Genomic DNA, 72,089 nt, shown 5'->3' with positions numbered 1-72,089 from the left:
GGGCTTCCTGACCCCCATGTGCACGTGGTCTCTGACCCCCGTGCCCATCCCCGTGCACACGGGGCCTAGGGTTTGACTATCGGGGTCTCATGCCCAGTGATGACACTAGTTGGTCTTTGGATGTATCTAATGAAGCCATCAAGATTAATTATAATATCTAACCAAACATGTTCAAGGTGGAGTTCACTCGAGGATCTCAAAGGTTAACATATTTGGGCTTATAAGGATCAAGGTCTTGAGAGTATAATTAAAGAGAAGAATTAAAGCTATGGTATCCAGAGAAGATCGTGATGAGCTCATGTGTTGGGTTTTGGTTGATCATGTCTTGAAACAAACAACCAAAGTTAAGAATTGATTGTTCCTTCCAAGAGTTTGTGATGGGGCATTTGGAATAGCAAGTGATGACCAATATGATTTCATGGTGAAACTTGATATGGTCGTGAAAGAGTCCTTGGTGAAAGAGTCTTCAAGACATACAACTATAAGCAATGAAGTAAAATAAAGAGTTAATTATGGCTTTCAAGAACCCAATATAGATTTTGAAGCAAAATGTTGGTTGACCAAGATGAAGCTCGAAGATGGTATCTAGATAGTCCAACACACAAGCATAAACAATGTACCGCATGGGATCAAGTGATCTAGTGGTATGGTAAGTAAATTGTGAATTGTGTTTTGTGCACTAACCCATCCTATGTATTTGCTACGTCTATGTGGGTTAGGTGTTTCTCATGGGCTTGCATCAAAAGAAAGATTTTGAGTGGCCTATGTGAGGATGACATCAACTGGTTTGGTCATTGATTTTGGGGAGTCCAAGTGCAAGATGAGAACTCGGAGGTTATATGCTTTCAACCTTGTGGTCCACATTGTGATTATGTACATGTGAATATGTTCTTAAGAGAAGACTTCCCTCGTTGCAATATGGGAAGCAATTTGAATATGTTCACCAAGTGATTGTGGTCAAGAAAAGGATTCCAACTTGACGCAAGCATTAACGTCATCAACAAGCTCAAGTGGAATGTGCGAGGCGAAGATATACCTTAGCTATGTTTTCCTTGTTTCTTCGCTCTCATGGTGCTTGGTGGGATACCAGCTTATAGGTTTGATAGTCGTACTGTCAAGAGGGACTTTCGCGTGAGTAGCTTGATCGCGTCGCATATAGAGAGCTCAGACCTTTGTATGTTTTTCATCACTATTTATTATTGTTCTTGGGTGGTTATCTATGTGAGAACCATATGCTTTTACATAGCTTGAAACGCAACCCAAGATCATCAAATTCGGAGTTCGTATGCCAAAGTTATGATTGTTTTAGTGGATTGATGCTCGTTGTTTATGGGTACCCCATGTGCATGGGGTTTGAGGCTGTGAGCATTGGACCCCATGCGCATGGGGCTGGTACCATGCACACGGGACCCTGTGCGCACGAGGTATTGACCTTCATGGGCATGGGGTGTCTAGGAAGTGCCTATTGGTAGCCTAATGACTAGTTTTGGGGTTCGGCTATTTAAGGGCTCCGCTTTCCCATCGGTTGGGGGTTTGTTTTTACATATTGTAACCATCATTTTGAGTCACAAACCACCTCCCCGAACCCCCTATCTCCTCTCTATGTGAAGGAGGGAATTTGTGGATGGATCTTGGAGTCATTTGTTGATTTCCTCCACTGTATCCCATCTCTTCAATCTCCTACTTTCTTGAGTTGCATCTTGTGAGATTGAGTGAGAGTTAGTTAAGCATTTGTTGTCTGACCTTTTCATTTGTTGCATTGGTTTGATATCCCCGCATCGATTTGTTTGAGTGAGTGCTTGTGAGCTTATTACTCTTGGAGGCTTTTACCTTCTAGACGGTTTGATGATATCTTTGAGAAGTTTGTGAAGAGGACTAGATGGTCGAGGTTCCCACATAAGATTTCTTTTGTGGTGTGATGAGGGGAAGGGTGTGAAGTGGCCTATGTGGTCAAGGTTCCTCTAGAAGCTTCCTTGCTTGTGGTGTGCTTCGAGGAAGTTTGTAAAGGGGTGGTGGTCGGCTTGAAGACCAACCTGGAGTGAATCGAGGCTCATCCGGTGGGATGACTTGAAAGGGAGAATACATCGAGCCACTTTGTGGCATTCCGGAGCTTTGGCTTTAGCATTCCTCTAAAATAGATTAGCACTTTCACAAGTGTGAACTTCGGGGTAAATCCACGTCACCGACTCACTTATGGTTATCTCATTCCCACACCATTACTTTTCGTAATTTATACTTTCTCATATTGATATATCGTGTGCTACTTACAATTGCTTAGCTGCTCCTACATTTCCATATCTTGTGATATAGTTTGTGATTGCTAGTTTTTTAAGTGCATATCTTGTTTAGCATAGGTTGTTGGTGCACTTAGTTGATCCTAACATATTTAGGATTTGTGTTTGAAAATAGCCCTTTAGTCTAATTCCACATTAGATAAATCCAAATTCGCAAAAGTTTCAAAACACCTATTCACCCCTCTAGTCATCATCTTGGTCCTTTCATGGTGCATATGTATCAGCAAAGTCAATAGCTTCGACCTGAGTGTATCCTTGTGCTAAGAGTCGAGATTTATTTCTCACAAGTTTACCATCCCCATCTTTTTAGTTGCAGAAGATCCTCTTGGTACCGATGATATTTTGAGTAGCCAGATCTGGTTTGTCAAACATAGGCTCCAGCACTCCATTTTGTTGTTGAGTGTATGCGACAGAGATGTCATGCATGATGTTGTATTCATCATGGAATTCATATATATATATATATATGTGTGTGTGTGTGTGTGTGTGTGTGTGTGTGTGTTCTTGAATTCCAAACCATTGTCACTTCTCACATGCTTCATGATAACTTCAAAGTCATCAAGAGCATTACGACGAATCTCTTGAAGAATTTGTTGGTCTTTTCTTTATCTTAAAAACACAAACCTAGGTAAATTTAGAAAAAATCATCGACAACGAAGAGACCATATGAATTACCCCAAATCTCTTGTATTGCTATGACCTGAACAAGTCCATATGAGGTAGTTGAATTGGATGACTTGTAGTCATCATGGTCTCGATGATGTATAGACTTCACTGGGTTGCCAGCTTTGCAAGGTTTTTTTGTTGAATCTAGCATCATGTATGCCTTAAATACTTGTGTTTGACAAGCTTTTGCAAATTCCTCATACCTGCATGACAAAGTCTTCGATGCCACAACCAACCCTTTGTTGTTTTCATAATCAAACAAGTTGCAATTGTTGGGCCTTTAGAAAAATCAATAAGATGTAGAACGTATGTCTTAATGCCTCAAAAGACTAAGGAATATGACCATAAAGACTTTATAGCTAGTCTTAAAGAATAGCACAAGAAAATCCATGTCGCTTAGATTAGAAACAAACATGAGGTTATATCCAAAGGATTAAACAAGCATCATAGTTTCAATATGTGTGTCCATTGAGATAGAGATTTTTACCTTGGCCAATTAACTTTCCTTTTTGTGATCACCAAATGTAATGTTTCGCTGAGTTGAAGCATAAAGTGGAATCAGTAAACCTGTAACTCTCCCCGGTCATGTGATTGGTGCAACCACTATCCATCACCCATTGGCTTCCCTCGGAGACATAATCCTACAGAAGAATTAGTTATTCATAGGCACCCACATCTTGATGGGTTCCTTCGTAGCATTTGAAGTGCACTTAATATTGATGACTTAGCATAGAAGTATAAGAATACTTTGAAGCAGTGTTAGCATAATTGCAAGAATACAGAATATAATTCTTATGAAAAAAAAATTGAAACATAAAAATGATAGTCATGATAGGCTTGGACACCATCCTTTGAAACTCATGCGAGTGAGAAACTGAAACATCAAAATGATAGTCGGGGTACAGTGAATCTAGTCAAATGCAAAGGTTAAAGTAAACATACCCGAGGAGGGGAACAGAAATGTAGCGCCACTATCCCGAGTTGACAGAGATTGCTGCACACTTGAATTAAGAGCATCTCCAACAGGCGCGCTTCGCGCCGCGCCTAAAAAACGAGTTTACCGCGCGCTGGTCGCCTGGTTTTGCGCGTCGCGCAGCGCTGGCTCCAACAGCCGCGCCATAATGCAGCGCGCGCGCCGCTCCAGCAGTGCCCAAAAATGCAGCGCGCACAATTTTTTTTAATAAATAGATTGCATTTAAATAAAAAAGATACAAAGTTATTTTACATAGATAGCAACTAGATAGGTAGTTCGAAAACATAGATAGATAGTTCGGTGCTAGATAGTTCAATAAAAAAAATACTAATCCTAGTCGCTCCAGTCATCTGCACCACCATCGTCGTCGGTGTCGTCGGAGGTTGACAGCCAAATGTCAAACCATCGTTCATATTCTTCAGTGAAGAAGGAACTCCCGCCTGCATTCACGAGGTCGGCCTGCGCACACGCCAAAGCCTTCCGACGACGTCTATCCAACCGCTCCTCGTGGCGCCGGCGCGTGTCCTCCTCGCGACGCCGTTCCCAGTACTCCTGCTCGTAGGCGACGTCTTCCGGGTGGCGCCGGCGCCACTCCGCCATGACCCGCTCGTCCTCCTGGGCGACGAGGAGGCGGCGCTGCATCGCAGTGTGCTCCACACGGTCTTGTGCGGAGTTAAGACGAGGCGGCGGGGCCAGGTCTAATGCCTGCTGGAGCGTGCGGACATCGGGGAAGTTCATCTGTAGTCACGGCCTGCCTAGGCGCCACGCCGCCGCGTCGAACGCGCGGGCGGCCTCGTGCGCCGTGTCGTACATGCCGAGGCTCAGCCGGAGATCGCCGGAGCGTATCTCGGCGTAGAACCCGCCGTTGGGGCGCTGGCGAACGCCGCGGTAGCCCAACGCAGACCGGCGGCGCGGTGGCATGGTGGCTCGTCGGCGGCGGCGGCAGCGCGAGAAGGGAGAGAGAGCGCGGCGCGAGAGGCAGGGAGAACGCGGCGGCGGCGCGAGCGGAAGAGGAAGAGAGAATGCGGCGCGAGAGGCAGGGCAGCGCGCTGCCTTTTGTGGCGCGCGCGGGACCGGAAAACCAATCTCCTGTGGATTGGTGCGGTATGGTGCACGGTTGGGTAGCGATGCACCGGGAATTAAGTCAATCTGATGCTCAATCCCTCTAATAGGTAGTAATTCGGGTGGCACGTCTTGTGGAAAGACGTCAGTGAACTCCTGCAAAATGTTAATGACAGCAGGAGGCAAAGAGGGAGACATGTCCTCGAATGAAAATAATACCTCTATGCATATGAAATCATAGCAAACAGATGTAGTAACATCCAAATCAGTAATATCAGATTTACTGGCAAGTAAATAACCACTCTTCCGTTTTATTTGAGATACAACACTAGATGATGGTTTATTAGGCTTATTGTGTTGCTCAAATTCCTTTGCTACAATCTAATTTTCACTCTTATGTAGGTCCTCTTTTGCTTTACTAGCTCTAGCAATGTCATCTTTCATAATATGTTCAGGAGATATAGGAAGCAAAGTTATATTTTGATCCTTATGAACAAGAGTATACTGATTTTCCTACCATGGTGTACAATTTTTTTATCAAACTGCCATGGTCTACCAAGTAAAACAGAGCATGCTTGCATGGGTACCACATCATAATCAACAAAATCAGAATATGTAGCAATGCTAAAATGCACATGAACAGTACATGTTACCTTAACCTTGGAACTATTGTTGAACCACTCGATGTGATAACAATGAGGATGTGGTATGATGGTGAGAGACAACTTATCCACCATCTCCATGCTAGCTAAGTTGTTGCAACTCCCTCCATCGATGATTACCCGAACAAAACGTTCCTTCACAACTCCCTTTGTGTGGAACAAGTTGTGTCTCTGATTTTGCTCAGTCTGTGTTACCTGCACACTTAAAACACGTTGACCAACTAAGCTTTCATACCCGTCAGCATAGTCAGCAGCCATGTATTGTGTCTCTTGTTCATTATCATCTACACCCTCTTCTTCACTTGCAATAAGATCCAGAGTCTTCTCGTCATAATCACTAACGGAGTCATATCCACCATCCTTAGTAACAATCATCACACGCTTGGATGGGCACTCTCTCGCATAATGACCTCCACCCTTCCAACGACGACATATAACCTCATGTGTTTGCCCTGTGGATGCCATGGATGAAGAAGAGATTTGTGCTGGTCCAGAAGGTGTGCTCTTGACGGAGGGTGGGGCAGGGGCCTATTTCCTTGTATCTCTGTTGGAGTTGGTGGCTGAAGTAGGCGATGCTGATGCAAGAGGACATGTGGAGATAGATGAGGTCCGTGGTGTCCATGAGGAAGTGCGACCTGCAAAAAAGTTAGTTCTTGCCAATACTTGTCGATCTTGCACTTCACGTTCAACTTTGCAAGCAAGATGGAATAAACGAGTGATAGTGTTATAATCATTATATTCTAGAATAGTCTGAATATCTATATTTAATCCACCCATAAAATGTGCAAGCATAGCTTCATTATCCTCAACAATACCACATCTAATCATGCCAGTTTGTAATTCCTGAAAATATTCTTCTACATAACTTTTTCCTTGTCTTAAACGCTGCAATTTTTGAAGTAATTCATGTTGATAATATGGTGGAACCCAATGAGTACGCATAGAAGTTTTCAAAGCAGCCCAAGTAGTTGGAATATTAGCATGATGTATTCGACAATGTTCAGACCATTAAACACAAGCAAAACTAGTGAATGAACAAACAGCAGCAACAACACGTCTATCCTGAGGAAATTGTAAGCATGTAAAACATTGCTCTGTTTCTAACTCCTCTCCCTCATCATCGTCATCACCATCATAATCCTCATTCTGGTCAGCCATAGAAACCTCAGTAGTAGTAGCAGGAGCAACAACACCAGAATTCTGTACTTGGCTGCAAGGCACACGTCGTGCTCGTCCCACAAAATCCAGGCCTCGTTGTTATCGTTGTTGTTGTTGTTGGAGAGGGACGAAAGCTGCACCTGGTGGGGGTAGATGGGCAAGCACCTCACTGAACTTGGCGTCCATCTTGGTGTGGAATGTCTTCTCCAAACCGTCTAGCTTCTCCATGGCCTCTCCAAGGATGGTCACGAAGTCTTGTACCTGGTCAGCCAATCATTTGCTGAAATTTATCATGGAGCTCCCGGTTGGTCAGGTTCTCCCAGTCGATCTCGTCGGCTTGTGATCCTGGCATGGTTAGCAGCAATAGGACCACAGAAGAATATGAATCTACAGACTACTAGGATGTGGTGGTGGTGGTGTGTCAGAAATCCGTCAAACAAATCTCAAATTCTTACGAGTTCTTACCCAGCAGCAGGTGGTGATCGACAACCGTTGTAGTCAAAACTCTCAAAGCTTGGATAGAGCGATTGCGAGGTAGTGTCAAACACACGACGTAGATGTATGTGGAGCTGGGAAGGCTTACAATATAGTAGCAAAAGGGGTCAGCAATAATCAGTTCAAAGATGTAAAGTTGAAAGGACGCTCAACGACGGTATGTGCTGGTCCTAGGCTAGACCGTACTAGAGACACGATCCTAGAACACCAACAAAATCACAATGCTACACCTAATCAAGGGAAGAGCCATTCTGATTTTCTTTCTTTTTTTGCGCTCTTTTTTCTAAGAAAATCACTGTAATGGCGAGTGTCTCAAAACTCTTCCGAAGGACTAAAAATAGCATAGGCACGAAAAAAAATTGATTATTTTTTTTCTAGAGCAATTCGAGGGTGTGGCGACCAAAAATTGCGATAAAAATCACTATGGTGGCGAGTGTCCCAAAACTCTCGAAAAGTCGTAACAACACGATAAGGAAAAAAATCACCATCCAAAATTTTGACCTAAAAAGTGCTTTGAAAAGCATGCGAGACTCATTGGCTTCCTTCGGAGACATAATCCTACATAAGAATTAGTTATTCGTAGCCACCCACATCTTGATGTGTTCCTTCATAGCATTTGAAGTGCACTTATTATTTGATGACTTAGCATAGAAGTATAAGAATACTTTGGAGTAGGGTTAGCATAATTGCAAGAATACACAACATAATTTTTATGAGAAAAAATTGAAACTTCAAAATGATAGTTATGATAGGCTTGGACACTATCCTCTCGAACTCATATGAGTCAGAAACTGAAACATCAAAATGATAGTCGGTATAGAGTGAATCTAGTCAAATGCAAAGGTTAAAGTAAACATATCTGAGGAGAAGGACAAGCAGCGTAGTAAGGCGACACTATCCCGAGTTGACAGAGATTGCTGCACGCTTGAATCAAGGGACTCATCTTGAACTCGAACACAGAGTTCTCAAGCTCGTCAGTTAATGTCCTCGTCAGTTTATCCAACCTTGAGTACCACCACATGAGGGACCACCTGGTCTGGAGGGGTTGGATCCTCCAATTGACACAAGTGGTGGCGAGGCCGGTGCTAGTGGGCCCTATGGATTGGAGGTCGTCGATTTACCTCATTAGGAGGGGACCACCTTAGTATAAGTCAGCTTCGAGTTCTAGCTAGTGTGGTAGTCGACGGGATAGGGGTGGTATGTAGGCAATGGACAGTAGGGGTGCGCTCATCGAGGGCAGTAGGGCCAATTCTCCTACCATCTCTTCATCGTATCCGACATGTTCATCTTGAAATAGTTGGCGCCCACTTTGTTTGGATCCCGACTCCGCCAAACACTTGCAGAAGAGCGTCCTTCACTATCTGGGGCTTGGCAGTGAAGATGAATTTCCACAACCCCCAATGGAGCTCATAGCCCAAGAAACACTCGCATAACATGATGAAACACATTGTGTGTGATGCCATTGGGGGTAAGGTGATAAAGTTGTGCGTGGTAATGATGGAATAGGCCTCACAGAAAGGGGTGCACTGCCACCGAGAATCCCCACTTGATAAAGGAGGTGAGGAGCACCAGCTCATGGTCGTTTGGCCAAGGCATCGACCTCGTCTTCGGATGTCAGAGCCTCCACACTAAGAACCTGGGGTGGGAACAAACCTTGGGCCGTGAAAACCATCAACATTCACGCCCTTACCGTCGAGGAAGACAACCCCCTCCCCCCTCGATCATTCCTCGTCGATGACAGAGATGGACACGACATCATCAACTTAGGTCGGGCAGGACCAACATTTCACCATGTCGTCTACATGAATATATTTTGAGTAGCACCAACTGCCCAAATCGGAGTAGACTATCCCTATGCTTTGTGTGTTAATGGTCGACAACGAGGTTATCAGACTACTCAGTGACACCTAGAACAAGTAGCGAACTTAGTATCCTTCATGGCACAGGTTGGCTTCTTGCATAAGAGCCAAGGACCAAAGTTTGTAAGCTCGGTTCTGAGTCAGAAGCTAGAAAGATGTTCCTCCCAAGGACAGAGGTTGCTGCCATTCGACTTAGATAGGCACATGCACCGCCAATCTTCACTCGGAATTCTTGATATGCCTGCAATCAGGCCATTAACAAGCCTCTTCCGAAGAGATTGTTGGATCTCATCGAGTATTTTCATTCCTTGTTTATACTAACCTTTTCAGGTATGCTGGTTGGAGTCCACCAAGAGCAATCTAATGGCACACTCATCCGGTTGTCAGTCAAAATCATTTCCAAGCAGGACACATGCAATTTCCATAATGAGAACCTGACGGACTCAGGGGCTACTAAGGAGGGAATCCCCATCGTGGTAGGCTCATGGTGACAATCTACCCACCTAAAGGCCCATACCAAACAACACTAGGGCCAAACTTATGAGCGCTATTGGATTAGTAGTGAAGTTACAAAGCCCATCAACCCCCATGCCACGAGCCTCAGTCAGACTAGACTAGGACATAATGATCCAAGGATGTCTTGAATACAATAGCTATTGCAAAGGTCCACTGTGCTTTAAAGCTAATCATTAAGGACATCTCCAAGGAAAACCCTCAAACCACATGCATACGTCCGGGCTGTTGGAAATATGCCCTAGAGGCAATAATAAATTAGTTATTATTATATTTTCTTCGTTCATGATAATCGTTTATTATCCATGCTATAATTGTATTGATTGGAAACTCAAATACATGTGTGGATACATAGACAAAACACTGTCCCTAGTGAGCCTCTAGTTGACTAGCTCGTTGATCAAAGATGGTCAAGGTTTCCTAGCCATATACAAGTGTTGTCACTTGATAACGGGATCACAACATTAGAAGAATGATGTAATAGACAAGACCCAAACTATGAACATAGCATATGATCGTGTCAGTTTATTGCTATTGTTTTCTGCATGTCAATGTATCTATTCCTATGACCATGAGATCATGCAACTACCGGACACCGGAGGAATACCTTGTGTGTTATCAAACATCACAACATAACTGGGTGACTGATACGTCTCAAACGTATCTATAATTTTTGATGGTTCCATGCTATTATCTTGTCAACTTTGGATGTTTTATATGCATGAATATGCTATTTTATATCTTTTTTGGGACTAACCTATTAACTCAGTGCCAAGTGCCAGTTTCTGTTTTTTCCGTGTTTTTGGCCCATTTTCAGACGGAGTCCAAATGGAATGAAACTTTACGATGATTTTTTTGGACCCAAAGAGACCCCCGAAGCTTTGGAAGAAGGCCAGATGGGCCACGAGGGAGTCACAAGCCCTGACGCCGCCACCACCCCCCTAGGTGGCGCAGGGCAGGCTTGTGACCTCCTCGTGGGCCCAACCGACGTAATTCCACCGCCATAAATTCCTATAAATTCAGAAACCCCCAAAAAGAAACCTAGATCGGGAGTTCCGCCGCCGCAAGCCTCTGTAGCCACCAAAAGCCAATCTGGAGCCCGTTCCAGCACCCTGCTGGAGGGGGAATCCATATCCAGTGGCCATCTTCATCATCCCGACGATCTCCATGACGAGGAGGGAGTAGTTCTCCCTCGGGGTTGAGGGTATGTACCAGTAGCTATGTGTTTGATCTCTCTCTCTCGTGTTCTTGAGATGTCTTGATCTCGATGTACCATGGGCTTTGCTACTATAGTTGGATCTTATGATGTTCTTCCCCCTCTCCTTCTTGTAATGAATTGAGTTTCCCCTTTGGAGTTATCTTATCGGATTGAGTCTTTGAGAACACTTGATGTATGTCTTGCACGTGTCTACCTGATGTGATCAACTTGCGGGTTTGTGACAATTGGGAACCTATGCATATGGGTTGGCACACGTGGATTCATGTGAGTACTTGATGTATGTTTTGGTGATCAACTTGCGGGTTCGTGACATTAGGAACCTATGCACAGGGGTTGGCACACGTTTTGACTCTCTGGTAGAAACTTTGGGGCACTCTTTGAAGTTCTATGTGTTGGTTGAGTAGATGATTCTGAGATTGTGTGATGCATATCGTATAATCATACCCACGGATACTTGAGGTGACAATGGAGTATCTAGGTGACATTAGGGTCTTGGTTGATATGTATCTTAAGGTGTTATTCTAGCACGAACTCTATGATAGATCGATCAGAAAGAATAACTTTGTGGTGGTTTCGTACCCGACAATAATCTCTTCGTTTGTTCTCCGCTATTAGTGACTTTGGAGTGACTCTTTGTTGCATGTTGAGGGCTAGTTATATGATCCAATTATGTTATCATTGTTGAGAGAACTTCACTAGTGAAAGTATGAACCCTAGGCCTTGTTTCCACGCATTGCAATACCGTTCGTGCTCACTTTTACCATTTGTTACCTTGCTGTTTTTGTAATTTCAGATTACAAAAACCTATATCTACCATCCATATTGCACTTGTATCACCATATCTTCGCCGAACAAGTGCACCTATACAACTTACCATTGTATTAGGTGTGTTGGGGACACAAGAGACTCTTTGTTATTTGGTTGCAGGGTTGCTTGAGAGAGACCATCTTCATCCTACGCCTCTCGCGGATTGATAAACCTTAGGTTACCCACTTGAGGGAAAATTGCTACTGTCCTACAACCCTCTGCACTTGGCGGCCCAACAACGTCTACAAGGAGAAGGTTGCGTAGTAGACATCAGTGACTATAAAGGTGCTCTACAGGTATCTCCAAAGGTGTTTGTTGGGTTGGCATGGAAAAAGATTGGGATTTGTCACTCCGTGTGACGGAGAGGTATCTCGGGGCCCACTCGGTAATACAACATCACAATAAGCCTTGCAAGAAATGTGCCTAAGAAGTTAGTCACGGGATTTGTATTACGGAACGAGTAAAGAGACTTGCCGGTAATGAGATTGAACTAGGTATAGAGATACCGACGATCGAATCTCGGGCAACTAACATACTGAAGGACAAAGGGAACTGCATACGGGATTATCTGAATCCTTGATATAGAGGTTCAACCGATAAGATCTTCGTATAATATGTAGGATCGAATATGGATGTCTAGGTTCCGCTATTGGATATTAACCGGGAGTGTCTCGTTCATGTCTACATAGTTCTCGAACCCGCAGGGTCTGCACACTTAAGGTTCGGTGACATTTTCGGTATAGTTGAATTATTGATGTTGGTAACCTAATGTTGTTAGGAGTCCTGGATGAGATCCAATATGTCATGAGGAGTTCCAAAATGGTCTGGAAACGAAGATTGATATATAGGAAGTTGGTATTTGGATTTCGGAAAGATTTCGGGCATTACGGGCAGAGTGTGGGGAGTGACGAATGGGTTCCGGGGGTCCACCTAGTGGGCCCACCACTCCCTGAGAGGGCCACATGGACTTTGGGGTGGCGCAATAGACCCTGGTGGGCTGTCCAATCAACCAAAGAAGGCCCATGAGGAAAAAGGTGGAAAATCCAAAAGAGATGGACAAGTGGGAGAGGAGTCATCCTCCAAGTGGAATTGGAGGAGGGCTCTTCCCTCCTTCCTTAGGCCGAGCCAAGGGAGGCTTCCCTTGGTGGGCAAGCCTCCTCCCTCATTCCTCCTATATATACTATAGGTTTTGAGGGTTTTTGCACAGAATTTTCAGCCACGTGCTACCCTCTCCTCTAGATCGTAGTTCTTCCTCTAGATCGGTTTTCAGCAGCGCTTAGGCAATGCCCTGCTGGAATAGATCCACCACCATCGCCGGCATGCCGGCACGCTGCCGGAGAATTCATCTACTTCCCCGTCTCTCTTGCTGGATCAAGAAGGCGGATATCGTCATCGAGTTGTACATGTGGCATTGCGTGTGTGTAGGAAATTTTTTGTTTCCCATGCAACGTTCCCCAACAGTGGCATCATGAGCTAGGTTCATGCGTAGATGATATCTCGAGAAGAACACAAAAGAGTTTGTGGGCATTGATGTTCAATTTGCTACCCTCCTTAGTCTTTTCTTGATTCAACGACATTTTTGGATTGAAGCGGCCCGGACCAACTTTACCCGTACGCTTACGAGAGACCGGTTTCATCGACTCACATGCAACTTGTTGCATAAAGATGACCGGCGGGTGTTTGTTTCTTCAACTTTAGTTGAATCTGATTTGACCGAGGAGGTCCTTGGAGAAGGTTAAATATCAATTTGCATATCACAGTTGTGGCTTCGCGTAAGCAAGATGCGGTCATACTAGATACCCATAGCAACCACGTAAAACATGCAACAACAAATTAGAGGACGTCTAACTTGTAATGATCATGTAGTAATAGTTCAATATCGACTTGCACGTCGATGCTACGACAAACGGCAGGAGCCATAGGGTTGTCTTTAAACTAACGTTTGTGCTTGCAGATGCTTTTACTATATCGCTAGGTTGTAGCTCTAGTAGTAATAGTGAAAAGGACGTGAATGTCGCCTAGAGGGGGGGTGAATAGGCGCTTTAAAATAGTTAAGGTTTAGGCTAGAACAAATGCGGAATAAAACTAACGTTTAATATGTCAAGCACAAAACCTACAAACAACTAGGCTCACCTATGTGCACCAACAACTTATGCTAAGCAAGATAAACAACTAAGTGATAGCAAGATATATTACAATAAACAATATGTCTATCACAAAGTAAAGTGCATAAGTAAAGGGTTCGGGTAAGAGATAACCGAGGCACGGGGAGACGATGATGTATCCCGAAGTTCACACCCTTGCGGATGCTAATCTCCGTTAGAGCGGTGTGGAGGCACAATGCTCCCCAAGATGCCACTAAGGCCACCGTAATCTCCTCACGCCCTCGCACAATGCAAGATGCCGTGATTCCACTAAGGGACCCTTGAGGGCGGTCACCGAACCCGTACAAATGGCAACCCTTGGGGGCGGTCACCGAACCCGTACACGTGGCAACCCTTGGGGGCGGTTACCGGTACCCGTACAAATTGCTCGGTTATGAAAATGCCAATGATATAAAGATGTGAGATCTCTATGAAAGAAGAACCGGCAAAAACTCCAACATCGAAAACATCATAGTAGATGCATATGGACTCCGTTTTCGATGAACTCGAGCTTGTCACGAAGATGACCATAAGCTCTAAAACTCACAAAGAGAAACACCAAACAGGAACCAAGAAGTATGATGCAAGGATGCAAATGGTTTGAGCTCTCAACGAACGATACGATCCAGCTACTCACTTGAGAGCCCCCCTTGATAGAACAGCAATCTATCCTAACTAGAAAACCTATCAAGGGCAAACCTATACCTTGCACCTCATCCTCTTGAGCTAGATGATGATGATCTTGGCTTCCTCAAGATGGACCACCTTTCTTGATTGTGTTGGCTTGATGAAGACTAGTTGATTGCTCCCCCATACTCACTATGGGTAAGCCACTCTTCAGCATATCTTCAAGAGTCCATTGCCACCATAATGGACGGCAAGCTTCAAGCATGTTATCTTCATGCTGATCCACTTGAACTTGCACATTGCAATCTTGATGACGATCACAACTTGACGTCATACTCCATGGGTTGTATGAGATCTTCCCTTTGACGCAAGCCCATGGAAAGACACCTAACCCCCACATAGAACTCTCACGAAGACCATGGGTTAGTACACAAACACGTAATGGACAATGCTTACCATACCATGGGATCACTTGATCCCTCTCGGTACATCTTGTATGCTTTGTGTGTTGATCATCTTGATTTACTCTTTGTCTGAGATCTTGATCAACCATTGATGATGATCACAACTTGACGTCATACTCCATGGGTTGTATGAGATCTTCCCTTTGACGCAAGCCCATGTAAACACACCTAACCCCCACATAGAACTCTCACGAAGACCATGGGTTAGTACACAAACACCTAATGGACAATGCTTACCATACCATGGGATCACTTGATCCCTCTCGGTACATCTTGTACGCTTTGTGTGTTGATCATCTTGATTTACTCTTTGTCTGAGATCTTGATCAACCATGTGTCTCTATGACCATTCTTTGGATAATACCTTGAATACCATCTTGGTCATCATATAAACTCCTTGAACCCAACAGATGGACTTCAAGAAGTGCCTATGGACAAATCCATACCATGGGATCACTTGATCCCTCTCGGTACATCTTGTACGCTTTGTGTGTTGATCATCTTGATTTACTATTTGTCTGAGATCTTGATCAACCATGTGTCTCTATGACCATTCTTTGGATAATACCTTGAATACCATCTTGGTCATCATATAAACTCCTTGAACGCAACAGATGGACTTCAAGAAGTGCCTATGGACAAATCCTATAAATGTAACTTAAGGCAACCATTAGTCCATAGGAATTGTCATCAAGTACCAAAACCACATATGGAGATATATGCTCCAACAAATAGCATAGATAGCGCGACAACCTCGCTAGCAGCACTGAAAGGACGTGGATGTCGCCTAGAGGGGGGGGTGAATAGGCGCTTTAAAATAATTAAGGTTTAGGATTGAACAAATGCGGAATAAAACTAACGTTTAATATGTCAAGCACAAAACCTACAAACAACTAGGCTCACCTATGTGCACCAACAACTTATGCTAAGCAAGATAAACAACTAAGTGATAGCAAGATATATTACAAAAAACAATATGTCTATCACAAAGTAAAGTGCATAAGTAAAGGGTTCGGGTAAGAGATAACCGAGGCACGGGGAGACGATGATGTATCCCGAAGTTCACACCCTTGCGGATGCTAATCTTCATTGGAGTGGTGTGGAGGCACAATGCTCCCCAAGATGCCACTAAGGCCACCGTAATCTCCTCACGCCCTCGCACAATGCAAGATGCCGTGATTCCACTAAGGGACCCTTGAGGGCGGTCACCGAACCCGTACAAATGGCAAACCTTGGGGGCGGTCACCGAACCCGTACACGTGGCAAACCTTGGGGGTGGTCACCGAACCTGTACACGTGGCAACCCTTGGGGCGGTTACCGGTACCCGTACAAATTGCTCGGGGCAATCTCCACAACCTAATTGGAGACCTCGACGCTTGCCCGGAGCTTCACACCACAATGATTGAGCTCCGAGACACCACCAAGCTTCTAGGACACCAAAGCATCCACGAAGAACAATATCTAGGGTACTAAGTACCAAAGGTAGTAAGATTCTCAACTTCTCACTTCCACGAATCACCGTGGAGAACTCAAACCGATGCAACTCATGCAATGGCAAGAACACACGAAGTGGTCAAGTCCCTCACACTCAAATCCCTCCACAACAACGAAAGCTATGGAGAAATATGAGAGGAAGAACAAGGAGCTCAAAAAAAACTCCAAGATCTAGATCCAAGGGGTTCCCCTCACATAGAGGAGAAAGTGATTGGTGGAGATGTGGATCTAGATCTCCTCTCTCTTTTCCCTCAAGAACAAGCAAGAATCATTGGAGGGATTGAGAGTTAGCAAGCTCTAAGAATGTCAACAATGGAGGTAGAACAAGAGCTCAATGGATGGATAAGACCAAGGGGGAAGAAGACCCCCTTTATATAGTGGGGGAAGGAATCAGACCGTTACCCCCACTTACAGCCCGAGCCCAGCGGTACTACCGCTGGCTCCAGCGGTACTACCGCTCGCTGCAGCGGTACTGCCGCTGAGCCCATGGTAGCGCAAAGATACTACCGGGCCAACCACCGCCAAGAAAGTCTTCGCAAAAATGTCCGACGCAGTACAACCGCAAAGATGACGGTACTAAAATCTTGGAGCGGTACTACCGCTGACCAGGGGCGGTACTACCGCTGGGACAGCGGTACTACTGCCAGCTCTAGTGGTACTACCGCCAACTCTAGCGGTACTACCGCTAGGTCCAGGGATACTACCGCTCGCCACTGAAACAGCCATAACTTTCGCATACGAGCTCCGAATCGAGCAAACCCAAGCTTGTTGGATTCAGGAAATCTTAAGACCATGCAGATATGAAAATGCCAATGATATAGAGATGTGAGTCCTCTATGAATGAAGAACCGGCAAAAACTCCAACATCGAAAACATCATAGTAGATGCATATGGACTCCGTTTTCGATGAACTCGAGCTTGTCACGAAGATGACCGTAAGCTCTAAAACTCACAAAGAGAAACACCAAACAAGAACCAAGAAGTATGATGCAAGGATGCAAATGGTTTGAGCTCTCAACGAACGATACGATCAAGCTACTCACTGGAGAGCCCCCCTTGATAGTACATCAATCTATCCTAAACAGAAAACCTATCAAGGGCAAACCTATGCCTTGCACCTCTTCCTCTTGAGCTAGATGATGATGATCTTGGCTTCCTCAAGATGGACCACCTTTCTTGATTGCGTTGGCTTGATGAAGACTAGTTGATTGCTCCCCCATACTTACTATGGGTGAGCCACTCTTCAGCATATCTTCACAAGTCCATTGCCACCACAATGAACGGCAAGCTTCAAGCACGATATATTCGTGCTGATCCTCTTGAAGTTGCACACCGCAATCTTGATGACAATCACCACTTGACGTCAGCCTTCATGGGTTGTATGAGATCTTCCTCTAGACGCAAGCCCATGGAAACACACCTAACCCCCACATAGTGCTCTCACAAAGACCATGGGTTAGTACACAAATACGTACTGGACACTGCTTACCATACCATGGGATCACTTGATCCCTCTCGGTACATCTTGTACGCTTTGTGTGTTGATCATCTTGATTTACTCTTTGTCTGACGATCTTGATCAACCTTGTGTCTCTATGACCATTCTTTGGATAATACCTTGAATACCACCTTGGTCATCATATAAACTCCTTGAACCCAGCAGATGGACTTCAAGAAGTGCCTATGGACAAATCCTATAAATATAACTTAAGACAACCATTAGTCCATAGGAATTGTCATCAATTACCAAAACCACATATGGAGATATATGCTCTAACATGCACGATGACGATGGAGATCATGACAGTGCTTTGGTGATGGAGATCAAGAAGCACAAGTTCATGGCCATATCATGTCACTTATGATTTGCATGTGATGTTAATCCTTTTATGCACCTTGTTTTGCTTAGGACGACGGTATCATTATAAGGTGATCCCTCACTAAAACTTCAAGATAAAATCGTGTTCTCCCCGACTATGCACCATTGCAACAGTTCGTCATTTTGAGACACCATGTGATGATCGGGTGTGATAGACTCAACGTTCACATACAACGGGTAAAAAAACAGTTGCACACGCGGAACACTCGGGTTAAACTTGACGAGCCTAGCATCTACAGACATGGCCTCAGAACACAAGAGACCGAAAGGTCGAGTATGAATCATATAGTTGATATGATCAACATGGATATGTTCACCATTGAAGCTAAGCTCAACTCACGTGATGATCGGACTTGAGTTAGTGGATTTGGATCATGCGCCACTTGAATGACTAGAGGGATGTCTATTTGAGTGGGAGTTCTTAACTAATATGATTAATTGAACTCATTATCATGAACATAGTCAAAAGATCTTTGCAAATTATGTTGTAGCTTGCGTTGTAGCTCTAATATTTTCCTAGAAAATTTTTAGTTGAAAGTTGATAGTAGCAATTATGCGGCCTGGGTCCGTAAACTGAGGATTGTCCTCATTGCTGCGCAGAAGGCTTATGTCCTTAATGCACCGCTCGATGTGTTGAACCTTGAGTGTCGTCTGTGGATGTTGCGAACATGTGACATACACGTTTTTTATGACTACGTGATAGTTCAATGTGTAATGCTTAATGGCTTAGAATTAAAGCGCCAAAGACGTTTTGAACGTCACGGAACATATGAGATGTTCCAAGAGATGAAATTGGGATTTCATGCTCGTGCCCTTGTTGAGAGGTATGAGACCTCCGACAAGATTCTTTGTCTACAAAGTTAAGGGAGAAAATCTCAATTGTTGAGCATGTGCTCAGATTGTTTGAGTGCTATGATCGCTTGAATCGAGTGGGAGTTGATCTTCTAGATGAGATAGTGTTGGTTCTCCAAAGTCACTGCCACCAAACTACTAGAGATTCGTGATGAACTATAACATATCAAGGACAAATATTATGATCCTTGAGATATCCACGATGTTTGACACCGCGAAAGTAGAAATCAAGTAGGAGCATCAATTGTTGATGGCTAGTAAAACCACTGGTTTCAAGAAGGGCAAGGGCAAGAAGGGATACTTCATAAAACGACAAACCAGTTGCTGCTCTAATGAAGAGACCCAAGGTTGAACCCAAACCCGAGACTAAGTGCTTCTGTAATGAGGGGAACAGTCACTGAAGAGGAACTACCCTAGATACGTGGTAGATGAGAAGGCTGTCAAAGTCGACAAATGTGTATTGGATATACATGATATTGATGTGTACTTTACTAATACTCCTAGTAGCATCAGGGTATTAGATACCGGTTCGGTTGCTAAGTGTTAGTAACTCGAAATAAAAGCTACGGAATAAACGGAGACTAGCTAAAGGCGAGGTGACGATATGTGTTGGAAGTGTTTCCAAGGTTGATGTGATCAAACATCGCACACTCCCTCTACCATCGGGATTAGTGTTGAACCTAAATAAATGTTATTTGGTGTTTGCATTGAGCAAGAACATGATTAGATCATGTTTATTGCAATATGGTTATTCATTTAAAGAGAATAATGGTTATTCTATTTGCTTGAATAAATACCTTTAATGGTTTATTGAATCTCGATCGTAGTGATACACATGTTCATGATATTGTTGCCAAAAGATACAAAAGTAGTAATGATAGTACCACTTACTTGTGGCACTGCCGCTTGAGTCATATTGGTGTAAAACGCATGAAGAAGCTCCATACTGATGGATCTTTGGACTCATCCGTTTTTGAATCGTTTGAGACATGCGAACCATGCCTATTGGTGTAAACGCATGAAGAAACTCCATGCAGATGGATTTTTTAGACTCACTTGATTTTGAATCACTTGACACATGCAAATCATACCACATGGGCAAGATGACTGAAGGCCTCGTTTTCCAAGTGAGATGGAACAAGAAAGTTACTTATCGAAAGTAATACATTTTGATGTATGCAGTCCAATGAGTGCTGAGGCACGCAGTGGATATCGTTATGTTCTTACTTCACAGATAATTTGAGTAGATACTAGTGTATTTGCTTGATGAAACACAAGTCTGAATTATTGAAAGGTTCAAGTAATTTCAAGGTGAAGTTGAAAATCGTCGTGACAAGAGGATAAAATGTCTACTACGATATGATCATAGAGATGAATATTTGAGTTGCGAGTTTGGTACACAATTAAGACAATGTGAAAATTGTTTCATATTTGATGCCACATGGAACACCATAGTGTGATGGTGTGTCCGAACGTCATAGCCGCGCCCTATTTGATATGGTGCATACTATGATGTCTCTTATCGAATCGTTTATGGGTTATGCATTAGAGACAACCGCATTCACTTTAAATAGGGCACCACGTAATTCCGTTGAGATGACACCGTATGAACCATGGTTTGAAGAAACCTAAGCTGACGTTTCTTAAAAGTTTGGGGCTGTGATGCTTATGTGAAAAAGTTTCAACATGATAAGCTCGAACCGAAAGTGGATAAATGCATCTTCATAGGACACCCAAAACAGTTGGGTATACCTCCTATCTCAGATCCGGAAGCAAAGTGTTTGTTTCTAGAAACGGGTCCTTTCTCGAGGAAAATTTTCTCTCGAAAGAATCGAGTGGGAGGATGGTGGAACTTGATGAGGTTATTGAACCGTCACTTCAACAAGTGTGTAGCAGGGTGCGGGAAGTTGTTCCTGTGGCGCCAACACCAATTGAAGTGGAAGCTGATGATAGTGATCATGAAACTCCGGATCAAGTTACTACAAACCTCGTAGGTCGACAAGGTCATGCACTGCTCCAGAGTGGTACGATAACCCTGTCTTGGAGGTCATGTTGTTGGACAACAATGAACCTACGAGTTGTGCAGAAGCGATGGTGGGCCTGGATTCGGACAAATGGCTGGAGGCCATGAAACCCGAGAGAGGATTCATGTATGAAGACAAAGTGTAGACTTTGGTAGAACTATTTGGTGGTCGTAAGACTGTTAAGTACAGATGGATCTTTAAAAGGAAGACATATGATGATGGTGAAAAGTCACCATTAAGAAAGCTCGACTTGTCGCAAAGATGTTTACGACAAGTTCAAAGAGTTGACTATGATGAGACTTTCTCACTCGTAGCGATGCTAAAAGTCTGTTGGAATTATGTTAGCAGCTACTGCATTATTTATGAAATATTGTAGATAGGATGTCAAAACATTGTTTCCTCGACAGTTTCCTTGAGGAAAGGTTGTATGTGATACAACCAGAAGGTTTTGTCGATCCTAAAGATGCTAATAAGTATGCAAGCTCCAACGATCCTTCTATGGACTGGTGCAAGCATCTCGGAGTTGGAATATACGCCTTGATGAGATGATCAAAGCTTTTGGATTTATACAAAGTTTATGAGAAACTTGTATTTCCAAGTAAGTGAGTGGGAGCACTATAGAATTTTCTGAAGAGTATATGTGGTTGACATATTGCTGATCAGAAATAATGTAGAATTTCTGGAAAGCATAAAGGGTTGTTTGAAAGGAGTTTTTCAAAGGAAAACCTAGATTAAGCTACTTGAACATTGAGCATCAAGATCTATAGAGATAGATTAAGATGCTTAATGAAACTTTCAATGAAATGCATGCCTTGACAAGTTTTTGAAGGAGTTCAAAATAGATCGGCAAAGAAGGAGTTGTTGGTTGTGTTGTAAGGTGTGAATTTGAGTAAGACTCAAAAGCTCGACCACGACAGAAGAAAGAGAAAGGACGAAGGTCGTCCCCTATGCTTTAGCCATAGGTTCTATAGTATGCTATGCTGTGTACCGCACCTTATGTGTGCCTTGCCATGAATCTGTCAAGGGGTACAAAAGTGATCCAGAAATGGATTACTGGAAAGCGGTCAAAAGTTATCCTTAGTAACTAGTGGACTAAGGAATTTTTCTCGATTATGGAGGTGATAAAAGAGTTCGTCGTAAAGGGTTACGTCGATGCAAGCTCTGACACTAATCCGGATGACTCTGAGTAGTAAACCGGATTCGTATAGTGGAGCAATCATTTGGAATAGTTTCAAATGGCGCGTGGTAGAAGCATCTATAGGATGAAATAGAGATTTGTACAGCACACACGCATCTGAAAGGTTCAGACCTGTTGACTAAAAACCTCTCTCACAAGAAAGACATGATCGAACCCCAAAACTGTATGGGTGTTAGATTCATTGCAATCACATAGTGATGTGAACTAGATTATTGACTCTAGTGCAAGTGGGAGATTGTTGGAAATATGCCCTAGAGGCAATAATAAATTAGTTATTATTATATTTATTTGTTCAAGATAATCATTTATTATCCATGCTATAATTGTATTGATTGGAAACTCAAATACACGTGTGGATACATAGACAAAACACTGTCCCTAATGAGCCTCTAGTTGACTAGCTCGTTGATCAAAGATGGTCAAGGTTTCCTGGCCATAGACAAGTGTTGTCACTTGATAACGGGATCGCATCATTAGGAGAATGATGTGATGGACAAGACCCAAACTATGAATGTAGCATATGATCGTGTCAGTTTATTGCTATTGTTTTATGCATGTCAATGTATCTATTCCTATGACCATGAGATCATGCAACTACCGGACACCGGAGGAATACCTTGTGCGTTATCAAATGTCGAAACATAACTGAGTGACTATAAAAGTGCTCTACAGGTATCTCCAAAGGTGTCTGTTGGGTTGGAATGGATCAAGACTAGGATTTGTCACTCCATGTGACGGAGAGGTATCTCGGGGCCCACTCGGTAATACAACATCACAATAAGCCTTGCAAGCAATGTGACTAAGAAGTTAGTCACGGGATCTTGTATTACGAAACGAGTAAAGAGACTTGCCGGTAACGGGATTGAACTAGGTATAGAGATACCAACGATCGAATCCCGGGCAAGTAACATACCGAAGGACAAAGGGAACTGCATACGGGATTATCTGAATCCTTGACATAGAGGTTCAACCGATAAGATCTTCGTAGAATATGTAGGATCCAATATGGACGTCCAGGTCCCACTATCGGATATTGACCAGAGAGTGTCTCGGTCATGCCTACATAGTTCTCGAACCCGCAGGGTCTGCACACTTAAGGTTCGGTGACGTTTTCGGTATAGTTGAATTATTGATGTTGGTAACCGAATGTTGTTCGGAGTCCCGGATGAGATCCAGGACGTCACGAGGAGTTCCGGAATGGTCCGAAAACGAAGATTGATATATAGGAAGTTGTATTTGGATTCCGGAAAGATTTCGGGCATTACCAGGAGTGTGTTTGGAGTGACGAATTGGTTCCGGGGTCCACCTAGTGGGCCCACCACTCCCTGAGAGGGCCACATGGACTTTGGGGTGGCGCAATATCCCCTGGTGGGCTGGCCAATCAACCAAAGAAGGGCCCTGAGGTAAAAGGTGGAAAATCCAAAAGAGGTGGACAAGTGGGAGAGGAGTCCTCCTCCAAGTGGAATTGGAGGAGGACTCTTCCCTCCTTGCTTCGGCCGAGCCAAGGGAGGCTTCCCTTGGTGGGCAAGCCTCCTACCTCCTTCCTCCTATATATACTAGAGGTTTTGAGGGTTTTTGCACAGATTTTTCAGCCACGTGCTACCCTCTCCTCTAGATCGTAGTTCTTCCTCTAGATCGGTTTTCAGCAACGCTTAGCCGAAGCCGTGCTGGAATAGATCCACCACCATCACCGGCACGCCGGCACGCTGCCGAAAAATTCATCTACTTCCCCGTCTCTCTTGCTGGATCAAGAAGGCCGAGATCGTCATCGAGTTGTACGTGTGCTGAACACGACGGCGCCGTCCGTTCGACACTAGATCAGGATGGATCGTGATGGGATCGCGGGACGGATCGTGATGAGATCGCGGGACGGGCTGTGATTTGAATCGTGAAGATGTTCCACTACATCAACCGTGTTATATACGCTTCCGCTTAGCGATCTACAAGGGTATGTAGATTCACTCTCCCCTCTCATAGATGATCATCACCATGGATAGGTATTGCGTGTGCGTTGGAAATTTTTTGTTTCCCATGCAACGTTCCCCAACACGGACAACACGGTCCGAACATGTTTTGCCAGCCAACGCTTCCCTCCCTTGCCGGCGTGTGCTTTCTGCTCAAAACCGCCAACGCCTCTCAAGAGCGTTGGTGACGCATTAATGCCCGACCAGCGCGAATACGATCTCCCACTCGTGGTGGCGTTGAAACAATGCGCCAACCGGAAGAGCACCATGGCGGAACTGGAGAAGGCGAAAGAAAGAACTCGAGCTTTAGTTCTCGAGGCTCACGACCTCACATGGGAAACGGGCGTCGGTGATTATTTAGATTATGTTTAGTTAAAAATTATCGAAATATAATGAATTTCATATGGTTTAGTGAAAAATGTCAGAAGTGTAATGAATTTCTTTATATGAAAATCTATCCGTCTTGTTTGCATTAATTTCGTACGATTAAGTTTAACCATTTTTAAAATATATACGGGTAGCTTGGATGGTCGGTTCCCGCATCCATGTTTGCAGACTGGCTCTCTCGTGTTCATGGATGGATACGGGAGAGAAATTAGGAGTCAATGTTGGAGATGCCCTAACATATATAATAAGAGCATCTCCAACACGCACGGTAAATATGGTGCACATGGGAGAAAACACACTTTTCGCGCGTGCGGGGACGTTTGGCGCGCTCCAGCAGGCGTGGGAAAAATGTACGCGCTAAATAACATGGCGCACGCATGGTAGTTTTTGCACGTGGCATACAGGGCGCCGGCGCGTGCAAACCACCACCTCTGTCGCCTTCTTTCTCGCCTCCACTGCACCATCGCCCCCCCCCCCCCGCGCCCTTCTTCCTCGTCGTCGGCGCCCTCCTCCCTCACCCCGCCTCTCCTTTCCTAGCCGCACGATGATGTCGCGCCCCTAGAGCAGTTCCGGCTTCCGCAACGAGGATGCGCGGGCCCGCGCGCCTCCCCACGGGTAATCTCTACGGAGGATCGCCGCATCCAGGCGAGGCAGGATCGTCGCCTCCTCATCATCGAGATGACGAGAAGGCCATGGAGGCGTGGCGCCAGCGCTTCCCACAGGACGTCATCGACGAGCGTGAGTTCTGGACGCGACAGAGTGGTGTGCGAGCCGCGAAACGGGCGGAAAGGCATGAGCGAAAGGCTGCATCGCTAGCGCAATGCAACCTGGGGGTGATAGAGGCAAAGTTGTCCTTGTCTTTCGATGAGATGGTCGTTATCGTTTTTGATGGAGTAGACTTTGACGATTCAACTACGAACGTGTGAGGACGTCGCGCCTTAGCAATCGCTAAACCAACCCCGAGAGGTTATTGGCCATGCCGGAGCACGATCAACCTGACCACGATGGTCTGTTTCCTCCACGCAAACAAAGAACAAGCAAGAAACTAAGATTGTAATATGAATATTGCGAATATAAAAGGAAAGCTTCATTGATGCAAGTGGGGTTATGTGACGCCTTTGTATGGTCGTGAAACACAAACGAAGAACACAAACTTGCAACTATGGAGAACTTGTAATCTAAACAAAACCCAAGTCTAAACGGCGCCATAAGGGTTTTATATATGGGGAATAGAGGAGGAATTTCGTGACCCCTTAGAGGAGGGGTTCAAAACCGAGCCTAACTCAGTTTCCCGACACATACAAACTATAAAAATAGCCTATAATATGGTATTCAAAATTACATGGGCCTGACCCAAAAATAAGGTGGCGGAGCACCTATAATAGTTGATGGATGAAATTTATAAAGTGGCGTCTTGAATATTTCGTCCAAGCCTTCATGCTCTATTTATGGTGGCTTCAAATGCGAAAATCACGAGTGAAAGCTCCATTGTTCTTTCCCGCGCGTGCACCTTCTTCTCCATGCTTGATCCCGCTTCAACGGATATCCTTCTTGTCCATACTAGGTCCTTCATTCCTAAGTACAACAAAAGTATCTAACTTAGGCAACATCATATGTTCATGAACATTAAAGGATTTCCAAGAAAGAAAAGTACGTGGTAATTCAAATAGCGTGTGCGAGCTCTATTAACTAGTCCAATATGTATAGCAGCTGGGGCTGTGGGTGTAACAATGATATTGGTGTCCTCATGAGGGGAGGCATCGACATGAAGCGACAACGATGATCGCTGGGATGACGCTTTCCTCACGTCAGACTACACCACCGAGAAGAGCGACGAGGATGAGTAGTTTATCTAGTTTTAGTTTATTTATCTACTTTATCTAGTTTATCTATCTAGTTTCCATTCGCCTCGTTGGACTTAACTTTGTTAACAATGATATAAACTTTTATTGTTGAGTTATTATTGTGTTTTTTATTTTCAAAAAGTAAAAGTTGTGTTTCTGCTTGACGTGGACGCTTTAAATTTGCAGCGCCTGCAGGAGCGACAGCGTCGCGCCCCATCTTACAGCGTGTGCCGGAGCGGGCGCGATGTGACGCGCAATAAAAAGGCATTGGGCGTTGCAAAAATAATTTAGTGTGCTTGTTGAAGACAGTCCTGACCAAACGGTTCGGGCCAACCAGACCAGCCTGCAAGCACGCCGGCACGGCCCGCCATGGGCCAGACACGACATGCCCTAAACGGGTCGGGCTCGACACGCGGCACGCGTCGAGCCGGATCTGGACCTGGAGGTTGGGCACGCGGGCCAGCACGATACAATCTGTTTAATTTTTTTTATGTATTTTCAGATTATATATACTCCCTCCGTCCCAAAATAACTGTCTCAACTTTGTATAAGCTTTAGTACAAATTTGTACTAAGCTTAAGACACTTATTTTGAGACGGATGGAGTATATAATAATATTATTTATCATTGAGGGTCTAGAATGAGTTATTCTTCACCCGAAATAATTTTACGATTGTTTCATATTTTTTGTTTTGTATACAAATAGCTACATCCATATTGATTCATTATGTAAAATTTGGCATAAGAAAATGAAAATATATGTCAGAAGACCAGAAAAGTGCATTCTATGTGTATTTTATACTATGTTTTTACTTCGTAATTTTGCATAGCGTAAACTATTTTTATGACGATTTAATATAGTCTTACGTTCTCTTTCCAAGTAAGAAATATGAAAATAATTACGGGAAGTAAAAATATGGTGCACTGATAATAAAATAAAGGGAATGAAGAATAACTATTTATCACCCTGGGTGAAGTATAGTTCTTCTTCAACCCCTTTATTTTTACATCAATGCACCATAATTTTATGTTTTAATTTTTATTTATTTCATACGTAAATAAAGATCGTAAGAAAAAATGGTCATAATAAACCTAGGTCCGAGCCCGACCCAGCCCGACCTTGCCCATGGGCCGGGCTCAGGCCTGATAATCAAGCCCGAGGCAGGGCAGGGCCAGGCCCGATGAAACTTGATTTTATGCCTACGTCAGGCCGGGCTTCTTCGGGCTCGGGCCAGGCCTGAACCCAAAAATTAGGCCCGGCGGTCGGGCTCGAGCCTGGGTTTTGTACCACGGATTTTTTTAGGCCCAGCCCGGCCCGAGATATGGCCAGGTAGCACAAGCCGTGTGACTGGTTGGAGAGGCTCTAACTAGCAGTAGTGACCGTCTTAAAACAGCCGGCCATTGGCGCCTTTAGCTATGTCGAGTCGAGCCCTATATATACAACGCTCGCATCTTTATAATCTCATATGCAAGTTGACAGTGCCGCAAATTTATTTCCGCGACACGCAGCGTCTTATTTTTAGGTATACAGCCAGTCCCTTGTTTGGTTGCTGAAATATTTGCAGACCACCTGGTCGTTGGGTTTTTAAAATCCATTCTACTACTGGACTTTCTAAGGCCCTGTTTGGAACAACCCAAATTATATAATCCAATTTTTATAATCTATTTTGTCTTCAAACAGGACAGATTATGGTGTAGATTATAAAAACTAAATGAATAGATTATTAAAAACTCATAATCTACTCTACACCAGCTAAAATCAGATTATGGATTGCTAATGACCCATTACCCTTGTAAAGTTAGAGATAATTACATTCCTACCACCGCCACCCTCCTCTTTTAAAAAAAACAGAAGGCAGACAGGTCATTATGCAATGTAAAATCTGAATTACAGTTTATATAATCTGGCCTCCAAACATGTCCACCTAGATTATTTTTATAAACTAAATTATATAATCTATCTATATAATCCAGATTATCATAATCTATTATGGTTCCAAACAGAGCTACGTGGTATCTGTATTTGAATGTAGTATCGCTCAACTTTGCTGCGTGAAACCAGAATACAATGGCAATTTCACGAAATCTAAAGTTCCTCTCATTTTCATTTGCTAGTTCCATCAGATGAATGTTTCTCACTGTCAAATCTATGCATCGATAGAAGATTCAAACAGGTAAACGAGTATATTTGTAGTTTGAACACCTTATTGCAGTTCATGTTCCATTGGGGGGAAATTGCAATTTGGTCCTTGCTTTATCTATTTATCAGTGCAATAGCACGTATGCTCATGTACAACTTTGATTGTGCAAATACGAAACTGTTACATGTACCGTAAGAGATGATTTACAGGCTTGCCACAGGCATGATGTAGAAGGTGGCTCGAGATGTGTAGCAGAGCTTCTTGCTGTCCTTGAGCCGAAACTCAACTGTAGTAACCACAACAGATCTGCCCTTCCTCAGTATCAGCCCTTCTACTTCCACTTCAGACTGCACAAGCATAGATAAGAATTGACGGAAATTAGGAATACTTGTGCATCATCTAAAAGAAGGGAATACTTGCGTGAAGGATTGTGCTCTGACAGGTTCTGAAATGTTCTGAAAATGAGAGGCAAAGAGTTCCAATCTGTCTAGATCCCCACAACTGTATACTCCCTTTGTCTGATATTAACTGTCGCTCAAACGGATGCATCTAGAGGCAATTGAACTTCTGCAGGCGGTTCATTTGGGTCACGGTACTCGGAAATGCATATTGATTGAGTAGATTGTCCCATGGTCCAACCCAGTTCAACATCATGAACCTGCTGATGGTGTCCTGAACTAGGGGTTGCTTGCCACCTCAGCTACCGGCCATATGGGTCGGGCTGAGGACCACCAAAATGATGAACCAGTGGCCATGTTCGTTGGGCCCGGGAGTGCGAAGGTGGGTATCTCCCAAAGACTTGGTGCATACTCTAAGACTCAGAGGTCGTCTTCGGCACGATTACCATAGATGTAACCGACCTATGTAAACCCTATGTACCCCGACATCTATATAAGCCGAGGGATTAGACTGTAGACGACAACTCTCATACACACATGATCTCATGGTAGATCAACATGTACATTGTACTCCCTCAATCAATACAATCAAAGCAGAACGCAGGGTATTATCTCTTCGAGAGAGCCTGAACCTAGGTAAATCCTATGTCTCTGTTACCATCGCACCAAGGCAACCAGCTTGGGACCCCCTACCTGAGATCACCTACATGGCGTGCTGATTGTTACCAAGTCAGCAAAATATGTAGGTCACTTCCGCTCTTCCCCACCCTGGTGAATTTCCTAGTTGAGATAGCCTGCCTTTCAGTTGAACGTCACAAAACCCTAGAAGGAACTCAGAACTTGTGATTTGTGATATGGTCTGCAAGAGATGTCAGGCATCGTCCTTCCATTTTTTCTCACATCACATATAAATGTTTAAGAGGCCAAAAACACTAAGGTGTGGATCGTGCTCAAATCAGATCTATCTATCCCTCCGATTCTTTGCAGGTTAAATCTCTCTGGCGTCTATGATGAACGGATATAGCCACCTAATCCCCTGTAGCTGTTATTCCTTAGCAACAATTATCACCTGTCAGTAATCATCTGTTCTTTACTAACCAATCTCTTAGTAAGGAACTAAAAGATGATCTAGAGATAAAAAAAAGCGATGGTGGTTGATTTAAAAGAGAAAAGCAACGGCGGACCAATTTGGGTATAAATTGATTGCAGAAGAAACAATGTGTAGGTAAACAACAACAAAACATTCACACCATGAGGGAGCAGTAAAAGTGGTTCACAAGTATTTGTCAGGCATGCATGGCTGGTTGAAGAAATAAGCCAGTAACTGTGCTCAAACATTTCATGGAACAACATATCATGTGCACTTCATGAATATTTAGTACCAACTTATGTGTTCACATATGAATATCTTTTGTATATCTTGTGCAGCATAAGTAGTTGAATATCTATTTCAGAACAGACATTATCATGCCAACTATAATTCCACTATGGTAGCTTTTAGTCATGCCATTAAACTATAACTATATATTATACAGATGTTAACATCCCATAATTTCTTATGCGGTCATCATGCTAGAATTGTACATCTTTAGCACTATTTGGAAGTCTTGTCGTGTATACTACTCCCTCGTTCCCATAATATAAGAGCGTTTTGGGACGGAGGGAGTAACTTTTAAGTTTCGGTGTGAGGGAAATCTCTAAACCTAGCTACCACTGTGATTTCCCAGTATTTCTGACCGAACCGACTCCATGTGTTCAAATTCTTACCTTGCCAGTTGCCTCAAATGTATTATAAAAAAACACCTTGAATTTCCATATTGTAAGTTCACATGTACCGTTTATAGGTTATAAGCAACTAGTAACAGTGGTGTTGCATTGCAGCCATGATATAATATACGAACTACCTAGGTTGGAGGTTTGGTAGGTAACATAACATAATTCTCAATCACAAATAGATCACTGTAATAAGAGCATCCCCGGCAATCCTCCAATGATCAATCCCCAACAAAGCGGTATGGGTAGGGAGTTGATTTTCCAGTTCCCCAATACCCCATGCCCCAAAGTCCCGAACTGGGATGCTTCCAGATAGGGTCAAAAATTGCTTTAATTAAAAAAAACACAAACTACGGTTTGGTAAAATTGAGCAAGGGATGTAGATCTCACATCGAGGCGGGCGGCGGAGAGATACGCGGTGCTGAGCTCGCCGAGGAACATCTCCTTATCCCCCGCCGCAGCACGCGCGCACGCCATCCCGACGGCCTCCGCGACGGCCGCCACCGCGCCGCCGTGGAGCGTGTTGTAGGCGTTCTGCACAGCCCACCGGATGACACCGCCGGTCAGAGCACATCGCTAGGTACAACCTCATAAAGGAGACGCCGACCGTCGCGCTTTAGTGCTCACAGTTGCGGCGGACGAGACGGTGAGGGTGCAGGAGACGCGCGGCGCGGGGGAGGAGGAGACGGTGGCGGAGGACAGGAGCGCGCGGACGAGGGCGGAGTGGGCGCCGGGGCGCTCCGCCGAGGCCGGGAGGGACGCGTCCACTCCCAGGGCTCGGAGGAACCGCATCGTCCACTCGCGAGACTCCTCTGGCGAAGGCTTGGGCGCCTCCTCCGGCTGGGGTGCCATCTTCGCTTGCTGCTCGAGTTCCGGCGCGGTGCTAGCTGATTGTTGCGGTTCGCGAGTAAATCGAGCAGTCGCGAAGGGGAAGGGGAAGGGGAAATGGGGTCTGAGAGAAACTCTGGCCACAAGCAGAGTCGCTGGCTCTCCGTATACGATAGGGAGAGCTGTTGAGGTGACTTGCAAATTGAGAGAATTTTTGTTCAAAAGGACCCCTCGCGAACGTGAATGCCAAAAAAAACCACCTGCGAGTGCTAAAGGGGGGAAAGGACCAGCTCCACCGGTGGCGGCAGGCGCGCCAGGCGGCACGTGGCACCTGCCGCCACGGCCCGAGGCGGCCGGGGCCTGCCGCCACGCGCGCAGGCGGCCGACAGAGCTGCCGCCACTAGGCAAGGCGGCTGGCGGGAGATTCCGTTCCCGCGGCTCGGCAACGTAACGGGAATCAGAGGCGGGCCCTGCCGCCTCGGCACATGGCGGCCAGGTGGGACAGGCCGCCTGGGGAGGAGGCGGCGGGTACTGTTGCCGCGCTGAGACTGCGCGGAATTCCATTGACCACGCTGATTTCGAGGCTCGTTGATTCCTACGCTGAGACAGTCTCCACCGACGAAACAGTAGCACATTTTTCCCGCTCTCCACCGGCTGATTCCCACGCAGTGTGCACCGTCGAAATTTTTCCCGCTCTCCACCGACAAAACAGTGCCAAAAAATTTCCGCTCGAACTTGCCTGCGGTATTAGATGTAGTCCCTCTGTTTCAAAATATAAGACCTTTTAGGTATTTCACTAGGATACTACATACGGAGCAAAATGAGTGAATCTATACTCTAAAGATGTCTATGTACATCCGTATGTAGTTTATTGTACAATCTCTAAAATGCCTTATATTTAGGAACGGAGGGAGTTTATTTTTTACGGAGGGAGATTTCCTAAATATAAGTCTTTTAAGAGTTCGTACTACAAGACTACATATGGATGTATATGGACTTATTTTAGAATGTACACGCGATAACGACGGACGAGCAGTGCAATAGTTTCCCGCCTAATTTTCCCGCGTTATTTTCCCGCCAAATTTTCCCGCTGCAGTTTCTCGTTTTCGCGCCCTTTTTTCCCGCGTAGACATCCGGCGGAGCCTATAAAAGGAGGCAGGGAGTGAAACTCTCTTCACCATCAGACAGACTTCAAAGCACCTGCACCTCCATAGTCAGTATGAGTTTGCCTTGTTCGGATCAGAGCATTAGGCCTAGGAAAATGCAGAGTGCAAGCTTGCCTCGGGGGGTGGAAGCAGTTCGATGTTGGTGCGGAGATGTCTGCAAGGTGAAGGAGGTGACGGATTTTTTAGATTGGTTGGGCATGAAGTTTTTCATGTGCGCCAATTATGAATCTGATCCACCCGAATTTATTTCTGCGTACGTCAGGCCTCCGGTATGCTCAAGTCATCCAGATTATTGTTATTTGATATTATTGTTTACTTGAATCTGATCCATCCTTTAGTCTCCTCCTCCTCTCTGCATGTACTATCGTTGGATTGACACGGAAATGCCGGACCGGGCGGTGACCGAGATTCGTGAAAGAGGTCGTCGTGCATGGGCTAGCTTGGACTTGGAAGAGCGTCGTGAGAAGGCTGAAGCAGAGGAGAAAGTAGAGCAGAAGAAAGAGTGGGAAGATTATTGTGTGGAGCAGAGGGCTTTTCTTGATGAGATGAAAAGGAAAAATCAAGAAGAGAAACTTCGGCTGGAGGAGGTTTACAGACAGCGGGAACAGACCCGTGAAGCTGAGAGGGAGAGAAAGAGAGAAAGGGCTCGTGCCGCCAAGGCAGCAGAAGAAGCTGGTGATGGAAAAGGAAAATATCCACGTTGGACTCACTAGATTTATTTTATTGTATGTTAAGTTGTCTTAGTTGTATCTTAATTTCTGCAAGATGTATCTTAATTTCGGCAAATTGTATCTTATTTTCAGTAATGTGTATCTTAGTTTCCGCAATGGGTATCTTAATTTCAGCTACGTGTATGTTCATTTTATCCCGCTATTTATTTCCCGCCTCGCTTTCCCGCCATTTTATCCCGCGTATAGCTTTGCCGCCATTTTGTTCCCGCCTCGCTTTCCCGCCCTCGCTTTCCCGCCTCGCTTTCCCTCCTCGTTTTCCCGCCATTAGTTATTCGTCTCGCTCTGCTGCACCTATAGAAACCCCTCCAGACCAAGGTGGGTAAGGAGTGTGCTGAAAATGTCTCATTATCCTTTCGATCGTAGTTTTCATAGTGGTATGTTCGAGTGTCTTCTGCGCTTAGCTAGCAATTTCAAGATAGATAATAGAATAGTTTCATGGGACGAACTCATCAGTAGTGACACGCTACTGAATGAGGTTGCCCACGCATTAGCTAGGAAGGGGTGGCCTGCAAGGACATATGAGGAGATTCGGAAAGAACTTCTGCGGTTGAATGAAAGATGGAAGAAGAAAGGCCAACACATACGCGGTGGAGGTGGAGTAAAACATCCCTTTTTATGGATTGACGATAGTGAGGACGAAGACGATATCTTCATGCCGAGTACCAAGAGCGCGTCATCGACGAAGGCCAAGAGCGCATCATCGACGAAGGCCAAGAGTAGCGCTTCGTCAAAGGGCGAGAGCTCTGCATCGTCGAAGGATGACGACGACTTTATGTAGTTTTTTTATGAACTCTACATCTTAATGTATCTTATTTATGTATGTTATTTTATGTATCTTATTTTATGGAAGCAACTTTAAATATATCGAGAACTTTTATTTCATGAAACTACATAGATGTCTTGTACGTACATCTGAAAGTTTGAAACTGACATAGAGAGATGCAATTGTTCACACACATACATAGACGAATCACCCTATGCGACGACGACCAGCTGGCCTTGCCCGACGACCGGAGGGTGACAATCGATCAGGGGGTCTGTGTTCACGAAGACCACGACCGTACTGTCCCTCGTGTTCCTGTGTCTGCGACTCATGCATAGGTGGTGGAGTCTGAAATCCATATTGAGATGATGATTCTAAATTGTAGGTGAATGGCTGTGACTCAGAATTGATATAAGATGGACCAATAACGTCCTGCCCGAAAAAATCATTTATCATTCTTGGGAGCGTGCATTGAGTATCATGGGTTTCTGTGAGTATTTCTTTCTGTACGCCACGCTGGGTATGTTCATCTCCCCATGATGGATCATTAATTTCCTGCTCCACGAAAAAATGTTTTTAAAATAAACTGTGTGTAGCAAAAAGATGTGTAAATAGAAGTTATGTAATTGCTTATTATAATTGTAAATACCTGACCGCTGTTGTAGCTTTGTGCTCCCTCGCTTGTCTCAGCCCAACGATTCTCCTCGGGCATCCTAATCCCTCGCGTGGGCAGATATGGCTGAGATCCTTGAGTGTGTGCGCCATATGCTGTATATGCATCCTGCTCCACGAAATGAGTCTGTTCGGGCGTCGAACCTAAATCTGGAGCATTTACCTGTGATGTCTGCCCATGTATTGGTAGAGACGAGTCATGTCGTGGAAGTGTCGGCGTAGTATTAGGACCCTCTCCCCACCGCATGGACGACGACAGCGCCGCACTCGGTCTAGCTGACCTCGGTTCCGGAATGTTGTACGCTGCAGTGACAACGTCGTTCTCTGTACCGCATCTCGTAAACCTTGTGCTGACGAATTCGCTAATTTTTTTAAAGAAGGACCTGCCTTTAGGATCAACTCCCTGGGCTCGCATTCCTTCCCTCGCCATCGCTTGTACTTGCGTGCAAATATCAATCTGAAAAATATCGTTGTTCATTGGTTAAATTGTTCATGAAATGATGGACCTGAATAGCAAGATGTTGATTATTACCGCGGAGTCACGATAGTAAGCTGATGATGTGTCCATCCGTCTCTGCAACTGTTCCATATGCGTTGGATGTGTTGGCATCGTACGTGGTTCACTTGTCAGTCTAGTACGCGTGCTCATGCGATACCAACTATAGTACGCTTCTGTCGTAGTTGCATCGTACGTTCTGCATAAATAAATTAACATTACTAAATTGACATCACATTCTGTATTTTATAAGCACATAATTAAATTAACATTAGTAAAATTACCGTTGCTGAGGCACTATATTTTGTAGAGCTTCATTATTCCACTGATTTATCCATTCAATGTTTTCTGCATTCCAGTCCACACCAGATCTGCCCATATTGCTCATCCTGTAATTATAGATAACAAAAAAAATTCAAGAACAGTTGATGGAATATCTATTTAGCTAGGTCACATCTTACTTACTTATGAGTTTCTTCGTCGATACATCTTGGAACCGGTGGTGGAATATCTTGATATAGACCGAACTGTCTCATGACACGGTCAGGATTATACGGTTCCACAAACCATAGATAGAGTAAATTGCAGCGAGTCATCCAAAAGGCACTATCTCTCACGCATTCCACTAGCATGTGTTGCTAACCAAATACCATATCAATGTGTGCCTCAGTCCACGGGTTCCATGTTATTAGTGAGTCGTTAAGAAGCTCAAACTGATCATGGTATATGGGGTAACAACTTTTTGCAATTTTAGTAGACCATTTTTTTCGACCCAGCATCCATCGACTGGACATAGTTACAACACCCTCACCATAGTTGTACGGGGTTGCGGGTTCTACTATCTGCGGTCATCCTACAGGTAAGTATTCCCAGGACCACAACTGTAGAAACTCGTAGGAGACTCAAAGTAATGGAGCTTTAGATGTGAATGCAGTTTTTTGAGTGGCATCACACAACCCTCGGCATGTGTGAGAAAGCAAAGCAGAACCAAAGCTATATGGTGGATTTTGGGGTAAAGGTTCGTCTACTATCTTTGCGGCAAAATAGATGAGACCAGACAAAACTACCTCCCCGTGAGAATTAGGAAACATCACACCGAAGAGCCACAACAAATATGCAAACAAGTGTCTCTTCGTTGTCTCAGGATCAGCATGGGTAGATAAAATTTCAAAGTTAATACGAAGCCAGCTGAGTGGGACACCTCGAGGCGGACCAGAACGGTCTGATATGGGCATTTCGAGCCTCAGACGGGCAGAGACATCTGCTGGCCAATTAGGAGAAACTCGTGGATGTACCACTGGCACACCTCTAATTGGTAAAGCTGTGATCATTGACACATCTTTTAGAGTAGGTGCAAGCTCTCCACATCGAAAGTGAAATGTGTGGGTCTCCGGTCTTCATCTATCAACGAGGGATGTCAAAAGGGATGGGTCGACAGTAAAACTACCTCGACGAGCTGCGATGTTCGCAAAATGTAGGAGTCCATAAGCCTCAAGGTGTTCAAGGAACCGATTATGTATTGACCAGGGCGTCTTTACAGTTCGAAGCCGGAAGGTCTGAGGAGGATTTTCATGATTTGGATTTATGAAAAGCTGGCAACGGTGGTGGTTGTCGTGATAACCATTCAAAAGCTGGGGCATTTCAGCCATAACCTGCAATCACGATGAAATTAAATTAAATATTCCGAATATTACATCACGATGAAATTAAAATACATATTCTGAATATTACATCACGATGAAATTAAAATACATATTCCGAATATTACATCACGATTAAATTAAAATACATGTTCCGAATATTACATCACCATGAAATTAAAATACATACTCCGAATATTACATCACGATTAAATTAAAATACATAACATGATTACATATCACGCAGTGTTGTCGTTACGATACGGACACTCCCTACGCGGGTGACCAGCACACCTACATACGCGGCATCGCCTTGGTTCTCCCAACTGGTTGTGGTCCATGTCATTGCGATGACGCCTAGACTGACACCGTCCCTTGCTGGTTTGCATCAATGCGGGATCTGGAACCCATGTAGTGCCTTCTGGCCATAATTGCTTGTAGTTCGTATCAATGCCCCATGCCCAAAACTCACCATTCCAAGTGTTGTACAAATTGTGCATGTTAAAGTATGGTGATACGTATGGCTCGACACTAATTTGTTGATCTGCAGCTGCCCGCAATACGTGACTGCAAGGATATCTCAGAAGTTTGGGCTTGTTGCAAGTGCACTCACACGAGGTTGCGCCAAGCATCATAGCTTGTTTTTTTGCTCCCCTGTGGTGACCCTTCACAAACTTTGCTCGCACACTAACTTCCCATTTATTCCTAAGTGCATCTACCTGCCTGCACCCATGTCTTTGCGACTTCTTTGCTTTGTCATCAAGATGTCTTTGCATCTTCTCAGACCAGGTCTTGTTCAAATCAACTAGCGCCTTGGCAACGGTGACTCTATCTGCAAAGTATGACACAGTCCGGTTCCAAGTTTCATCAATTAGTGCTGTGATAGGTAGTGCCCTCACCCCTTTAAGAACACCATTGTACACCTCGGACATGTTGCTTGTCATTATACCGTATCTAGCGCCAGTGTCATGAGACTGCGCCCACTTGTACAAATTGGGACAATTCTCATTAATCCACTGGCTCAAATTTATTGCTGTTCGACGACCCCTCCGGTCTTCTCTCGCCGGGAGGGATGCGCGCTTGATCTGACCATTGATACCTGCCCAGATAGCATTCATTTTTGCTGTAGTTTTCTGCATGCACATCCTCTTGAATAGCTTGAACCAATCTTTGTTTTTGAATTTCGAATAAAAATTAGCTGCCAAATGCCTCATGCACCACCTTGTCTCCAGATCGGGCCACCCCCAATCTGGATCTTGTGAAGCCTTAATTATCTCAAGCGCGCTTAATAGTACGGTGTTGCGATCAGAGATGATGCAAACCCCTTCCCGATCTTTGATGACACCCATCTTCAGGCAACACAGGAACCATAGCCAACTATGTTTGTTTTCGCTCTCCACTAGTGCATAGGCAATAGGAAGAAGTTGATTGTTTGCATCAGCTGCCATCGCCACTAAGAGTGTGCCCTTGTACTTTGCAGTGAGAAATGTACCATCAATTGATACAACCGGACGACAATGCTTGAATGCTTGTATAGTCTGGGCGAATGCCCAGAATAAGCGGTCCAGGATTTGCTCGTCCGGGTTCAATGGATTTGGACGTTCTTTCCGGAAAACTTGAGTCCCCCTGTTAGCAACTGAAATCTGATGCAACATTCTAGGGGCAAAAGAGTACGCCTCCTCATAGGTTCCATACAACCTCTGAAATATCTTTTCCTTTGCATGACGAGCCTTGTTGTAGCTGACAGGGAAACCAATCAGATCAGATGCAGTTGCACGCAAAGCCCTAATACCAATATTAAGACTTTGCTGCACAATGGTTTGCATCACCTGTGACACATATTCTGCAGTCACATTGCGGTGCTCTGAAAGAGTCTTCGGGAACATATCCAAAGCAGGTTGCGCATAAAAATTGAGTCTACAGGATGCAGACGGCAAATTTTAGCGCGCGGCCGTCATAAGATTTGGCGTGGGACACTTGAGCAGACGCACAAGAACTTCAACACTTGCAACATATATTTTTATTATAGAATATTTTTAAGCGATACATAACGATACATAGCATAGATAGCTTAGGTAGATAAAAAACAATAAAAAAGAATACATAACATAGCATATATAGTCTAGATAGATAGAAGACTACTCGTCGTCGTCATCGAATTTCGACGCGTCGGTGTCCGATTTCTCCGTCGGGATGAAGGCGTCAGCCCAACGTTCATCGTCGGAGAACCAAGTTGACGATTCATTCACCTCCATGTGAAAGAGTGCGGCTTCCTTCCGCGTACGCCTGTCTTCATGATAGATGGCTTGCCCCGCCCTCCTCTCCGCCCTCCTTTGTGCGAAGAATTCGTGCTCGTCGAGAATGTCCTGCGGGAACTGTCGACGCCACTCCGCCATGGCATGCTCGTCCATCTTAGGAATGCTGAGGCGGCGCTCTCGCCTCCGGTTTCGGCAACAGTCCTCTTCGATGACAACCCGTGAACGAGGCGTGAGGTGCTGCGCCCACTCCAGCGTCATCATCTCGGTGAAATTCATCTCCCTACGAGGCATGTTAAGGAGCCACACCGTCGCGTCGTACGCGCGAGCGGCATCGTCGGCGGTGTCAAACGTGCCGAGGCCGAGGCGCATGTCGTCGGAACGGATCCCGACGTAGAAGGTGTCGGAGGGGCGCGCGAGGATGCTGCGATATCTCGAAGTTCAACGACGGCGCGGCGGCATGGCGGTGCGGCGAGAGAGACACCTGTAGAGGGCGCGTGGCAAGGATAGAGGCGAGTGGGAGGGGTGGAAGGACGCGTAGTCGAGCGCTGCATTTATAGGGCGTGCCAAATCCCCCCGCGTGCCAACTTTCCCCGCACGCTGGATTATTCGGCGGTCGCTGGAGCGCGCGCAACCGCCCCTCGCCCGCTAATTTTTTTTGCCCCATGCTCGGTTTTTGCAGCTGTTGTTGGAGATGCTGTGGGAGTGTTCCTAATAGTTGCCTTAAGGGTTAAGATTGTGGGATCCATTTACCACTAGGACCTTTTTTCAATCTCCAATGTTTAACTTGACGAAGCACATAGTTCAAATCTCATCCGATTCAACGATTTATCGTCTCGTTTATCACTACTTGGGGTGTGACCGATAAAATTATGCCTTATCTTCACCGCTTATCGTTTGGGCCGATTTATTGCTCTGACAAACGATTTATTGGAAATCTACCGATAATTCGGGCCTATTCCTAGCACTATGTTTGCAAAAGCTGTGTTTATTTATGTTTTGTGGACCGTGTTATGCAACACGTAATATTGTCCTATTTTATTTGTCATCATACGAGGATTCAGAGGATTCAAAGGTTAGGAATCAAGGTAATACTCCTGTCCATTGTAGTTTTGGTGTTGAATATAGCAATTTTTAGTGTTGGGGACATGGAATTTGCAAAAAAATGGTCGATTAATAGTCTACTGACAAAATAATCGGTCGATTCCTGATTAATCTATAATCCCAGTTGGTCGAGACGCTAACGATAAAGCGATATCCTTAACATTGGTTCAAATCCCGACGAGAGATTTCTGAAACACAAATTTCATGAAGATCCAAGGCATACCTACATGGTGTTGAATGGGGGGGGGGGCAAGGCCCCACTCATTTTTTGAAATTTCATTAGGAATTTCTTGCATTCAAAAAGATATGTATTTTTGAAATTCTTCAAATTTATACAATTATCCACTCAAATTATTTGCTCCACTCCACATTTTTTTGAGTCAAGATTTAAAACTTATTCTTAGAAAGGAAGAAATCAAGTGCCCACAAAGATCTCATGAGCATGAGTTGCATGAGGAGTACTTAAACACTAAATATTCTTCTCCTATATGAAACCATTTACCCTAGAAAAATGAATAGAAGACTTTTGGGACCAGTCATCTCCGTCTCGAGGTGGAACCAATGGCGGATTACTTTTGCTCTCCGGTGGAGCGATTCCGACAGGAAAAGTTCCCTCCGTGAGGGGGAAATCAAAGTCATCATCATCAACAACATTCCTCTCATCATGGGATGACTCATCTCCATCAACATATTTACCAATACCATCCTATCTCCAAACCCTAGCTCATATTTGTGTTCAACCTTTGTCTCCAACTCTATATTGGTACTTGGGGGTGCAGTGGTGTTCATTACATCTTGTAGTTGGTGCTAGTTAGTTTACTTGGTGGAAGATTATATGTTCAGATTGTTAATCGCTTATTTATTTACTCTGATCTTGAACATAAATATGATTTGTAAGTAGTTCTATTTGTTCTTGAGGACATGATAGAAGTCTTGATATAAGTAATCATATGAAGTTGGTTTCCGTTCAATGTTTTGATGATATGTTGTGTTGTTCTCCCCCTCGTGGTGTCATGTGAAGGTCGGCTACATAAGACTTCACCGTGTTTGTGCCTAAGGGAAGGTATTGTGGAATTAGTTTGTAGATGATGGGTTGCGAGAGTGACTGAAACCTAAACCCCAGTTTATGAGTTGATTTGTATGGGGGTATTTCGGATCCATATGTTTAACGCTACAATTAGATTTACCTTAATTAATATCTTGTAGTTGCGGATGCTTGATGGAGAGGTTAATCATTAGTAGGTTGTTTTTTTCAAGTAAGAACAACACGTTAGCGGATTGCAGCGGTCGTCGTATACGATGCCTTCAACCCTGGAACCGATCTCCAACCCCGACCTCACAGCCGACACCTTCAAAGATCTCGCCTTGACGTGGATCTACCCCTCTAGATCAAGGATCGTGACCTTTAGTCCGACCCTACTGTGGATCTAGCCTCGAGCTCAGATCCAAATTTCTCCAATGTCGCTCCCGCGGCTCCAGGGAACCCACTCGAGATCAGCTCGTCTTACGGCCAGACAATGGATCCAACCGAGCTCTCGCTTTTAAGCAAGATGTTAGATCAAGTCCACACCCACGGGATCTCGGACGACAAGACCTTGGTGTATGATCAGTTCAGATATAAAACTGATACACAGGAAATTTACGTCCCACCCACCACCCACCTAGCTACTATGGTTGACTATTTAATCAATGCCCTCGACTACACGCCAAAAGAGGTTGAACTGAATAAAGACGCCGGGGAAAAACCAGTCACAAGGAAAATCAAGACCGACAAGTGAGCAAAAACCTCTACTATGACGTCTACATGGTGGATACCCCCCGCGACGACACACGAGGAGAGGACGAACACTCCTCCTAGTGCAAACAAAGCGGTCGACACCAGAGAAGGCCTAGTAGAGGGGTGGCAAGCAATGGGGATGCTGATAACAACAACCTTGAAGATAATAACACACCCCCATGTGACGAGGAACAAAACAATGTTGAAGAGGTCACACCGGGTGAAAGGACGTGGATGTCACCTAGGGGATGAATAGCCGCTTTAAAATAATTACAGATTAGGCTTGAACAAATGCGGAATAAAACTAACATTTAATATATCAAGCACAAAACCTAAAACAACTAGGCTCGCCTATGTGCACCAACAACTTATGCTAAGCAAGATAATAAACTAAGTGATAGCAAGATATATAACAAGAAACAATATGGCTATCACAAAGCAAAGTGCATAAGTAAAGGGATCGAGTAAGATATAACCGAGGCCCACAGAGACGATGATGTATCCTGAAGTTCACACCCTTGTTGATGCTAATCTCCGTTTGGAGCGGTGTGGAGGCACAATGCTCCCCAAGAAGCCACTAGGGCCACCGCAATCTCCTCACTCCCTCGGACAATGCAAGATGTTGTGATTCCACTAAGGGGCCCTTGAGGGGGACCACCGAACCCGTACAAACAAGGTTGGGTCAATCTCCACAACTTAATTGGAGGCTCCCAACAACAACGCAAAGCTTCACCACAATAGATTGTTGAGGTGACTTCAAATGCTTGGGGCAATATCCACAACCTAATTGGAGACCTCGATGCTTCCCCGGAGCTTTACACCACAATGATTGAGCTCCGAGGCACCACCAATCGTCTAGGGCACTAAAGCACCCAAGAGGCACAAGCTCTAGGGTGCCCAAACACCCAAGCGTAATAAGCTTTTCAAACTTCACGTCCACGTATCATCGTGAAGAACTCAAACCTATGCACAAAATGCAATGGCAAGGGCACACGGAGTCCCCAAGTCCTTCTTTCCCAAATCCCACCACAACAACTATTGCTATGGAGGAAAATGAGAGGAATAACAAAGAAGAACACAAAGAACTCCAAGATCTAGATCTAAGGGATTCCCCTCGCAAAGAGGAGAAAGTGATTGATGGAAATGTGGATCTAGGTCTCTCTCTCTTTTCCCTCAAGAATTATCAAGAATCATTGGATGGATTGATAGTTAGCAAGCTCGAAGAAGGTCAAAAATGGGGGACAAATATGAGCTCAAGAGATGGGGTTCGGTGGGGAAGAACCCCTTTTATAGGAAGGAAACAATCCAACCGTTAATCCCTCAGCCTGCACACAAGCAGTACTACCGCTCCAGAGAGCGGTACTACCACCGATAAGAGAAAGTACCGAGCGGTACTACCGCTGTGACTGCAGAGAAGTAGATCGGGAGGGAGGTAGAACTACCGAGGCAATACTATCGCCCATAAGCGGTAGTACCGGCTCCTACATCTGCTCAAGATCCGCTGAGAGTCCAGCCCAAGAAAACCTCAGCAAAACTGGCACGATAGTAATAAGCAGTACTACCGCCCAGAACTACCGATCCAGAAACCGCTCAGTCCAACACGAGAAGTGTCGAGCCCCCGAGGAGAGTGGTACTACCTCCGATAAGAAGTAGTACCTCTCCCAAGAGCGGTACTACCGCTTGGGTCTTTTCAGGCTAGGACAAAGTCAACATATGAAAATAGGTAAGACCAGAACTGCAATAACTTCTACAAATGAGCTCCGACTCGAGCAAACTCAAGCTTGTTGAATTCAGGATGACAAGAGTTGTGAAATCTCTATGAATGAAGAACCGGCAAAAACTCCAACATCAAAATCATCAAAGAAGATTCATATGAACTCCATTTTCGATGAACTCGAGCTTGTCATGAAGATGAACATATGCCCTACAACTCAAAAAGAGCAATACCAAACAAGAACCAAGAAACATGATGTAATGATTCAAATGGTTTGGGCTCTCAATGAACGATACGATCAAGCTACTCACTTGAGAGCCCCCCTTGATAGTACGACAATCTATCCTATAACCTGGTATCCTATCAAGGGCAAACTTATAGCTTGCACCTAGTCCACTTGAGCTAGATGATGATGATGTTGTGCTCCTCAAGATGGACCTTCTTTCTTGATTGTGTCGGTCCGATGAAGACTAGTAGATTGCTCCCCCAAACTCCACTATGGGTGAGCCAATATTCAACACATATTCACAAGTCCATTGTCACCACAATGGATGGCAAGCTTCAAGCATGATCTCATCGTGATGCTCCACTTGAACTTGCACTCCGCAATCTTGATGACGATCACCTCTTGATATCAACTCCATGGGTTGTATGCGATCTTCCTCTTGACGCGAGCCCATGGAAACATACCTAACCCCACATAGAACTCTCATGAAGACCATCGGTTAGTACACAAAGCGTAATGGACAATGCTTACCATACCATGGGATCACTTGATCCCTATCGGTACATCTTGTACACTTTATGTGTTGATCAACTTGATTCACTTTTTGACTTGGTCTTGATCAACCTTGTGTCTTCATGACCAATCTTTGGATAAAACCTTGAGTACCACCTTGGTCATCATATAAACTGCTTGGAACCAACAGATGGACTTCAAGAAGTGCCTATGGACAAATCATACGAATATAACTCAAGGCAACCATTACTCCATAGGGATTGTCATCAATTACCAAAACCACATATATATGGAGAAATATGCTCTAACACCTAGTCACATCAATGTCAATGAGGAAGACGTGATCTCTAATGACCCTAACGACAACGAGTGTCTATCGGAAACTGAGGACGTAAGCATTGGGTCCGACGACCTCGTCGTCCCGGAGAACTTTGAGGCCCGTGAGACCTATCGAAGGCGTATGATGGCAACCACCCGCAGTGTCAAATTAGGGCGAACTTGGTTAACGGCTCACCAAGACACACTCCATGAAAAGTGGGTCGAAGTCTTGTGAGTAGAACAAAAACTCGAGGATAGACTCGAAAATCAACCTAAATATTATCCGTGGATGCCTACTTTAACAATTTGATGTGGAAGTAGAAGACGACCCATCGAGAAACCACAATCGTCATGGTCATTAGGACCACCCTCCTAGGGGGCGGAATAGGCCTCTACGACGACCCTGAGAAATCCCTGCTAATGCTCATTTTGATGATAGGAGAACTAATCAACCCACATGGATGTTTGACCTTCATGAAAGGTTGGTCATGGCACCTCGGTCCATCTACCGATCAAGGGATCGGATACCCGTGGGAGAAGCTAGATACCATGAATGAGTCGAGAGAAACACTCGGGCTCGAGAAGAGAACCATGTGCGGCCAGATGTAAATGATAAGATTTTCCATAAATCATTTTGTAAGGAGGCATACCCATAGGATTTTTATAAGTAGTTCTATATGCCCACAATACATCATCAAGTTTCTTAACCTCTTCCTAGATCTATTAACTGTCTTTTGCAAAATTATTTTTATTTATCTATTGCTCAATTCAACTCGACCACTAGACTGAGGATGATAAGGTGAGGCAATTCTATGGTTGACATCATATTTAGCTAGGACTTTACGGAATGCACCATGAATAAAATTTGAACCACCATCAGTCATTAAATATCTAGGGACCCAAAACCTCAGAAGGATAATTTCTTTAAGCATTTCATAGATGTGTTGTGATCAACACTACTAGTTGGAATAAATTCTACCAACTTAGTAACATAATCGATAACAACTAGAATATGAGTATACCCATTAGAGGAAGGAAAATGTCCCATATAATCAAAACCCCAAACATCAAATGGTTTAATAACGAGTGAATAGTTCATAGGGATTTCCTCACGTCTACCAATATTACCAATTCTTTGATATTCATCACAAGAAATTACAAACTTACATGCATCCTTGAAGAGAGTAGGACAATAAAAACCTGAATGTAGTACCTTATGTGTAGTTCTGTCTCCCGCATGGTGTCCTCCGAATCCTTCGTAATGACACTTATGTAGGATTTTTTGTTCATGCTCGGGTACACAACATCTAAACACCATCTACTCCTTCTTTATATAATTGTGGGTCATCCCAAAAGTAATATCTTAAGTCAAAGAAGATTTTTTTTCTTTTGTTGGCAGGTGTAAGTAGGTGGTATATATTTAGCAACAATATAATTAGCATAATTTGCATACCAAGGTTTGTTGTGAGAAGTATGAGCATTTTTAAAAATTAATTGCTCATCACGAAAACTATCATCAATATGTAGTGGGTTATCAAGAACGTTTTGCATGCTAGACAAATTACGTGCTACAAGGTTTTCAACTCCCTTCCTATCAACAATATGCAAATCAAACTCTTGTAATAAAAGAACCCACCTAATTAGTCTAGGTTTAGCATCTTTATTTTCCGTAAGATATATAATAGCAACATGATTAGTGTGAATGGTTACCTTAGAATGAGTTATTTGTCCTAGAACAACTCCAACAAGATAATCACTAGCATCGCACATTATTTCAAAGGGTATGTTCCATTCAGGTAGTTGAACAATGGGGGCAGAAATTAAGGCTTCCTTAAGTATTTCAAAGGAGGAAGTATTTTTACAAAATATTGGTAAGAGGTCTAGAAATCTTAGAGAAGTCTTTTACGAACCTTTTATAAAAACTAGCATGACCTAGGAAACTTCTAATACCTTTGATATCTTTAGGACATGAAATTTTCTCAATTGCATCATCATTCACCATAAAGTGACACTCTCCCAATTCAAGACAAGATTAGTTTCTTCACATCTTCCATAAATCGATCAAGGTTGTTCAAGCAATCATCAAAAGAGGTCCAGTAAACAAAAAAAATCATCCATGAATACCTCAACAATATTTTTAGATAAGTCAGAGAATATAGCAGGCATACATCTTTGAAAGGCAGCACGTGCATTGGATAAACCAAAAGGCACACGTCTATAAGCATAAGTTCTAAAAGGACAAGTACAGGTAGTTGTATCTTGATCTTCTTTCGCTACAGGTATTTGAGAAAAACCAGAATACCATCTAGAAAGTAGAAATGTGTGTACTTAGATAACCTTTCTAATATTTGATCAATAAAAGGCAAGAGGTAATGATATTTTCTAGTAGTTTTATTAAATATCCTGAAATCAATTACCATCCCATATCCAGTTACAATTCTTTGAGGGATAAGTCCATTTTTATCATTAGGAACAACAGTAATGCCTCCTTACTTAGGGATGCAATGAAGAGGACCTACCCATGTAGTATCAGTTATAGGATAAATTATACATGCCTCCAGAAGCTTTAATATTTTACTTCTTATCACATCCTTCATTTTAGAATTCAAACGACGTTGGTGATCGACGAGTGGTTAGCATTAGGCTCCATATTGATCGTGTGCTCGCATAAAGTGGGACTAATGTCCTTAAGATCATCAATAGTATATCCAATTGCAGCATGTTGTTTCCTCGGAACTTCAAGTACTCTCTTTTCTTCATGTCGTGAAAGGATAGCATTGATAATAACATGATATATCTTCTTCTCATCTAGATAAGCATATGTCAGTGTATCGGGTAGTTTTTTGAATTCAAACACGATATCACTAGCTCTCAGGTGGAAGATGATTTCCCAAAGTTTCAACATGCAAATTATGCTTAAGGATAGATGCTTGTTTGAAGAATATATCATCTATTTCATTATTTTCATTCATATGCATATCATTTTCGTGGTCTAGCAAATATTGTTCTAAAGGATTGGTAGGAGGCACCCAATAGAAGCAAAACCATTTATTTCATATTTACTATGCAATTCCTTATCACGAGGTTTTCTATTAAACTTGTAGAAATTGAATTCATGAGATACATCACCAAAATTAACACTAACAGTTTCCCTATTACTATTAGGTTTAGCATTAACGATATTCAAAGGTCTGCCAAATATAATGGGACAAAAATCATCTTGTGAAAATCCAAGAACTAGAAAATCAGTAGGATATTTGATCTTACCACACAAGAATTCAACATCTCTAATGATCACAAGCTGTAAAATAGTCTCTCTCTTTGCAAACCTAATAGTAATAGTGTCTTACATTTCAACACGTGCAGTATGATACTCGTGATATGCGTTGTGTTTTGTGCAAAGAGGAACGAGTTATCACAACAATAAGAGGGTAAGTATTTCCCTTAGTTATGAAACCAAGGTTTATCTAACCAATAGAAATACCAACCACAACCGTCTTTAGTGGCTCCACATAAAAGAACAAACAACTTGCACCCAACACGAGCAAGAGGGTTGTCAATACTCTTGTCTTGTTATTTGCAAGCAAGTGAGGTGTGTAGATAATTGTAGATAGCAAGATAAAATAAAGACAAGTAAATAATATCAAGGTAATGAAGGTTTTATCAATATGTTATGAATAGACTCGGGGCCATAGATTTCCCTAATGACATCTCTCATGGAAAAATAGCATATGGTGGGTAAGCAAAGTACTGTTGGGAAACTGACACAAAAGTGGATAGTTATGTGATATTCATGACAAAAATAATTTTTATATATGCATCACGTCCATAAACAAATAGGACGACTCCTGCCTGCACCTATTACTATTACTTCACTTCAAGAGCGCTTCTATGCTTGCCTCTCTATGTATTAAGTTCATGACGAACAAAGTAATGCATGAAATAAGATGACATGATGTAGACAAAGTAAACTCAAGAAATATGAATTAACCCCATTGTTTTATCCTTAGTAGAAGCAACACAAAGACACATCTTGTACCCTTGTGTCAGTGGGATATAGAAATTCGTCAGGTTGAACCTACCACAATGCACCTCTCTCACCGAAGAAATACCGTCTAGTTGGCCAAACTATTTCAATAGATCGGAGAGAATTATGAAGCTATCATAACCATGCACATAAGAACCATATAAGTATTCATAAGTGACTCGAATATTTATCATGAATAATCTGAACATAAATCCATAATTCATCGGATCCCGACAAACGCACCGTCCAAAAGGAATTACATCATATGGATCAAACCAAAGATGCGATGATCATTGTACTGAAGATCAAAGAGAGATATTGCCATCTAGGTACTGACTATGGACCCGTAGGTCTGTGGTGAACTACTCATACATCATCATGAGAGCAGCAAGGTTGATGACGAGGCCCCCCGTGATCGATCCCCCCTCCTGTAGGGTGTTGGAACAGAGCTCCAGATGGCCTCCCATCGCAAAAAATAATTAGGGTGGCGTAAAAAGTGTTTCGGGACTCCCTATGGTGTTTTTGTTGGGGAACGCTGCATGGGAAACAAAAAAATTCCTACGCACATGAAGACCTATCATGGTGATGATCATCTACGAGAGGGAGATCGGATCTACATACCCTTGTAGATCGCTAAGCGGGAAGCGTTAAGAAACGTGTTTGATGTAGTGGAACGTTTTCGCGATCCAAATCGCCGCCGTCCCACGATCCGTCCCGATCTAGTATCAAACGGACGATACCTCCGCATTCAGCACATGTACAGCTCGATGACAATCTCCGCCTTCTTGATCCAGCAAGAGAGATGGGGAAGTAGATGAGTTCTCCAACAGCATGACGGCGCGCCGGTGTTGGTGGTGATCTATTCCTGTAGGGCTTCGCCTAAGCACCGCAGAAATCCGATCTAGAGGAAGAACTACAAAGTAGAGGTTTAGGGTTGCACGTGGCAAAGTTATGTCTCAAAAACCCTAAAACCTCTAGTATATATAGGAGGAGGGAAGGGCTAGCCTTGAGGCTCAAGGAGAGTCTCCTTGGCTTCGGTCGAAGTGGAGGAGGGAGGAGTCCTCCTCCAATCCCAATTGGATTAGGACTCCTTCCTAAGTTTCCCACCTCTTTTGGTTTTCCACCTTTTTCCTCACGGGCTTTCCTTGGATGACTTGTCAGCCCATTAAACCTTATTGCGCATCCAATAAACTCATGTGGACCCCTTGGGGCATGGTGGGCCCCCGGTACCCATTCGTCACTCCCGGTACACTGCCAGCAAGGGACGGCCTAGCAGCTCCATCACGCGTGTGCAGGGGAGCCACGGTGAAGGCACACTCACGGGAGTGTGTCTCACGCATAGGAAGGCAGAAAGAGGAGCCGGCGCCTCCACTTAAACCGATGGGGACCACGACCTTAGCCAGTGACTGGTGGTCCTCGCTGGCAGGCCCTCCTTCCTCCTCCCACTCGAACATATCCGACAGGGGAGACAGAGCCGACTGGCGCTGGCACTCCGCCCCAGCAGCTTCGGCCACCTCCGGCGGCACTCCAGCTATCAGAGTGTTTAGGGTGGTGGGTCGCGTGTGCTCGAGCTATCTTCGTGCTCGGGGGGGGGGAGACTGGGTTGGGCACGGCTTCCACTATGGTGGTTGATAAACCACAAGTATAGGGGACCGCAACAGTTTTCGAGGGTAGAGTATTCAACCCAAATTTGTTAATTCGACATAAGGGGAAGCTAAAGAATATTCTCGAGTATTAGCAGTTGAGTTGTCAATTCAACCACACCTGAAAGACTTAGTATCTGCAGCAAAGTTTCAGTAGCAAAGTAGCGTGATAGTAACAGTAGCAGCGGTAACAGTAGCAGTAGTGACAGCAGTAGCGGTAAAGTAACGTAGCAAGGAACAGTAGGAAAACACTCGTAGGCATTGGATCGGTGATGGATAATTATGTCGGATGACATTCATCATGTAACAGTTATAACATGGGGAGATATGTAACTAGCTCCAGTTCGTCAATGTAATGTAGGCATCCATTCTGTATATAGTCATACGTGCTTAAGGAAAAGAACTTGCATGACATCTATTGTCCATCCCTTTCGTGGTAGCGGGGTCTGATGACCCACAAGTATAGGGGATCTATCGTAGTCCTTTAGATAAGTAAGAGTGTCGAACCCAACGAGGAGCAGAAGGATCTGACAAGTGGTTTTCAACAAGGTAATCTCTGCAAGCACTGAAATTATCGGTAACAAGTAGTTGTGTGACAAGATGATTCGTAGCAAGTAGTAAGTAACAAAAGTAACAACGGTGCAGCAAGGTGGCCCAATCCCTTTTGTAGAAAGGGACAAGCCTGGGCAAACTCTTATAGAAGGTAAGGCGCTCCCGAGGACACATGGGAATTTCTGTCAAGCTAGTTTTCATCATGTTCATATGATTCGCGTTCGCTACTTTGATAGTTTGATATGTGGGTGGACCGGCGCTTGGGTACTGCCCTTACTTGGACAAGCATCCCACTTATGATTAACCCCTCTCGCAAGCATACGCAACTACGAAAGAAGAATTAAGACAAAGTCTAACCATAGCATTAAACTACTGGATACAAATCAGCCCCTTACGAAGCAACGCATAAACTAGGGTTTAAGCTTCTGTCACTCTAGCAACCCATCATGTACTTACTACTTCCCAATGCCTTCCTCTAGGCCCAAATAATGGTGAATTGTTATGTAGTAGATGTTCACATAACACCACTAGAGGAGAGACAACATACAACACATCAAAATATCGAATGAATACCAAATTCACATGACTACTTATAGCATGACTTATCCCATGTCCTCAGGAACAAAAGTGACTACTCAAAAAGCATAATCATATTCATGACCAGAGAGGTAATGAGTAGCATCAAGGATCTGAACATATAATCTTCCACCAAGTAATCCAACTAGCATCAACTACAAAGAGTAATTAACACTACTAGCAACCTTACAAGTACCAATCGGAGTCGCGAGACAGAGATTGGTTATAAGAGATGAACTAGGGTTTGGAGATGAGATGGTGCTGATGAAGATGCTGATGGTGATGAGTCCCCTCCGATGAGAGGAGTGTTGGTGATGACGATGGCGACGATTTCCCCCTCCGGGAGGGAAGTTTCCCCGGCGGGACGACCCTGCCGGAGCTCTAGATTGGTTCTGCTCAAGTTCCGCCTCGTGGCGGCGGCGATTCCTCCTGAAAGCCTCCTCCTGATTTTTTTCCGAAACAAAACCCTTGTTGTAGCAAAAGAGGGGGGCCAGAGGGTCACCAGGGTGCCCACAAGCCCCCTAGGCGCGACCAGGGGGGCCGCCCCTAGCAGTCTTGTGGCCTCCTTCTGGCTCCTCTGTGGTACTTCTTCGGCCCAGTATTTTTTATAAATTCCAAAATAATTCCTTGTTGATTTTCACGACTTTTGGAGTTGCGCAGAATAGGTATCTCAAACTTGCTCCTTTTTCAGGCCAGAATTCCAGCTGCCGGCATTCTCCCTCTTCATGTAAACCTTGCAAAATAAGAGAGAAAAGTCATAAGTATTGTATCGTGAAGTGTAATAACAGCCCATAAAGCGATAAATATCAACATGAAAGCATGATGCAAAATGGTCGTATCAACTCCCCCAAGCTTAGACCTCGCTTGTCCTCAAGCGAAAGCCGAGATCAATAAATATGCCCACATGTTTAGAGAGAGAGGTGTCGACAAAACAAGATATGGACATGCAGGCATTGATATGTCTCCATCGTATCTACTTTTCCAAACTCTCTTGCCCTTGTTTTGGACTCTAATTTGCATGATTTGAATGGAACTAACCTGGACTGATGCGGTTTTCAGCAGAATTGCCTTGGTGTTATTTTTGTGCAGAAATCGAAGTTCTCCAAACGTCCTGAAAAATTATGGGGAGCATTTTTGGAAAATATGAAAATTATCTACGCCAAGTTCCACCTGAGGGGGTGGGCCAGTGGGCCACAAGCCCTGGCTCCGCCACCACCCCTTGGTGGTGGTGGGCAGGCTTGTGGGGCCCACACGGCTCTGCCGCCCCCAACCTCAGGTCTATAAGTTCACTTTCGTCCCAGAAAAAATAAAAAGAGAAGTTTTCGTCGCGTTTGCGATACGGAGGCGCCGCCACCACCTGTTCTTCATCTGGACGGCAGATATGGAGTCCGTCTTGGGCTCCGGAGAGGGGAAATCTTCGCCATCATCATGATCAACCTTCTTCCCTCTCCAATTCCATGAATCTCTTCGTCGTTCATGAGTAATCTATTCATAGGCTCGCTGGGCGGTGATGAGTAGGATGAGATCTATCATGTAACCGAGTTAGTTTTGATGGGGATTGATCCCTAGTATCCACTATGTTCTAAGATTGATGTTGCTACTACTTTGCCATGCTTAATGCTTGTCACTAGGGCCCGAGTGCCATGATTTCAGATCTGAAATTATTATGTTGTCACCAATATATGTGTGTTTTAGATCCGATCTTGCAAGTTGTAGTTACCTACTATGTGTTATGATCCGTCAACCCCGGAGTGACAATAACCGGAACCACTCCCGGTGATGACCATAGTTTGAGAAGTTCATGTGTTCACCAAGTGCTAATGCGTTGGTCCGATTCTTTATTAAAAGGAGAACCTTAATATCCTGAGTTTCCTTTTGGACCCCGCTGCCACGGGAGGGATGGACAATAGATGTCATGCAAGTTCTTTTCCCTAAGCACGTATGACGACACACGAAATGCATGCCTACATCACATTGAAGACCGGGAGCTAGCCACATATCTCTCCGTGTTATAACTATTGCATGATGAATATCATCCAAACAAACCACCGACCCATTGCCTACGAGTTTGTCCTACTGCTGCTGTTACTTGTCTTGCTCTGCTGCTACTACTGCTGTTGCTGCCGCTGTTACTTGTCTTACTCTGCTGCTTTTACTACTGTTGCTACTGTTGTTACTTGTCTTGCTCTACTGCTGTTACTACTGTTGCTACTGTTGTTAGTTGTCTTGCTCTGCTGCTACTGTTGCTACTACTGTCGCTTGCTACTGTTGCTACTTGCTACTGCTGTCACTACTTCTGTTCCTTGCCACTGCCGTTACTCGCTACTTTGTTGTTACTACTTCGCTTGCAGATACTAATCTTTCAGGTGTTGTTGAATCTGACAAATTCAGCTGCTAATACTCGAGAGTATTCTCTCACCTCCTGTTTGGCGATCAACAAATTTGGGTCGAATACTCTACCCTCGAAAACTGCTACGATCCCACGCGCTGGTGGGCCGTCAACTGTTGGAAATATGCCCTAGAGACAATAATAAATTAGTTATTATTATATTTCTTTGTTCATGATAATCGTTTATTATCCATGCTATAATTGTATTGATTGGAAACACAATACTTGTGTGGATACATAGACAAAACACTGTCCCTAGTAAGCCTCTAGTTGACTAGCTCGTTGATCAAAGATGGCCAAGGTTTCCTGGTCATAGGCAAGTGTTGTTACTTGATAACGTGATCACATCATTAGGAGAATCATGTGATGGACTAGACCCAAACTAATAGACGTAGCATGTTGATCGTGTCATTTTGTTGCTACTGTTTTCTGCGTGTCAAGTATTTGTTCCTATGACCATGAGATCATATAACTCACTGACACCGGAGGAATGCTTTGTGTGTATCGAACGTCGCAACTTAACTGGGTGACTATAAAGATGCTCTACAGGTATCTCCGAAGGTGTTAGTTGAGTTAGTATGGATCGAGACTGGGATTTGTCACTCCGTGTGACGGAGAGGTATCTCGGGGCCCACTCGGTAATACAACATCACACACAAGCCTTGCAAGCAATGTGACTTAGTGTAAGTTGCGGGATCTTGTATTACGGAACGAGTAAAGAGACTTGTCGGTAAAGGAGATTGAAATAGGTATGCGGATACTGACGATCGAATCTCGGGCAAGTAACATGCCGAAGGACAAAGGGAATGACATACGGGATTATATGAGTCCTTGGCACTGAGGTTCAAACGATAAGATCTTCGTAGAATATGTAGGATCCAATATGGGCATCAAGGTCCCGCTATTGGATATTGACCGAGGAGTCTCTCGGGTCATGTCTGCATAGTTCTCGAACCCGCAGGGTCTGCACACTTAAGGTTCGACGTTGTTTTATGCGTATTTGAGTTATATGGTTGGTTACCGAATGTCGTTCGGAGTCCCGGATGATATCACGGGCGTCACGAGGGTTTCCGGAATGGTCCGGAAACGAAGATTGATATATAGGATGACCTCATTTGGTTACCGAAAGGTTTTCGTGCATTACCGGAAAAGTTTCAGGCTCATCGGTAGTGTACCGGGAGTGCCGGGAGGGGTGCCGGGGACCATCGGGAGGGGTGTCACGCCCCAAGGGGTCTCATGGGCTATGGGAAGAGATAAACCAGCCCCTAGTGGGCTGGAATAAGTTCCCACTAAGGCCCATAAGGTTTGAGAAGGAAAAAACACAAGGTGGAAAGAGTTTCCAAGTGGGAAGGTGGAATCCTACTCCAAGTAGGATTGGAGTAGGACTCCTCCACCTCCAATTTCGGCCAAACCTTGAGGGTTTGAGGCTGCCTCTTCCCTCCCCTCCCTCCTATATATACTGAGGTATTAGGGCTGATTTGAGACAACTTTTGCCACGGCAGCCCGACCACATACCTCCACGGTTTTTCCTCTAGATCGCGTTTCTACGGAGCTCGGGCGGAGCCCTGCTGAGATTAGATCACCACCAACCTCTGGAGCGCCGTCACGCTGCCGGAGAACTCATCTACCTCTCCATCTCTCTTGCTGGATCAAGAAGGCCGAGATCATCGTCGAGCTGTACGTGTGCTGAACGCGGAGGTGCCGTCCGTTCGGCACTAGATTGGAGCGGATCGTGGGACGGATCGCGGGACGGTTCGTGAGACGGTTCGCGGGGCGGATCGAGGGACGTGAGGACGTTCCACTACATCAACCGCGTTTCTTAACGCTTCTGCTGTGCGATTTACAAGGGTACGTAGATCGGAAATCCCCTCTCGTAGATGGACATCACCATGATAGGTCTTCGTGCGCGTAGGAAAATTTTTGTTTCCCATGCGACGTTCCCCAACAGTGGTATCAGAGCTAGGTTCATGCGTAGATGTCTTCTTGAGTAGAACACAAAAGTTTTTGTGGGCGGTGATGTGCGTTTTGGTGCCCTCCTTAGTCTTTTCTTGATTCCGCGGCATTGTTGGATCGAAGCGGCTCGGACCGACATTACTCGTACGCTTACGAGAGACTGGTTTCATCGCTACGAGTAACTCCGTTGCTCAAAGATGACCGACGAGTGTCTGTTTCTCCAACTTTAGTTGAATCGGATTTGACCGAGGAGGTCCTTGGATGAGGTTAAATAGCAATTCATACATCTCCGTTGTGGTGTTTGCGTAAGTAAGATGCGATCCTACTAGATACCCATGGTCACCACGTAAAACATGCAACAACAATTAGAGGACGTCTAACTTGTTTTTGCAGGGTATGCTTGTGATGTGATATGGCCAACGATGTGATGTGATATATTGGATGTATGAGATGATCATGTTGTAATATCTCCATCATCTTACTCATGGAGATGTCGCCTGTTCGACCGAACTTTAGGTACAGCTCTCTGTACCGTACGCCCGCCTTGAAGGCGCAGACTGCTTGATGCTCGGTGACGTTCTCCACCGTGTGGTAGAGAGTTGTCCAACGCTGGATGAAGTCGCGCAGGGGCTCATTCGGCTTCTGGACACAGTGCTGGAGCTCCACAAGGCGTGCAGGGCGTTTGCACGTCCTTCGAAGGTCCTGACGAACACTCGGGCCAGATCCGCCCAACTGTAAATGCTCGAGGGGGCCAACTGGTTCAGCCACGCTTGCGCCGATCCGTCGAGCATCAGAGGGAGGTGTTTCATAGCGACATGGTCGTCCCCTCCTCCGATCTGGACTGCCACTCGGTAGTCATCCAGCCATGCTTCCGGCTTGGACTCTCCTGTAAACTTACTGATTCCCGCTGCCAATCGGAAGTTGGGCGGGATGTCAGCCGAGCGGATGGCTCGACTAAAACACTCGGGACCGGACACGATGGCCCTGCTTCCACTCGGACGGTCGATATCGCGACCATCGCGGTGAGCTCGACCTCTGTCGACTCTTCGCTGGGCGATACGTCCTCTTGCGTCGGGTCTTGGGTCGTAAGTGTCGCCGACTGAACACCGATCATCATGATGTCGGGACCCATCGGGCCCACCCCGCGGAGCGGTGCGTGAGCGGTGACGATCTTCGTGAATCACGGAACGACTGCCTCCCCTGTGGCGCTGATGGGAACCAGGGTTGTGAACCGACCGATGTGTGTTTGCGTGGACGGAACTATTGTAGATCCGGTTGTGCGACTGGGAGACTGCCGAATTCTGCTGCTGCGCCGTGTGCAACAGGGCTCGGATCTGCTCGATCCCTCTACCAGCCTGTGAATCAGTCGGCTGGAGGGAATCGGCTATTTTGGCAGCTGCAGCCAAGTTGAGGAGGGGTGTGCGGAACAGCTCCACGTTGCTCCGCCGAGTGTGGCGACTAGCGGAACGGCGAGGTGGACGACGTGCGTCGGACGCTTCGCCGATCTCGTGCTTGTTCCGGCCAGCCTGACGGGGATTTTCATGGGAGTTGGCCATGTGTACTTCTGCCGCGGGCCCGTGACCCGCATACTCGGAAGGAAACTCAGTCAGAACCGAGTCCGAGTGCTGGGCCGACGGGGCAACCACAACGGACTCAAGAACCGCCACTTGCGAAGATGCGTTCTGGCGCGCCTGGGCGTGTTGCACCCAATGCTGGAGTTGCGGACGGCGGGACCACTTGCTGCGGCGCGTGGCAGCAGTGTAGGTCGACACCGGAGTCGACTATTGAAGAAGAAGGACGCCGCGAGCGCCGGCACGGAAGTGCGTAGCCCCGTGACGGGGAAGCGCCTCGATGTGGAGGGGCGCATCCCGAAGCCACGCCGAGTCGTTGACGATGAAGGAGAGAGCGCCGAAGAAGATCTGGTGACCCATGCTCGAATCTCCACCGGATGACATGACGAAAAGAAGTAGTCGCAAACTCGCCGGAAGTCGCTTAGATGCCTCCCCCACGGTGGGCGCCAACTGTCGTGGGTATAAGCCTGACAGTAGATGTGTAGGGTACGAATGAGATGGGCAGAGTCCTAGCTACGGCAAGGTTGTATGAGTTCAGGCCCCTCTACGGTGGAGGTAACAGCCCTACGTCTCAGTGCTCTCGGAGCTTGTTGTCGAGTGTAATATGGAATACAATGATTTGCTAACCCCTTTACCAGTGGGGGAGGGCGGCTTATATAGAGTGCGCTGCCCTCCACAACGGTTCCGGTACGGGAGTGGAGTAGTGGGGATTGAATGCGCACGTTACAGGTAACGTATGCTCTAAATGCTAATAAATGCACCCGAAAACGTACGACCGTTTCCCTCCAGAGAGGTTACGATGTACCGAGTGTATCCAGTCGGTTAGCTTGGTATCCTCCGAATGCTAGTCTCCGACTGGATGATACAGGACCTGTTGCTGACTGGATGATGGGGACTCCTTAATTCAGTCGGGGCAGACTTAGGGTCCTGTTCTTTGTGTGGTGTAGTCCTTGGGTAGGACCTGTATGGCAGGCCTATGACCCTACCCTAGGACTATGACCCCATCACGGCCCCTTTCTCGTGAATGACAGTGAATAAACACATGTCGAGGATAACACTCCCATCATGGAAGATACCAATAGCCCCCTGTCATGACATGAGCAGTTCGGGCATGCAAAACAGATTATTTCTTGAAGGTTTAGAGAGTGGCACATGCAAATTTACTTGGAACGGCAGGTAGATACCACAAATAGGTAGGTATGGTGGACTCTCATGGAAAAACTTTTGGGTTTATGGAAGTGGATGCACAAGCAGTATTCCGCTTAGTACAAGTGAAGGCTAGCAAAAGACTGGGAAGCGACCAACTAGAGAGCGGCAACAGTCATCAAGATGCAATGAGTTTGACTAACATTGAATGCAAGCTTGAACATGATATAAATCACGATGAACACGAACATCATAGAGGCTATGTTGATTTTGTTTCAACTACATGCATGAACATGCGCCAAGTCAAGCCACTTGAAACATTCAAAGGAGAATACCATCCTATCATACTACATCATAGCCATCTCAAAATCTATGTTGGCATTCAAGACAAACCATTATAAGCTCTCAGCTAAATAAGCATGGCATCAGAAACTATGATCTCTAAGTTGTCATTGCAAACATGGTTCTCTCACAACAAAGCTAAATTTGGGTCGACAAGCTAGTCATATTTACAAAAACAAAATAGATAGAGTTCATACCAGCTTTTCAGTCTCAGTCACTTCATCATATATCATCATTGTTCCCTTTCATTTGCACGATCGAACGATGTGAACAATAATAAGTGCATTGGACTAAGCTGAGTCTGCAGGCAAACACAAAGGAGAAGACAAAGTAATATGGCTCTTTGAAAGCTAAACAGGTAAGCATGCAAGAACCAATAAACATTGTAACCAATATCTTCTACCTTGACCCAAAGGAAAAGAAAACTATTTACACGAGAAAACTCCCAACAAGCAAAAGAAGAAATAAAAATCTTTTTGGGTTTTCTCAAAAGGACACAAAACAAGAAAACAAGAAAACAAAAATAAACTAGCATGGATAATAAAGTGGCCAAGTGTAAACACCGACTAACAAAGTGAAAGCATAAGCATGAATGTAAAGTCGGTGAGAACACGTACTCCCCCAAGCTTAGGCTTTTGGCCTAGCTTGGTCTACTCCCAAGGTGGGAAATAACCAGCTCCAGGATACTCCGGAGCAGACTGTGGATGCCACTGCTGTGTGAGCTCCTCTGGCTCCCACTGATAAACTGGCGTCTGGTACTCGACTGGCGGCTCGGGCTCGGGCGCCTGTGGTTGGGCGAAGCCCTAATATGCGTAGATGTCCGAGGGCATAATAGTGTACCTGCCTTCATGAAGAACGAACAAAGAAGGAGCAGGCAAAGTAATAGTCTCTCGAGTACCCTGAGTAAACACCAGGTTATAAAATACCCGTCTACTAGCATCTCTATCCAGAAAATCATGGCGAACCATGCTGTCATAATCCAGATATTTCTCAGGGAGAAGCATCTCTCCTTCCTCTCCCAGTCTAATGGGTATCTCAAAGTGTCTGGCAAGACGGGTAGCATAGATACCTCCATAGACGACACCTTTAGAACGGTTCAGGTTCAACCGTTGAGGTGCTATAGCGCCCAAGCTATAAGTCTTATCGTTATAAAGGCCTTCGCGCAAAACCGCAAGGTCTGGAGAACTAAGTGATCCAGCCTCCCCACGGCCAATCAAACATTTTCCCACAAATAGTGAGAAGTACCGAAGCACAGAAAAATGTATGCTAGCAATTCTAGCGCGAGACACTCCTCTCTCCTCTCCAACAGCAATAGAACCAATGGAATCCTCCAAGTCCCATGGACAAGGGCACGGATATCCCCAACATAAGGTAATTTGCATACATTGCAAAAATCATGCAGCGTCATGCACTAGGGGACATCGTATATCATGAACTCAACCATGGGAGGATTCTTCCTCGGATAAAAGTTAAAGCTCTGAACGAAAATATTGGTGAGGAGGAGGTATTGTGAGCACTTATCTGCAGAAAGATGGGTCTTATCATCTCAATGAAGCGCTCAAAATCATCATCATCCTTTTTCTTGGATGGCTTAGGAGGAAAGGGCATAGGTCTCTGAACCCATGGCTCCCTTTCTTTACCATGCTTCGTAGCAGTGAAGTCATTCTTATCGTATTTCTTAGGTTGTGGGTTATCAGGATTAACCGAAGGTTCAATCTCCACATCCTCATCATTTCTAGGTTGAGCATTATTATGAACATCACTGTCCATATTGTCACCAGGTTCATGTTCATCACCAGATTGTGTTTCTGCATCAGACGCAGAAATATCATTAGGTTCTTCAGGTGTGACAGTGTTTGGTGAACTGGCATGCAGGCTTCTATCATCCTTCTTCTTCTCCTTAGGATGACTGGGTGTATTAGCATTGATTCCTTGAGAATCTTGATCAATTCTCTTAGGATGACCTTCAGGATACAAAGGTTCCTGAGTCATTTTGCCTCCTCTAGTAATGACTCTGATAGAGTTGTCATTTAATTCATTGAGCAGGTCATTCTGAGCCTTAAGTACTTGTTCTACCTGAGTAGTAATCATAGAGGCATGTTTACTCAGAAGCTTCAGATCGTTGGCATTTCTGTCTACACAAGCATTTAAATGGCTAAGCATACGAGTACTTTGTTCCAAATGTCTGCTAACATAATCATTGAAACTCTGTTGTTTGGCAACAAAGTTGTCAAATTTATCAAAACATAGGCTAGCAGGTTTATCAAAAGGAATATCACTCTCATCAAATCTACGCAGAGAATTTACTTCTACTACCTGTATCGGGTTATCGAGACCATGGATCTCTTCGATAGGTGGTAGATTTTTGACATCTTCAGATCTAATGCCTTTCTCTTGCATAGATTTCTTGGCTTCTTGCATATCTTCGGGATTGAGGAATAGAATACCTCTTTTCTTAGGAGTTGGCTTAGGAGGTGGTTCGGGAATAGTCCAAGCATTATCGTTGATCAAGATGTTATTCAGTAGAGTCTCAGCTTGTTCTACAGTTCGTTCCCTAAAAACACAACCGGCACAACTATCTAGGTGGTCTCTAGAGGCATCGGTAAGTCCGTTATAGAGGATATCAAGTATCTCGTTCTTCTTAAGAGGGTGATCAGGCAAAGCATTCTGTAGCTGGACGAGCCTCCCCCAAGCTTGTGGAAGACTCTCTTCTTGGAGTTGAGCAAAGCTGTATATTTCCAGCAAGGCAGCTTGCTTCTTATGGGCAGGGAAATATTTCTCACAGAAGTAATAGACCATCTCCTGGGGACTACGCACACATCCAAGAACAAGAGAGGTGATCCAGACTTTAGCGTCATCCTTTAGAGAGAAAGGAAACAACTTAAGGATATAGTAGTGGCGGATCTTCTCCTCATTAGTGAAAAGGGTGGCTATATCGTGTAGTTTGGCAAGATGGGCTACGACCGTCTCAGACTCATAACCGTGAAAAGGATCAGATTCGACTAGAGAGATTATCTCAGGATCGACAGATAATTCATAATCCTTATCGGTGACAAAGATAGGTGAAGTAGCAAAGTTCGGATCATATTTCATCTTAGCTTCCCGAGATTTTTCCTTCCACTTGAGAAGTAATTTCTTAGCGTCGTAGGCATCCTTACATGCACGAAAATCCTCAGCTATCTCTCCCTCCATAACGTAACCCTCAGGTATATCAGTCAATTCATATCTAGGAGAGCTAGATCTAACAGGAGCAAAAGCAGGTTCTATCTCAATAGTATCGGCAGTATCAGAAGCATCACGAGCATTGGCAGTAACTCTAGCAATATGAGAATCAAGGAATACCCCTAGTGGAACATCAGGCAAAGTAGTATCTCTATCAGTATCAAGCATAGCATCATCAGGCAAAATCGCATCTCTAGCATCATCAGGCAAAGCAGTATCAAGCATAGCATCTCTAGCAGTATCAGGCGTAGCATCAGGCATAGTATCAAGCATAGTATCAAGCATAGTATAATCAGGCATAGTATCAAGCATAGCATCTCTAGTAGTAGTATCACAAGCATCATCAAGCACATGCGACATATCAAGATTTCTAGCAGGAGGTGATGTCGCAAACTTACTCATAACTGAAGGTGAATCAAGTGCAGAGCTAGATGGCAATTCCTTACCTCCCCTCGTAGTTGAGGGCAAGACTTTGGTCTTTGGATCCTTCAGATTCTTCATAGTGATCAGCAGATATAAATCCCAGGTGACTCAGAGAATATAGCAATACCTCCCCGGCAACGGCGCCAGAAAAATGCTTGATGTCAACTGTTCTTCCCCTTGCAACGGCACCAGAAGAATGCTGCTAGCACTCTCCGGCAATCGAAACTAGAAGAATGTTGTTGACGCCCACCAGCGCGTGGGATCGTAGCAGTTTTCGAGGGTAGAGTATTCGACCCAAATTTGTTGATTCGCACAACGGGAGGTGAGAGAATACTCTCAAGTATTAGCAGCTAAATTTATCAGATTCAACCACACCTGAAAGATTAGTATCTGCAAGCAAAGTAGTAAGAGCAAAGTAGCGAGTAACGACAGTGGCAAGGAACAATGATAGTGACAGCAGTAGCAAGTAGCAACAGTAGCAGTAGAGCAACACAAGTAACAACAATAGCAACAGTAGTAGCAACAACAGAGCAAGACAAGTAACAGCAGTAGCAACAGTAGTAGCAACAGCAGAGCAAGACAAGTAACAGCAGTAGCAACAATAGTAGCAACAGTAGTAGGACAAACTCGTAGGCAATTGGTGGTGATTTGTTTGGATGATATTCATCATGCAACAACTATAAGATGGAGATATATGTGGCTAGCTCTCGTTCGTCAATGTGATGTAGGCATGCACTCCGTGTGTCGTCATACGTGCTTAGGGAAAAGAACTTGCATGACATCTATTGTCCATCCCTCCCGTGGCAGCGGGGTCCAAAAGGAAACGAGGGATATCAAGGTTCTCCTTTTAATAAAGAACCGGACCAACGCATTATCACTTGGTGAACACATGAACTCCTCAAACTATGGTCATCACCGGGAGTGGTTCCGGTTATTGTCACTCCGGGGTTGCCGGATCATAATACATAGTAGGTAACTACAACTTGCAAGATCGGATCTAAAACACACACATATTAGTGACAACATAATAATTTCAGATCTGAAATCATGGCACTCGGGCTCTAGTGACAAGCATTAAGCATGGCAAAGTAGTAGCAACATCAATCTCAGAACATAGTGGATACTATGGATCAATCCCCATCAAAACTAACTCGATTACATGATAGATCTCATCCTACTCATCACCGCCCAGCGAGCCTAGGAATAGATTACTCACGAACGACGAAGAGATTCATGGAATTGGAGAGGGAAGAAGGTTGATGATGACGATGGCGACGATTTCCCCTCTCCGGAGTCCAAGACGGACTCCAGATCTGCCGTCCAGATGAAGAACAGGTGGTGGCGGCGCCTCCGTATCGCAAACGCGACGAAAACTTCTCTTTTTATTGTTTCTGGGACGAAAGTGAACTTATAGACCTGAGGTTGGGGGCGGCAGAGCCGTGTGGGCCCCACAAGCCTGCCCACCGCCACCAGGGGGTGGTGGCGGAGCTAGGGCTTGTGGCCCACTGGCCCACCCCCTCAGGTGGAACTGGGCGCAGATATTTTTTGTATTTTCCAAAACTGCTCCCCGTAGATTTTCAGGACGTTTGGAGAACTTTGATTTCTACACAAAAATAATACCAAGGCAATTCTGCTGAAATCAGTGTCTGTCCAGGTTAGTTCCATTCAAATCATGCAAATTAGAGTCCAAAACAAGGGCAAAAGAGTTTGGAAAAGTAGATACTATGGAGACGTATCATCGGATTATTCTCCTTACGTTTGCCCTTAGTTTCTTTAGGTAGCCTTTCCTTGGCCTCCATGACCTCCATTCTTTTCAGATAAACATTTGCTTCTTCATAGACTTGAGGGAGATCATTCTCCCCCACAGATTCCTGAGACGACATCTTGCTCTAAATCTGCGGCAGAAAACAGGCTCGAAACGAGAACAAAGGAAATTTGCGTGATACGAGGGTCAGACCTTTCGGGAGAATATATAATGATTTTTTTCCGACTAAAAGGAGTACTTCGCAAGAAAACGGAGTCCGGGAGGCACATGAAGTGGTCACAAGCACCCCAGGCGCAGCCAGGGTGGTGGCCCGTGCCTGGCAGGCTTGTGGCCTACTGGTGCGCTTTCCGGACTACTTTAAATTTTTCTATTTTTCTAAATAATCCAAAACGGAGAAAAATTCCTACTGGAAAAGTTCTGCAGTCGGTTTACTTACCGAATCACATACCTCTTCGTTTTCGGAGTGTGAAACAGGCTGATAAATATCCCTTATGTACTCCTCCGGAGTTATGGTATTGATAACATTGCTTTCAACATTTATGGGAGTACCTGAGATATAATGCTTGATTCTTTGCCCATTTACCACTCTCTGAAAATTACCTTCCGTGTTGTTGATCTTGATGGCACCGGAATGATATACTTCCTCAACAATGTAAGGACCTTCCGATTTAGAGAGAAGCTTGCTTGCAAAAAATCTTAAACGAGAATTATATAGCAAGACATAATCACCTACATTGAACTCACGTTTTTGTATCCTTTTATCATGCCACCTCTTAACCTTTTCTTTGAACAGCTTGGCATTTTCATATGCCTGAGCTCTCCATTCATCAAGCGAGCTAATATCAAATAACCTCTTCTCACCAGCAAGTTTGAAACCAAAGTTGAGCTCTTTGATTGCCCAATAAGCCTTATGCTCTAGCTCAAGAGGTAAATGACATGCTTTGCCGTAAACCATTTTGTACGGAGACATGCCCATGAGATTCTTATAGGCAGTTCTATAAGCCCACAGTGCATCATCAAGCTTCTTAGACCAATTCTTTCTAGACCTATTGACAGTCTTTTGCAGAATTAGTTAAATCTCTCGATTGCTTAGCTCTACTTGACCACTGGACTGAGGATGATAAGGGGATGCAATTCTATGGTTGACATCATACTTAGCAAGTGTTTTACGGAAAGCACCATGAATGAAATGTGAACCACCGTCGGTCATTAGATATCTAGGGACTCCAAATCTAGGGAAGATAACTTCTTTAAGCATCCTGATAGAGGTGTTGTGATCAGCACTACTAGTTGGGATAGCTTCTACCCACTTAGTGACGTAATCAACACAACTAGGATATGAGTATACCCGTTGGATTTTGGAAAAGGTCCCATATAATCAAAGCCCCAAACATCAAATGGTTCAATGACAAGTGAATAATTCATAGGCATTTCCTGACGTTTACCGATATTACCTATTCTTTGACATTCGTCACAAGACAAGACAAACTTACGGGCATCCTTGAAGAGAGTGGGCCAATAGAAACCTGATTGCAATACCTTGTGTGCAGTTATATCTCCCGCATGGTGTCCTCCGTAGGCCTCGGAGTGACACTTCTGTAGGATCTGTCCCTGTTCATGTTCAGGTACACAACGTCTAATAACACCATCTACTCCTTCCTCATAAAGGTGAGGATCATCCCAAAAGTAATGTCTCAAATCAAAGAAGAATTTCTTCTTTTGCTGTTATGTGAAACTAGGTGGTATATATTTGGCAACGATATAATTTGCATAATTAGCATACCATGGTGCACTACGTGAAGTATTGATGACATTCAATTGCTCATCAGGAAAGCTATCATCAATAGGTTGTGGGTCATCAAGAACATTCTCCAACCTAGACAAGTTATCTGCTACGGGGTTCTCAGCACCCTTCCTATCGACAACATGCAAATCAAATTCTTGTAGCAAGAGAACCCATCTGATAAGTCTAGGTTTAGCGTCTTTCTTTTCCATGAGGTACTTAATAGCAGCATGATCAGTGTGAATAGTGACTTTGGAATCAACTATGTAAGATCTGAACTTTTCACATGCAAACACGACTGCTAAAAATTCCTTTTTCCGTAGTAGCATAGTTTCTTTGGGCACTGTCTAGAGTTTTACTAGCATAGTGAATAACATTCAACTTCTTATCAACTCTTTGTCCTAGGACAGCACCAACATCATAATCACTAGCATCACACATGATTTCAAAAGGTAAGTTCCAATCAGGTGGTTGAACAATAGGTGCAATTATCAAGGCCTTCTTAAGTATTTCGAAGGCTTCCTCACAATCATCGTCAAAAACAAAAGGAATATCCTTTTGCAAGAGATTGGTAAGAGGCCTAGAAATCTTAGAGAAGTCTTTAATGAACCTTCTATAGAAACCAACATGACCAAGGAAACTTCTTATACCTTTGATATCTGTGGGGCATGGCATTTTCTCTATTGCATCAACTTTAGCCTTATCGACTTCAATACCTCTTTCAGAAATTTTGTGTCTTAAGACGATGCCTTCATTAACCATAAAGTGGCATTTCTCCCAATTCAAGACAAGGTTGGTGTCTTTACATCTCTGAAAGACTCGATCAAGGTTGCTGAGGCAATCATCAAAAGAAGACCCGTAAACGGAGAAGTCATCCATGAAAACCTCAACAATCTTTTCACAAAAGTCAAAGAATATAGCCATCATGCATCTTTGAAAGGTGGCAGGTGCATTACATAAGCCGAAAGGCATACATCTATAAGCAAAGGTACCGAAAGGGCAGGTGAAAGTGGTTTTCTCCTGATGAGATTGTGCAACTGGTATTTGGGAGAAACCAGAATAACCATCTAGAAAGCAGAATTGTGTGTGTTTAGACAGTCTTTCTAGCATTTGGTCGATAAAAGGCAAAGGGTAATGATCTTTCCTAGTGGCTTTATTCAATTTCCTAAAATCGATCACCATCCTATAGCCAGTAATAATCCTCTGTGGGATCAGTTCATCCGTATCATTAGGGACAACGATAATACCTCCCTTCTTAGGGACGCAATGCACCGGACTTACCCAATCACTATCAGCAACAGGATAAATAATACCTGCTTCCAGGAGCTTTAGTATTTCTTTTCTTACTACCTCTTTTATCTTAGGATTTAATCTCCTTTGATGATCAGCAACTGGTTTGGAATCAGGATCGGTTTTAATCTTGTGCTGGCATAGAGTGGGACTAATGCCCTTAAGATCATCAAGAGTATATCCAATAGCAGCACAGTGCTTCCTCAAAGTTTTTAATAACTTCTTTTCTTCATGCTGTGAGAGGCTAGCATTAATAATTAGAGGATATATCTCTTTTTCATCAAGATAAGCATACTTAAGAGTATCAGGCAACTATTTAAGCTCGAACACAGGATCAACCTTTGATGGGGGTGGATCTCCAAGCAGTTCAACAGGAAAATTATTCTTAAGGATAGGATATTGTTCTAAGACAACTCTATCTATCTCATCCCTTTCATCCATATGCATATCGTTTTCATGCTCAAGCAAGTATTGATCTAAAGGATCAGTATGAGGCACGACAATAGAAGTTAGGGCAATAATTTCATCTTTACTAGGCAACTCTTTTTCATGAGGTTGTCTACCAAACTTGGAGAAATTGAACTTATGTGACAGACCTTCAAAGCCAACAACGACAGTTTGCTTCTCACAATCAATATGAGCATTGACGGTATTGAGGAAGGGTCTGCCAAATATGATGGGAGAAAAGCTATCTTGTGTGGTAGCAAGAACGAGGAAATCAATAGGATACTTCGTTTTACCACACAAGACTTCAACATCTCTAACAATTCCCACAGGGGAGATAGTATCTCTATTGGCAAGCTGAATAGTGACATCAATAGGTTCCATCTCAACAGGTGCAATCTCGTCTTTAATTTCATCATATAAGGATCGAGGTATTGCACTAACACTAGCACCCACATCACATAGACCATGATAACAATGATCTCCTATCTTAACAGAAACAACAGGCGTGCCAACAACAGGACTATGTTTGTCTCTAGCATGTGGTTTAGCAATTCTAGCAGCATCTTCACAGAAGTGAATATCATGCCCATCAACATTGTCGGACAGGAGATCTTTGATAATAGCAATGCTAGGTTCAACTCTAATTTTCTCAGGGGGTGTAGGTGTTCTAATGTGGCCCTTATGTATCACAGTGGAAGCTTTAGAATGATCCTTTATCCTAACAGGGAAAGGTTGTTTCTCAATGTAAGCATTAGGAACAATAGGATCATTATAGGTAATGACTTTCTCTTCAACTGGATTGGGTTTAACTACATTAACTTATAAGGGAGGATGATATTTAAACCACTTCTCTTTGGGGAGATCAATATGAGCAGCAAATGATTCACACAATGAAGCTACTATCTCAGAGTCAAGTCCATACTTAGCGCTAAAATCACAAAAAGTATTTGTTTCAACAAATGATTTAACACAATCAAACTTGAAATTCATACATGACTCCTTACCTTCATCAAGCTCCCAATCTTCAGAGTTGCATTTAATTCTTTCCAATAAATTCCATTTGAAGTCAATATCTCTCTTCATAAAAGAACCGGTACAAGAAGTGTCAAGCATGGTGCGATCATCATGAGAAAACCGAGCATAGAAGTTCTGAATGATAATTTCTCTCGAGAGCTCATGGTTGGGGCATGAATATAACATTGATTTAAGCCTACCCCAAGATTGAGCGATGCTTTATCTGTCATGAGGCCAAAAATTATAAGTATAATTCCGATCACGATGTACTAGATGCATAGGATAAAACTTTCGATGGAATTCCAATTTCAACCGGTTGTAGTTCCATGATCCAGTATCATCACATAGCATATACCATGTCAACGCCTTACCCCTCAAAGATAAGGGAAAGACCTTCTTATTGACCTCATCCTCGGGCAAACCCGCAAGCTTAAATAAACCACAAACTTCATCTACATAGATTAGATGCAAGTCGGGATGTGATGTTCCATCTCCTGTAAAAGGATTAGCCGGCAGTTTCTCAAGCATACCCGAAGGAAATTCAAAGCACATATTTTCAGTAGGTGAAGAAGGTTGAGGAGCAACTCCTTGTGCTTCCATTCGAGGTGAAGATATCCCGAACAAGCTCCTCAAAGGATTAGTTTCCATAGTGACAAGTGACAATAAATTTCAGCACACTATATAAATGTTTCCTTACCAAGTTCCACTTACCAAAGGCGCTTCACTCCCCGGCAACGGCGCCAGAATAGAGTCTTGATGACCCACACGTATAGGGGGTCTATCGTAGTCCTTTCGATAAGTAAGAGTGTCGAACCTAACGAGGAGCAGAAGGATCTAACAAGTGGTTTTCAGCAAGGTAATCTCTCAAGCACTGAAAGTAGCGGTAACAAGTAGTTGTGTGACAAGATGATTCGTAGCAAGTAGCAAGTAACAAAAGTAAGGTGGACCAATCCCTTTTGTAGCAAGGGACAAGCCTGGACAAACTCTTATAGGAGGTAAAGCGCTCCCGAGGACACATGGGAATTTCTGTCAAGCTAGTTTTCATCATGTTCATATGATTCACGTTCGCTACTTTGATAGTTTGATATGTGGGTGGACCGGCGCTTGGGTACTGCCCTTACTTGGACAAGCATCCCACTTATGATTAACCCTCTCGCAAGCATCCGCAACTATGAAAGAAGAATTAAGACAAAGTCTAACCATAGCATTAAACTAGTGGATCCAAATCAGCCCCTTACGAAGCAACATATAAACTAGGATTTAAGCTTTTGTCACTCTAGCAACCCATCATCTACTTACTACTTCCCAATGCCTTCCTCTAGGCCCAAATAATGGTGAAGTGTTATGTAGTCGACGTTCACATAACACCACCAGAGGAGAGACAACATACAACACATCAAAATATCGAACGAATACCAAATTCACATGACTACTTATAGCATGACTTATCCCATGTCCCGAGGAACAAAAGTGACTACTCACAAAGCATAATCATATTCACGACCAGAGAGGTAATGAGTAGCATCAAGGATCTGAACATATAATCTTCCACCAAGTAATCCAACTAGCATCAACTACAAAGAGTAATTAACACTACTAGCAACCTTACAAGTACCAATCGGAGTCGCGATACGGAGATTGCTTACAAGATATGAACTAGGGTTTGGAGATGAGATGGTGCTGATGAAGATGTTGATGGTGATGAGTCCCCTCCGATGAGAGGAGTGTTGGTGATGACGATGGCGACGATTTCCCCCTCCGGGAGGGAAGTTTCCCCGGCACGACGACCCTGCCGGAGCTCTAGATTGGTTCTGCTCAAGTTCCGCCTTGTGGCGGTTGCGATTCCTCCCGAAAGCCTCCTCCTGATTTTTTATGGAACGAAACCCTTATTGTAGCAAAAGAGGGGGGCCAGAGGGCCACCAAGGTGCCCACAAGCCCCCTAGGCGCGACCGGGGGCGCGCCTAGTAGGCTTCTGGCCTCCTGCTGGCTCCCGTGTGGACTTCTTCGGCCCAGTATTTTTTATAAATTCCAAAATAATTCCTCGTTGATTTTCACGACTTTTGGAGTTGCGTAGAATAGATATCTCAAACTTGCTCCTTTTTCAGGCCAGAATTCCAGCTGCCGGCATTCTCCCTCTTCATGTAAACCTTGCAAAATAAGAGAGAAAAGGCATAAGTATTGTACCATGAAGTGTAATAACAACCCATAAAGAGAGAAATATCAACATGAAAGCATGATGAAAAATGGACGTATCAGGGTCCTAATGGAAACTAAGGGATATTAAGGTCTCATTTTAATAGAGAACCGGAACAAAGCATTACACTTAGTGAATACATGAACCCCTCATACTATGGTCATCTTCGGGAGTGGTTCCGGCTATTGTCACTCCGGGGTTCCGGGTCATAACACATAGTAGGTGATGATACGTCTGCAACGTATCTATAATTTTTTATGGTTTCATGCTCTTATCTTCTCAAATTTGGATGTTTTGTATGCCTTTTATATCTTTTTTGGGACTAACTTATTAACTCAGTGCCAAGAGCTAGTTGCTGTTTTTTCCGTGTTTTTGACCCCTTTCAGAGGAAGATTTGAAACGGAGTCCAAACGGAATAAAATCCCCAAAAAGATTTTTTCCGAATAGAAGAAGATCGGGAGACTTGAGAACCAAGGCAGGGGGTCCCCAGGGACCCCACAAGCCCCCTAGCCCCGGCCAGGGGGGAAGGCCAGGCCTCCCTGGCTTGTGGGCCCCCTAGACCTCCTCTGCCCTAGGTTTTTCGCCTATATATTCCCTAAAATCCCAGAAAAAATCTGGAGATCATCGAAAGTACTTTTCCGCCGCCACAAG

At 44.3% G+C, this 72,089-nt stretch overlaps 2 protein-coding genes and 1 long non-coding RNA gene across 4 annotated transcripts; all 3 read right to left on the bottom strand.

Annotated features, from left to right (window-relative positions):
- Nucleotides 1-28,810: 28,810 nt before the first annotated feature.
- On the bottom strand, nt 28,811-31,914 carry LOC123427461 (acyl-coenzyme A thioesterase 13). Its single transcript, XM_045111517.1, has 3 exons — nt 31,526-31,914; nt 31,289-31,432; nt 28,811-29,074 (listed from the first exon to the last, which is right to left on the bottom strand). Exons 1-3 carry the CDS (start codon nt 31,748-31,750, stop codon nt 28,931-28,933), a joined length of 513 nt encoding a protein of 170 aa, XP_044967452.1. The 5' UTR covers nt 31,751-31,914; the 3' UTR covers nt 28,811-28,930.
- A 2,566-nt stretch (nt 31,915-34,480) lies between these two features.
- Nucleotides 34,481-35,308, bottom strand: LOC123427460. Of its 2 annotated transcripts, XM_045111516.1 has the most exons (3): nt 35,222-35,306; nt 35,036-35,125; nt 34,481-34,941 (listed from the first exon to the last, which is right to left on the bottom strand). In XM_045111516.1, the coding sequence occupies exons 1-3, from the start codon at nt 35,303-35,305 to the stop codon at nt 34,594-34,596; spliced, it is 522 nt and encodes a 173-aa protein (XP_044967451.1). In that variant the 5' UTR covers nt 35,306; the 3' UTR covers nt 34,481-34,593. The 2 variants fall into 2 exon arrangements, with proteins under 2 accessions (XP_044967451.1, XP_044967449.1); XM_045111514.1 differs by having other exon boundaries at nt 35,036-35,308.
- Nucleotides 35,309-35,725: 417 nt separating this feature from the next.
- LOC123427462 lies at nt 35,726-36,174 on the bottom strand. Its single transcript, XR_006622399.1, has 3 exons — nt 36,020-36,174; nt 35,839-35,943; nt 35,726-35,753 (listed from the first exon to the last, which is right to left on the bottom strand). It is a non-coding gene; the product is annotated as an uncharacterized LOC123427462 (long non-coding RNA).
- Between the last annotated feature and the right edge of the window lie 35,915 nt (nt 36,175-72,089).

This window comes from Hordeum vulgare, chromosome 2H, assembly GCF_904849725.1.
Source record: "Hordeum vulgare subsp. vulgare chromosome 2H, MorexV3_pseudomolecules_assembly, whole genome shotgun sequence".
Lineage (NCBI taxonomy): Eukaryota > Viridiplantae > Streptophyta > Magnoliopsida > Poales > Poaceae > Hordeum > Hordeum vulgare.
Note: the sequence above shows the minus strand (reverse complement) of the source record. Positions and strands in the feature narration are given on the sequence as shown.

Bases quoted from the DNA above. Each gene is read 5' to 3' on its own strand.
- LOC123427461 (XM_045111517.1), bottom strand. From the start codon at position 31,750: ATGGCACCCCAGCCGGAGGAGGCGCCCAAGCCTTCGCCAGAGGAGTCT. The intron at 31,433-31,525 runs GTGAGCACTAAA...TGGGCTGTGCAG, and splicing joins CCGTCTCGTCCGCCGCAACT to AACGCCTACAACACGCTCCA. The intron at 29,075-31,288 runs GTGAGATCTACA...ATGCTTGTGCAG, and splicing joins TCTCCGCCGCCCGCCTCGAT to TCTGAAGTGGAAGTAGAAGG.
- LOC123427460 (XM_045111514.1), bottom strand. From the start codon at position 35,305: ATGCGGTGGGGAGAGGGTCCTAATACTACGCCGACACTTCCACGACAT. The intron at 34,942-35,035 runs GTATTTACAATT...TTCGTGGAGCAG, and splicing joins AAAGCTACAACAGCGGTCAG to GAAATTAATGATCCATCATG.